The following is a 72,089-nucleotide window of genomic DNA, read 5'->3' as shown; positions in this document are numbered from 1 at the left end:
CCACAGAGACATGGAAATTTTTTTTAATATTTTTATTTATTTTTGAGACAGAGAGAGAGCATGAGCAGGGGAGGGGCAGGGAGAGAGGGACACAGAATTTGAAGCAGGCTCCAGGCTCTGAGCTGTCAGCACAGAGCCCGACGTGGGGCTCGAACTCACGGACTGTGAGATCATGACCTGAGCTGAAATCAGACGCTTAACCGACTGAGCCACCCAGGCGCCCCGACATGGAAATTTTAAAGACAGGCAAAATGAGGTATATATGGGCCTCTGGATTGTCAAGAAGGGAGTAGGGGTCTGGAATTTCAGAGCAAAGAAATGTAATTCACAGGGTGATAGGAAGAACAGAGGTTTGGTGATAAACATGAGCCCTACCATACAGAAGAATCACTCAGAAAATTTGTTAATACCCTTTATTCTGGAAAGACTTTCAACTTAGATTGTTCTGTGTGGTTAAGGGGGGGACAAACCTGTATCTTGAGACCATAGGGACTCATGTGTTTTCAGCTCAGAATAATCGACATGCCAAATTGGCACATTCTGGGTAGGGTTAAGGGGCACCTGTCCTAAACCTCTTTCTCAAACACCTGCTCGTCTCCTTTCACACTATGAATTACATTTTTTTTGTGTTGAAATCCCAGACTCCTGCTCCCTTCTACTTGGTTCAGGATGAGAGAGATACCTCATTTTGCCTGCTTGCCTTTGGGATGCCTGTGTGTGTGTGTGTGTGTGTGTGTGTGTGTGTGTGTGTGTGTCTTTCTTATAATTATGCTATTAAGTTTGATTCTCTCCCATTCATCTGTGTCATGTCAATTTGATACTTAGTCCACCCAGAATGACCTGAAAGGGACAGGGATTCTTACTCCCTTCAAAATGAGACAGGACATTCTTGTTCCATGGGAGCTTCAAGAGCCAACCCATCCATCACCTTGTTTTCCGTTTCTGAATGTCTACTAGTTAACATTTTAAAAAACAACACATATATGCTGTGAGATGAAAAAAGACCCAGGAGTGCCTTCAACTGTCTCTAGTTTGACCTTTATCTATACTTCCTGATTCAGTTCTTTTTTCCAGCTCATCTTTAGGTCAGGCAGAAGCCCCAGCAGGCAAAGCATCCCATGATGGAAAAGGAAACTATCCCCTCCAGCAAGAAGGCCTGCCCTGGACCAGCAGGACCCCACATGTCTGACAGCAACAGAGTGATTGGCTTGACCTTCACCACCACCTGTACGTACCACTACCTTTTGTTACAGCAAATACTCGGTGACCAGGAAGAGACAAATGACACACACTTGGGGAATCAGGAGAGACTGTTTATTTCACACCAGTGCTGGCCCAGCAGAGTCACCTCCAAAGGCTGAGCCCTAGCCCTGGTGTGAGTCTCTCTTTATGGATGGGATTGCAGGGGCTCGAGAAAAAACGTGGAAAGGGGGGCACTAATTGGTTGTGCTACATGGGCAGTTGGCATATGAAGGAGGCAAGCAAGATGACAGAAGCCAAAAGCATGTAAGGGGAGTATCCAGCTTGGACATCTGGCTGCCCCCTTTTATCTGCTTTTACCAGCTTTCATTCTCATTCCCCAATTTTGATCCTCAAGTTGCTATAGCAGACTTAGAGAAAATCAGTTTGTGGGGGCCAGGGAACCCTTTTCTGGAATTGGAGGAGGGGTGAAGACTATTCTGGCTTCTTCCTAGTGGACAGGGAGGTTGAAGTGAGGAATGTGACAGCTAGGGTTCTTCGCCATCCAAAGGAGAGTAATGGCAGCTGGAATGGTCCAACTGGAGCATCATCTGGACTTTTATCACTTCTAGGAGAGAGGAAACAATCCTGGTTAGCATATTAAGAATACAAGGACCAAATGGGAGGGGTATGAACTGCATTAGGAGAGAACTAGCTAGAGGGAGGAGCCAGGATGCCCAATTCTATATGTTGCTCCAAGAGTTCCATGAATCTGCTAATTCTTGCCTCTGTTTGAGGATCCACTCCCTTAGTTGTTGGGCTATACCTCTAACTATCCCTGAATGGTTAACATAGAAGCATTATTCCTCATTTAGGAAGAGACTTATTTCCCCCTTCTCAGAGTTAACAAGTCTAACTCTCTTCTATTTTGTAATACTGCTAAAGAATCCACCTGGTTTTGTAGGGTTACCAGGGAGTTTGCAAGTTGTTCTATGTCATCTGTCAGATCTTGGGATAGTTTTTGGTAAATGGAAATATGTGAGGCTCCTCCTCCAACTCTACCAGTTACTCCGGTGGTGATTTCCCACCCAATTAATAGAGGTAGTTCTTGGATAGCTTGTTTAGACTGGGTATGTGGAACCAAGGGAAGTATAAGAGGTTGGTTGTTAGGGAGAATATTTGGGGGGTGGGAATGCAAAGGCACAAATTCCCATCTAGTTAGTAGCCAGGCACAAAGAAGCATTAGTCACAAACAAAAGAGATTCCTGCAGAGGGAAGGCACCAGGTGACTCTTGTTTTTTACCTATTTGATTGTATATCTCAGTTTAGTTGCATTGGTTTTTAGTTAATTTACCTACAGGGGTTGTTCCTTGTTGGTCCTTAAAACATAAGGAGGCCTGCCCTATTAGTTTTATATCAGTAACCATGGGGTCTACTGTGACAGTTATGTTATCTCTTGACATGTTGCAGGGATAACCATATTGGTTACACTCTGGGACCGAGGTAGCCTCATAACATAAGGGGGATAGAGAGAGGCAAAGCCAACAGTCTTTGGCGTGCTTAAGGTTAGAGGAGTTGGGTAGGTGATCAGTTGAATTTAGAATCTGCTATCAGTTATAGTCATAAGGCCCATTGTGTCTCAGTTTTGGACGTTTGGGTCTCCTGGGCAGACTTCCAGAAATGTTCTTAATGGAATTTTGAACTGCCTATTGGGTTGCCTGGTTACACGCCTCTTCTTGGACTCCCCCTCCATCAGACAATCCCAAGTGGGTTTGTTGTGCCCAGCATGCATATTTATCTGAGGTTCCATGCCATGTTGTTCCCTGCCAAAGGTGTCTTGCTTTAATTCTTGTCAGTAAGTTTTTCTGCCATAGGAACAGAGTGAGGCAGATTGATAACATCTTGGATGTTGATATGTGTATGTGATGAATGTCGTGTGTGTGTGTGTGTGTGTGTGTGTGTGTGTGTGTGTCCCTGTCCTAAGAGCTATTTTAGTTGACTCAGGGCAGGGGTAAGGGAGGAGGTCGTGTGATAGACACTTACAGGAAGGTGTAAGTAAGGAGGCAAGGTTTAGTGCCAGGATTAGTCCAGCTGGGGTAGGAGACAGTTTTGAGGGCAGAGAACAACCATGCAGATAAGGACACCAGCTACAACTCAGATCATATACATCTAAGGAGAATAAGGTATTCTGACACTAGTAAGCAGAGGGAGGCTAATAGAGTTTGTGACTGAGGTGCCAGTCTACAGGAGTAACTTGGGTAAGCCCTAAGCAAAAGGTATAACAACAAGTATGGAAAAAGAAGCACACTGGGGATGACCATGGAATTTGAGAGAGAATGATTTATTGTAGTTCATTTAAGTTGCTTGGTGATTTCCTCAAGCCGCTGGTAACAGTTCTCAGGTGTTAGCTGCAAGCCACTTATCATCTGCTATCTTCTTAAGGGTGATCTGTAGAGAATTATGCTGGTTAGCAGTTCCTTTCCCTTCCAAGTGGCTTTCAGGTATCAGGTGGACTGTCCTTAGTCCAGAATGATATATCCAGGTGGTTAGTCCTGCAACCTTGAGGGCTGTGTGGTTGGCACAACTAAATAGGGTCCCTTCTAGATAGGTTTGAGTGGTTCCCTTTTCCAATCTTTCATCCAAACCTGATCCCCAGGTTTGTGAGGGTGTACAGTTATTCCTAGGGAAATAAGTATCCTATCTTTCACCCATCTATGTATCTCAAATACAGTTTTTCCTAATCCTTGTAGTTGTTTTGTATTTCTAAATTCCCAAGCTCTGTCAGGTCCCCCTTGGATTTGACTAGTGGAGGGGGTCTTCCATATAGGATATCAAATGGGGTGAACCCTATTTTTGCCCTAAGTGTAGAGCATATTCAGAGAAGAGCCAGGAGTAGTATATCCGGCCAGGGCAAGTTAGTTTCCTGACATACTTTTACCATGACTGATTTAAAGGTCTTGTTCATATGTTCCACTTTCCCTGAACTCTGGGGTCAGTAGACTGCATGTAAGTTCCATTGGTTACCTAAGGTTTTGCATACTTGTTGCACCACCTCAGCCACAAAAGCCAGGCCGTTGTCTGAGCCTTTGGTTCCCAGCATTCCATGTCTGGAAATGATTTTCCTTAGCAAGGCCTTGGTTAATTCTCTTGGCTTTTTGGTGCATGTAGGATAGGCTTCAATTCAGCCTGAAAACATGTAGATGAATACCAAAAGATACTTAGATGCTCTTCTGGGCCTTATTTTGGTCAACTCTACTTCTAAATCTTCAAAGCATGCCTGACCTCAGTGTTGGATTCCCATGGGCCCAGTGGCGCCTTGTTTGCCATTATTTTGAGCTCAGAGGAGGCAGCATTGAGGGATCGAGGCACAGAGGGATGGGAGTTGAGCAGTTACATAGTAAATGCTCAGTAAGGTTTCATGGACAGATTTTCCTAGTTATGTGAGCTCATGCTATTGTAGAACCACCTGGTGGGCTAGCTGCTCCTGTATATAGACTCTTTGGTCTAGAAGTACCCATCATCCTTCTTTTGTCTGGCCTCCTTTTTCCTGTTTTTACCATTTTGTTTCTTGGACTGTGTACCTTGGGGAACTTGGCAGCTCCAGGGCCAGGATGATTTTTGAGTGTGTTGTTTGTTTTCCCACTGCTTGTTTAGCTGTGGTGTCAGCCCTTTGGTTACCTTTTAACAATGGGTCCTTTCCCCTTTGGTGTCCCTTGCAGTGAATGACTACTACTTAACTGGGTTCCCAGACTGCCTTTAAGAGTTTTAGGATTTCTTCCTGATTTTTTCTTTCTTTTCCTCCTTCAGTCAAAAGTCCTGTCTCCTCTTACAGAACCCCATATATATGTAGAGTGGCATAGGCATAGTGTGAATCACTGTATATGTTGGCCCATTTGTCTTCACTGAGTCTAGTGCTCTTATTAGGGCCCACAGTTCTGCTCTTTGGGCTGACCATCCTTGTGGCAGGGCCTTTGCTTCTATCACCTCAAAAAGAGACTACTTCATAACCAGCCTATCTTTTCCCTTCATGAAGCTGCTGCCCTTGGTGTACAGGATGAGGTCAGGATTTTGTAAGGGCCTGACTGATAGGTCTGGTTGGCTAGAATAGACTTCATCAATGACCTCTAGATAATCATGCTCTGGGAACCCTGCCACTGCAGGCAAGAAAGTGGCAGGGTTTAGAGTTTTTACCGCTTCCAATCTTACTCATGGGTTCTCACATAGCAGTCCCTGATAATCTATCATCCGAGCATGCGGTAGCAAGTATTGCCCTCTGGCATCTTATGAGACTCATAACCCTTATAGACATGTGAATCTCCTGCTTCAGAGAGTATGAGTCCTAGGAGACTGTATGGGTTAGGCATTGCTGAATGCAGTGTGACGACTGCTTCATTAATGGTTCTTAAATCCTGTAGAGGGCAGTAATCATTTGTCCCAGGCTTTTTCATGGACAGCAGGGGAGTATTCCATGGGGACTGGCATCATTTTAGAAGTCCCCATTTGCATAGCCTGTCGAAGTGTGTCTGAATTCTCAGGCGTGACTCCCAAAATATCAGCATATATTGACAGGTGTGGCCCCAGGCTTTAGGTCAATTACTATTGGGGGGTGGTTTTTATGCAGGCTAGGGGGGTTTCCTTCTGCCCAAACTGAAGGAAATTCAGCTTCTAGCTCAGGGGGCCACTGTTGGCTCACCAGGAAGGGAAGTGTTTAATCTCTATTCCTCTTCCCATGGAATTGTCAGGGACAAAATCATGGGTTGGGCCTTTTCATTTAGGCATAATTGCATCTATCCATCTGAGGTGAAGGCTATTTATGCACCCAAATTGGCTAGCAAGTGTACCTAACAGACTGGGCAGCCGGGTAGATACAGGAAGTCATGAGCTATTTGGTGGCCCTGCAGCTGGCACGGTCATGGACCACAAAATGGCCTTCAGGTTTATGCCCCTGTGGCTCTACAGTGGTGACTTCTTGACCTGACAGAGGTGCCACCTTGTGTGTTACCGCAAAGTGTTTGGCCCCAGTGTCTACCATGAAGTCTATTGTTTGGCCCCCCACATTTGTCTTGACCATGGGCTCATGGGGGCCAAGTTGGATAGAGCCCAGTATTTTCATTTTTTTTTTCAACGTTTTTTATTTATTTTTGGGACAGAGAGAGACAGAGCATGAACGGGGGAGGGGCAGAGAGAGAGGGAGACACAGAATCGGAAACAGGCTCCAGGCTCCGAGCCATCAGCCCAGAGCCCGACGCGGGGCTCGAACTCACGGACCGCGAGATCGTGACCTGGCTGAAGTCGGACGCTTAACCGACTGCGCCACCCAGGCGCCCCGAGCCCAGTCTTTTCTAATCAGAGTCTACTCCTGCTAGTCTGATCAGGTCAGCCTCAGGTGGTTCTGGTTGGTAGCGGCTCGGTGGAATGGAGGTTTTTGGTTTCCCTTTTTGGTAGTTGGGGCATGCATTTTTCCAGTGTTGAAGTTCTTTGCAGTAAGAACATTGTTCTGGTCCCAGTGGTACCCTTGTTTTTTGTTTTTGAATCCTTCGTGGTTTCCATGGGGGCCCTTCTGGAGAGGGTGGGTGCCCCAAGGACATGGCCAGGAGCTGCCTTTTGCTTCATTTGGTGTGCCTCCTTTCTGACAGCTCAATCCCAATTTACAAAAACTTTGTTGGTGGTTTCCAATAGTTTGACGGTGTTCTTTCCAGTGAACCCTTCTAATTTTTGGAGCTTCTGTCTAATGTCACTTTGGGCCTGCCCCATGAAGGCAGCATTGACCATGTGCTGATTTTGGGGGGGGTGAATACAGTGTAAACTCTGAAGGCTTCACATAATCTTTCATGAAAATCACCTGGACTCTCTTCTGGCTTTTGTAGGACCTCAGATACTTTTGCCATGTTGGTGGGCTTTTTGGCCCTGCTTTTACCCCGTGGAGGAAAGCAAGTCAGTATCTTTCTAATCTGACCCTTCCTGCCTTTGTGTTGGGGTCCCAATGGGGCTCCACTCAGGTATGGCCTCCCATGCTGAAGCCTCAACATCCGGTTGTCCATCCATTGCCTGAGTCTGGAGCCATTTTCTGGCTTCTGTGACAATTCATCGGCACTCTTCTGTGTTGAAGAGGGTAAGAAGAAGCTGCTTACAGTCGACCCAGGAAGGGTGGTGAGTCTGGATTATGGATTCCAGGAGATCTATGATCACCTGCAATTTCTCAGAGTAGGGCAGTGTGTGGTGTTTCCAGTTAAGGAGATCAGCAGGGGAGAATGGTTGGTAGTAGAAAACCGATCACCCCTCTTGTAGGCTCCTGTCAGGGCCTATTCTCTAGGGAGTCATAGTCTCCTGCAGTGGCATCTGCATTGCTGTTGGGGGCCTTGGACCTTGAGCCATGTACCTAAGATGTCTTCCTATTGGTTCAGGTGTTCCATGTTGGGGCAGATTGGCTGCTGGCAGAAGTGAGACTGACTGGGGTGAACTATCAGGCAGGCGAGGTTTCCCTCTCTTGGATTGATGGGGCTCTGGGGGCATATGGTGGTAGAATTGGAAAGACTCTGGAATTTTCACAGAGGGTGGGAGGTGGTTTTTTTCTGCTGTGAGGTCATCTTCTTGGTCTGTGCTGCTAAGATTCTACATTGTCCCTTACTATTAACATAGAATCAGACCCAAGGAGGCTTGATTTGGGCTATTTCCAGCCACTGATTGACATATGAGAATTGATTTGGGTGGCCGGGATCTCCACTGACTACTTTATAAACAGGTCAGACTGTGGGGACATCTAGGGCGTCCTCAGGAGGCCAACCTACACAGAATGAACATAGGCCATTCTAATTCACAGAAGGTACATAATTACCCAAGGGTAAATTTGATCCCATGGTCACGTGGAAATATCTTTTAAAAATTCTTAATTTATACTCCAAAACAGTTAGTTTTGAGGAATTTCCCCCTATCCTGGTACCCTAGACAGATCTCTCCCATGTACAGTATTGCAGGACGAACATGAGGGAAGAGGTTGCTTCATGCTCCTGGCTGCTCCTCTCGCAGGACTTACATACCTCTCAGCATTGGCAGGTCAGTATAAACTCCTGATTCAGATTGGCATCTGCAGACCTGATTCTGCCTTAAGAGCTGTATGAAGTCATCACAAAATCCCAGGGCAGGACCCACTCAGGCTCCATAGCCAAAACCATGGAGCAAGGGCACTCACACATTCAGACAGATTGCAAACTTTAACCCAGAATTTCCCTGTTCTAAGCTGCAACTATGTTGCCCAGGAAGTGATCAAGTTTCCCTTCTGCCTGTAGGGTGGGCCTGAACTCGGTCCTGGGGTCCTGGGGACACTTACCCCATTTGATGTCCCATTCTGGCAGAATTTTCTGATTGCTCCTGGAATCCGTTTGAGTACAGTAGTGGCTGACTATTGTCCTGCCCAGCGAGGGTTGGGGTCCAGTGAAACCACCAGTGGCTGCCTTCCTTTCCCTCACAGGAGCCCACATGAGTGGACTCTCCACTGGTTTCTGACCATGGTGGCTCAAAAGGCCATTGCAGCTGTCAACCTCCTGTCCAATGCACCAAAAATGTTACAGCAAATATTTGGTGTGCAGGAAGAGACCAGCGACACACACTTGGGAATCAGGAAAGACTGTTTATTTTGCACTGGTGCTGGCCCAGTGTATCACCTCCAAAGGCTGAACCCGTGGCCCTAGTGTCAGTCTCTTTTTATGGGTGGGAATACGGGGGTTTGAGGAAAAAAAGGGCGGGGCACTTTTTGGTTGTACTACGCTGGCATTTGGCGGATGCAAGAGGCAAGCAAGATTACAGAAGCCAAAAGCATGCGTGGGGATTATCTGGCCTCAGACATCTAGCTGGCCCCTAATACCTGCTTTAACCAGCTTCCCCTCTTTCTTTTGTCCTACATTTTCCTTATATGAACCTGGAAGTATGTTCAGCAGTTTGGAAACCAGTACAGTGTTTGAGATATTAGTGTACTGCCTTCTCATTGTTGACCTCCCTGAAGAAAATCCCTTTCTGATTTTGCCACCACGGATCTCTCTCTGAGTAACTGACATGAAGGGAGACCCACAAGACCACCTGTCTCTGGGGTCTCAAACAGACCAGTTCTGGCCACTCACCACTGACAAACCAAAGGCAGAGGTGATGAAACAAGAAAAGAAGGTATTTCAAGGAGGCCAACACTGGGAAGATAGCTGACTGATGGCTCAAAGACCATCTTCAATGTGCTAGAAACACTTTCAGGTTTATATAAGGGAAACGGGGGTGGGGGGCAGGGGAGGATGGGCAAAAGTGAGTGGGTGCCTGCAGGTAGGCAATGAAGTTTAAGTCATTGTCTTGGAGTCCATCACAGGTGGGGTCTTTCTGACTCAGGGTACTCCTTGTGGCTGGAGGGGGTAGTTCCCGTTCTCCTGAGAGTCTTTTTCCTGAGCCACGAGACACATGATGGAAAGCACCCAATGAGAAAGTTTGATATCAAAATTGTGTTAGTGGAAGTCCTCTTTCTTGCCTTTAACTTGGTCGGCCACGAGTGGCAACTGGGTCTTTCTGGGACCCCTGGAGCCAAATGCTCCTGCACCCTTGTGTCCCACTTAGAAAGTAATTACCTAAAACAATCTAATAAACATACACCTCACTTTCCATAGTTAAATGTGTGTGCGTGTGTGTGTGTGTTGAGAACACTTATGATAGTCTCTCCTAGCAAATTTCACATTTATAATACACTAGTATTGGGGCACGTGGATGGCTCAGTCAGTTGAGTGTCCGACTTGGGCTCGGGTCATGATCTTGCAGTTCATGAGTTTGAGCCCCACGTCGGGCTCTGTGCTGACAGCTCGGAGCCTGGAGCCTGCTTCAGATTCTGTGTCTCCCTCTCTCTGGCCCTTCCCCATTCATACTCTGTCTCTCTCTGTCTCTCAAAGATGAATAAATGTTAAAAAGAAATTTTTTTAATATGTAATACACTAGTATTAAATATAGTCACCATCAGGGGTGCCTGGGGGGCTCAGTGGGTTAAGCGTGACTCCTGCACAGGTCATGATCTCCCAGTTTGCGAGTATAATCCCCACATTGGACTCTGTGCTGACACCTCAGAGCCTGGGGCCTGCTTCGGATTCCTTGTCTCATTCCCTCTCTGCCCCTCCCCCACTTGTGATCTGTCTGTCTCTCAATTGTCCAATGTCTGAACAATTCCCCATCCTCAGCCCCTGGCAATAAACATGCTAATCTTCTACATTTTTGTCTTTTTATATATATTCCACATATATGTGATTTCCTACAGTGTGTATTTTGCTGTGTGGGGCTCATTTAACTTAAAATGTCCTCTGGGATTATTCCGTTGCTGCAAAGGGAAAGATTTGCCTGTTTTCTGAGGCTTTTAGACAAACCATAAATTAGATGAGGGACCTCTACCTGGAAAAGAGCTATTACCAGACAGGAACTTTTTATAAAGCATTACCTGCATGGCATAGCAAACATTGGTTTGGCAAACATTTACTCTTTACTTTTTCCTCTGAATGCACTTCCCCCTTTTTGAAATTCTAAAGCCTATCCCCTCTCCTTAAGACCCAATGGAATGTAAGCATCGCCTGCCTGACTTTGAGCCTCATACCACTGATGTTCCTATAATTAAATATTTTTCTCTTGTGGAACTGTCTTATGTCAGCTTAATTATTGGAATTACCAAACAACTGAGAAAAGGTGAAGAAAAATATTTTCCTCTCCTACACATTCACTCTCTTGCTGAAAACTCACCTCTGTACTTCAGAGCCAAAATATAATATGAAGACAGAGTTTGGGATAAAGAGGAACAATAGCTTTCTTGCTTTGCCAGGTAAAGGAGGCTGCAGCAGGTTAGGGTCTTGAGAACTGCAAGCCAACCCAGAGGAAGGGGTTGGGGGGTTGTAGGGAAATACAGGAACCATCCGGTTTCAACAGTTACTGTGTTTGTGTTGCCATCCTTGTTCATCATGTTTTCAGTGTGGTCCTGGGTTTCTCATTTTAAAAAGGCTAAGAGGGGCGCCTGGGTGGCTCAGTCATTTAGGCATCCCACTTTGGCTCAGGTCATGATCTCACAATTTGTGAGTTCAAGCCCCACATCAGGCTCTCTGCTGTGAGTGTGGAACCTGGGTCAGATCCTCAGTCTCCCTCTGCTCTTCCCCCACTCATGTGCCCTCTCTGTCTGTCTCTCTCTCTCTCTCTCTCTCTCTCTCTCTCTCTCAAATATTTAAAAAAAATTTTTAAGGCTAAGACGAGATGAAGGGAGGATTTCCCAAGAGAAGAAAAATCCTACTTGGTTAAAAGTCAAGCCTCGCTGATGGTTTAATGCCGCCATTTTTATTTTTGTTCAACTTTATACTTTTAAGCGATTTCTGTTTGAGCCACCAGTGCAACAGTATTAAGACCACTTGATATTTACTGTGAGAAACCACTCAATATTTTTTAGAATAGCTAAAAAAGAAAATAGTGTAACACCAAATGTCAATGAAAATAATGAACAATTCGAATTGAATTCTTGTTTGTGGCCATTGGGAGTTTGAAAAGTATGTCCTATTTGGATGATTATTTGGCAGTTGATGAGGGAAACAAAGACTGAAGGAAATGGCAGATAAAATTAAATTTCCTTATAACCTGCAGCCCATGGACAACTACTTGAGACAGGCGGAGTAAAAGCTTTTCCAGGAATTCTTTACTGTCTTAATGTTAATGCTTTCCTAGAGGGAAAAACAACTTTAGCTTCACAATAACTAGGTCTAGGTATCCTGTGAGTCTTGATTAGCATAGGAAAAAAACTCATTGGAAACTACTCCTTGACTTCACCTCCCCCAGTTCCCAAGTGTAAAGTCAGGGTCTCTTCAGGGTCCCAGGGCACCTCTTCCTGATTATGGGTCCTGTCCCCATACTTGAATAAAATCACCTGGGTGCACCAAAGATGTCTTCAAGAATTCTTTCTTGGCCATCAGCTCTGGACCACCCCACTATCACCCCAAAACTTGCTCATTCACATGTATCAGGGAAAGCTCCATTTGTAAACGCGTGTCCTTCTGTGAAGCAGAAAGGAGGAGAATGTGCAAATTTACAGAAACTGATCAGTGGAGAAGGCATGGATTCAAATCAGGACAATAACCATACCCATGGTTACTGTGTTTTGCTTGCTCACTTCCGAAATGCTTCCCAAAGGGATCGTGTGTGGAGTTTGCATTAATAATCATTGCTGCTACCCTCCCCCTCAGATTCCCTCAACTGGTGTGGGTGGAAACAAGTGTTGTTTTAGTGAAGTGCTCCAGGGATTTCTGTTATGGGATTTTTACATCAATACCCAGGATTCAGGGATTTGTTTTCTCACCGATTCAAAGAATAAAGAGGTGGACACAAAATGAGCAACAGGCAAAACTTTATTAGAGTATAAGAGAGGAAGGGTAGTAGGAAAGCTCTCTTTACAGAGAGGGGGCATTGGAATGTGAATACCAGTGACAATAGGCAAGGGCCTTTGTGATATAAGGTTCTGGTCTCTCCCTCTTCCCTTCCCCCTTGTTCCTTCTCAAGTCCTACGCATACTGGATTACTCGAGGTTCTGGGTTTTCCTTCCTGATTGGCACATTTCCGTTGCAGGAGGGGTGGTCTATGGCCATATTGCTCCTTGTGGGTTTTAAGTTTTATCATCTACTACTGGTTTTTAGTTAGGTCTTTAGTCAAATTCCTGAGGGGGAGTAGGTGGTGTCTGCCACATTCTTAAGAGGAACCTTACACCTGAGGGGGTTTTCTGTAGTCAGACATTCTCAGCATTGTTCCAAAATGTGTTTTCCCCACCCAGGACCTCAGGTCCTAATGATTCCCTTTCTCCCTACTGAATCCTATCTTTTCCTATCAAAATGTGAAGGGAAGCCAGAGTTAAGCAGAAAGGCTTCCCATTAATTTATCAGAGTTGAGTGCAGCCTTTGGCTCAAGGGTCTCCGGTACAGGAGATGGGGAGGGTCAGGTCCATGTAACACACTGTTCCTATGCTCAAGCAGAATTTGTGGGCTTCTGTGGGAGGGGAGCCCCCCCCAAAGAGGAGACAGGAAACTCTGAGGCTGGTCTCCATGTGGGACACCTTAGTTTCTGAATAGCTCCTGACACAAATGCTGAGGAACTTGGGTCTTTTTTGCATTTCAAAGCCCTGCCTGCAGGTGACCAGGCTACTGGTGAAGAGGTTGCAGTGGTGGCTTTAAAGGCATTTGCTCCCACTTCAGCTGGGATTTCTCCACAAAAATCTTCTGAGAAAAATCTTGAAGAGGAGAGGAAAGGAGAAATGGCCAATTCTCAGGTAAGCCTTGAGTCCATTGCAAGAGGACCTGTCACCTTGTTCTCAGGATAATCCATGCATGTAGAAATTGCAGGGCACCTGGGTGGTTCATTCAGTTGAGCATATGACTCTTGATTTAGGCTCAGGTCTTGATCCCAGGGACCTGCTATCCAGCCCTGCATCAGGGTTCCTTCTGAGCTTGGAGCCTACTTAAGATTTTCTCTCTCTACCTGAGTCCCTGTCCTCCATTTGCATGCATTCTCTCTCTCTCTCTCTCTCTCTCTCTCTCTCTCTCTCTCAATGAAAAACTTGTAAATACCAATGGTTTTATTTGTTTAGTTCTTATGGTTCTGCTTTAGGTTTTCACCTAATTTTTTCTTTAATTTTTTTCAACGTTTACTTTGTTGAGACAGAGACAGCATGAACGGGGTAGCGTCAGAGAGAGACGGAGACACAGAATCTGGAACAGGCTCCAGGCTCTGAGCACAGAGCCCGATGCAGGGCTCGAACTCACAGACCACGAGACCATGACCTGAGCCGCAGTCGGACGCTCAACCTACTGAGCCACCCAGGCGTCCCAGGTTTTCACTTAATTTTGAACATTTCAGAAATAATATTCTAGGTTATGTCTTCAGAACACTCCTCCCCTATATCCCAGAGACCTCTCTCCCTTTTCTCCAACCTGGCTTCTAGTAGGGCAACAGCAGTTGTCACTTTGAATTAAATTCCTACAAGTATTGAAAATATTCCCTTTGTGACAGATCCAGAGAGGAAGGTGTTGAGTGAGGCCAAGTGTCCTGTTGCTGATGGGGTCTGGTCCTGGGATAGCAATCAAGGAAAACCATTCCCATGTACGTCTTATCCAAATGCTTTCTCTGCCCCGGGTAGAGGAGGATTATGAAAATGCACAAGTACACAAGATGGATATGAGTCACAGAATAACTTAGAATGTTCCTGCTCCAGGGGCGCCTGGGTGGCGTAGCCGGTTAAGCGTCCGACTTCAGCCAGGTCACGATCTCGCGGTCCGTGAGTTCGAGCCCCGCGTCGGGCTCTGGGCTGATGGCTCAGAGCCTGGAGCCTGTTTCCGATTCTGTGTCTCCCTCTCTCTCTGCCCCTCGCCCGTTCGTGCTCTGGCTCTCTCTATCCCAAAAATAAATAAACGTTGAAAAAAAAAAAAAAAAAAAGAATGTTCCTGCTCTTGAGGATGTGGAAAAGCTACTTTAAGGTATCCTAGATATTCAAGGACATGGAAAGTATATGCGATAAAGTCTGTATACATCCACTGTGTCCTTAACTTGTTTATATTGTGATTTACTGTTTGGGGTCACAAGAGCACACAGGCGATCCCGTGTCCTGAGGTGTGTCTTAGGCACTGATACCATTTGTTTCCTTACAGCTGATGTTATCTTCTATCACTTGGATTTGTGCTCTCTGCCAGATTCCTCCCCTGTAATGTTCATATTTTTCTTATCAGTTGTAATGATTTCAGCCAGATTCCCTGAGTAATTTCCAGACACCATCACATTTAAACTGGAAATATCTTTCTCCTAGTTTCACTTTTCTTGTATTTTTTTCACCTTGTAGATTTTTTTTCCTTCTTAAGTTTTTAAGTTTATTTTGAGAGTGAGAGAGAGTGAGAGCAGGGGAGTGGCCAAGAGAGAGCCACTTCCCAAGTAGGTGACACAGAGCCAGCACTGAGTGGGACACAGGGCTCGAACGCACAAATCAAGAGGTCTTGACCTCAGCCTAATTCAAAAGTCAGAAGCTTGATTGAGCCATCCAGGCACCCCTTCCTTGTAGTTTCTGAGGAGAAGAAACTATCTATCTTCTTCCATTGAAGAAATAGATAGCACATGTACTGTATGATGTAAATACAATATTCAAAATGTATATGCCTGTGTTGATGCCTTCATTTTACAAATTCTCTTGAATAAACACAGTATTTATAAAGGTCCCTACCTCCAAGGTAAAGAATATACTAGAGCATAATACTGGGTGACAAATAATCTTACCTCATCAAGCAGGAACCTCACCTAAGCCAGAACCAGTTCTCCTGATCTAACTGAACTAACAGAAGTTCAGTCGTTGGTGGATCACAAAAAACTATACCAGGTGAGGATGGGAGCAAAGCAAAAATGATTTACAAGAAACAAGGAAATCACAGGGAAGAACTTCCAAATCAGATACTCACGGAGGAAGGGGGAATGATGTCCTTTCATTTAGGGTTAGCATGGATATTCAGAAAGGGGAGGCCATCATCTTATGTCAAGTGGAGTATAAGGTTGCACATAAGTCTTAAGAGAACAGTTGTGTACATACTCTGCATATTTCATAGGAAATGAGGTTTGTGCTCCTCCTTGGGTGAGATTTTAGGATTACAATGAGGTAAAAGGGAGCTCCTGGGTGGCTGAGTCCATTGAGCGTCCTACTCTTTTTTTTTTTTTTTTTTTAATTTTTAAAAAAAATTTTTTTTTTCAACGTTTATTTATTTTTGGGACAGAGAGAGACAGAGCATGAACGGGCGAGGGGCAGAGAGAGAGGGAGACACAGAATCAGAAACAGGCTCCAGGCTCTGAGCCATCAGCCCAGAGCCCGACGCGGGGCTCGAACTCACAGACCGCGAGATCGTGACCTGGCTGAAGTCAGGAGCGTCCTACTCTTAATTTAGGCTCAGGTCAGGATGAAAGTCCTGAGATCAGGCTCCACTCTGAGCATGGACCCTGGCTGGGATTCTGTCTCTCTCTCTCTGCCCCACCCCCACTTGGGCACGCTCTATCTCACTCAAAGACATAAGATGTAAAATATAATGTATGTATGAGATGAAGGTAACTGTACTCACTCCGTAGTTTAGTCTATTATGCATTTGCTTAGGTGTGAGTCAGGGGTTAATCTCCAACTGAGCTCATCCAAGCTCATCCAAGCTCTTCCTCAGGGCAGTCATTACCTTTTGTTGGATGGTTTCTGTTTCCACTACAGGAGACTATACCCATGGGGAGTTTTTTGTGAAGTAAAAGATAAGATAGAAAAAGAGGTTAAGTACAATGTGGAACTAAGATCGGTGGGTACAAGCACAAGCATTAAAGTCAGGTCTTGGAGTCCAGCTGGTGACATTAACTGCCTCTTTCATTTGACCTAGCATTAGGAACTCTGCCTGTGGCCACTTGATAACTGTGTTTTTTATTGCAGGGATTGCTGACATTCAGGGATGTGGCCATAGAATTTTCTCGGAAAGAGTTGGGGTGCCTGAACCACAGTCAGTGGGAACTGTACAGGGATGTGATGTTAGAGAACTACGGACACCTCCTTTTCTTGGGTGAGGATAACTCCTTCCACATTGCCCAAACCACACTCAGGGATTTGTTCCTTCCCTTGAAGACTGTCTCTTGGAATCTTCCTCTTTGCATGACTGGGATTCAGATCCCTGCAGTCAGGGAAAGAAGTAGGGGTTTGTGGATGTACAGAAAAATCTCCATGGTGTTTCCTTTTCAGCTTTACCTTCCTTCCTTAGGGTAACATCATCATTTCTGTACATTAATGACAATTCTAATGGCTGAGTGGCATAAAATGGTATCTTTTTTGTGTTAAATACCAATTTCTACTCATTATTGTCATGGTAGTACTCGGAAGTGGAGGTCAAGATCTGAACATGGAAACTTCATCCTGCGTGTTCTAAAGGGGATGTTGGCCCACAGCATTTGGGAAATCATTTTCAAGCTTCTACTCTGTCCTCTCTGCTCTACTAAGCACAATAGTGGATCAGAACTTAGAATCCCCAACCACACTCACATTCTTTTTTTTCTAATAAACAGGTCTTGTTGTGTCAAAGCCAGACCTGGTCATCTTTTTGGAACACAAGAGGGATGTCTGGGCTGTGAAGAGAAAGGAGACAGTAGCTACACACCCAGGTTGGTGGAACTGAAGCGGATGACAGAGGTGAGGTCCAGTTGTGAAGGAGGAACTGGATCTCAGAATGTGGTTGAGCAGCTCTCCTTGAATGGAAATTAGGTTGAAAAGGCCAGTTTCAGGGCTCTTCCTCTCACATGGGACATCTGCTTTCCAACATACCATGCTTTCCATTCTCTAAGGATTCTCCTTCAGTTCCACTGAGGGTTCTTCACATCCACAGTGAGGTCCTCCATAATCTAACTGGTTCTCCATTTGCTTTGAGGTCTTGCGGAAATCTCTGTATTTCTGAGGAACTGTACGCTAATGCATTTCTGACTTCGTTTTGCTTCTTGTGTGAAGTGTGTCAGGATAGTGGTGGGCACCTTGAGGTGAGGTGCAGAAATCCCAGGAACGCTAGAGGGAGACATCACAAGTTTTCGGGTTCATCCTCTCCAGGATTAAGGTGGCTTTCATTTTAATCATACAAAATACAGACCCAGTAATCACATCAGGTGATAAAGCAACTCCCTAATACGAGGAAATCTCATTCTTTGTTTCACTTCAAAAGTTCATTTCTTGGGTTGCCTGGTTGGCTCAGTTGGTTAAGTGTCTGGGTTGAGCTCAAGCCATGATCTGACAGTTTGAATTTGAGCCCTGCATCAGCCTCTCTGCTGTCAGTGAAGAACCCATTTGGGATCCTTTGCCTCTCTGTCTGTCTGGCACATGTTCTCTGTTTCTCAAAAATTAATATTAAAAAAAAAAAGAAAGTTCAGGATGCCTGGGTGACTCAGTTGGTTAAGAGTCCAACTCTTGGTTTGGCTCAGGGCATGATCTCAGGGTTTCTGAGTTCAAGCCCCACATAGGGTTCTGGGCTGACAGCCCAGATGGTGCTTGGTTTCTCCCTCCCTCCCACCGCCCCTCCTTCCCTCCCCCTCTCCCTGCTCGCTCGCTCGCTCTCTCTCTCTCTCTCTCTCTCTCTCTGCCCTTTCCACACTGCTCTTTATCTCTCTGTCTAAATAAACTTCCATTTTCTTTGTATCAAGTAAAATAAGAAATTTCCACTCAATGTTTTGCATTCCTCAATGGTGAAATAATGAAAAGCACCTATTATTTTCATATAATTCTATATAAATTAATGCCATAGGGGAGCTAGGATATTTAGAAGTGAAAACTCACAGCCTATAATAAAGTCTCAATTGTTACTTTATTTCTTAATTGAATCCTTTTATGAACTTATCTTGTATAATATGAAGTCCCTGTGACTTTGTCATGTTTTCACTCTGAGTCGTTGTATAAGAGATTCCTTTATGATGTGTTATATCAAAAGTCCTGATATACCATGGGCATTTGCTTTATAAGAAGTGAGGCAGACAATTAGGAAACGTCCTATGTTTAGAAAAAGAGTTAATTATAAATGTCATTTCACGTGAGAAAAAATCACTTATTATTTTTTTACTTTCGTCAGAATGTATCTGAATTTAATACCAAAGATTTTTTTTATAAAGCGATTGTTGGCCTATTTTACATTTTTGATTGTGTTTGTTTATTTAGAAATGAAAGGTTTTGGGGCACTTGTGTGGTTCAGAGGGTTGAGCATCTGACTCTTGATTTCAACTCAGGTCATGACTTCATGGTTTGAATTTAAGCCCTAAGTCCAGTTCTGTACCCAGTGTGGAGCCCGCTTGGAATTCCCTTCTCTCTCTCTCTCTCCCACCTTCCCTCCCTCTCTCCCTTTCTCTCTCAAGCTTTTTAAACATTCACAAAAAAGAAATGAAAGGTTTTTGTTTGCTTAATTCTAAAGAATGGATTTTAGGGCACCTGCATAGCTCAGTTGGTTAAGCCTTCAACTTCAGCTTAGGAAATGATCTTGCAGTTTGTGACTTTGAGCCCCATGTCTGGCTCTGTGCTGAGATCTCACACAGCCTGAAGCCGGCTTCGGATTCTGTGTCTGCCTCTCTCTCTAAGTCTCCCTGGCTTGTGCTCTCTGGCTCTCTCTCTCTCCCTCTCTCTGTCTCTAAGATACATACACATTAAAAAAATGAACAATGGATTATACCCTGAAATCTGTGTGATAGGAAGGAACTATTAACATAACACATTGTGTAATGTCTTAAGTGCTTAATTCACAAAAGTTTTCATTAGAGGTTTCCATGGTTGATTTTAAGGAACATTCTTGACAATTGTAATGCCCGTGAAGACATGCCAGTAATTGAAAATGTTCCTTTTTCATGGGTACACAGTCACAGTTGAAAATTAGAGCTATAGCTAGGGGAGCCTGGGCTCCGGTCATGATCTCACGATTCAGGAGTCTGAGGACTGCATTGGGCTCTGAGCTGACACCATGGAGCCTGCTTGGGATTCTTTCTTGCTCCCTCTTTCTCTGTTTCTCCTCTGCTTTAGGAGAGCATTCTCTCTCAAAATAAGCTTTAAAAAATATCTACATTTATCATGGGCCTCTGTTAAATACTTCATCATTTTTATGTAGAATTTTTTGGGTTACATTTTGTCTGGTCTTGCAATTCCATAATAATGTGCTTCCTTGTATGGAACTTTCCCAGCATTATTTAGGTGGGATTTTGCTTTTACCTTTGTATTTTGTTTTAGGGTCACAATTTAAAAAAAATTTTTTTTTTATGTCTTATTTTACTCTTGAAGGCAAGAGAGAGAATATGAGTGGGGGTGGGGCAGAGAGAGAGGGAGACAGAGAATCTGAAGCAGGATCCAGGCTCTGAGCTGACAGCACAGAGCCCGATGTGGGGCTCAAACTCATGAACCCCGAGATCATGACCTGAGCTGAAGTCCAACACTTAACCGAATGAGCCACTGAATCAACCCTTAACTCAGGACTTGAATTCCCAAACTGGGAGATCATGCCTTAACTGAAATCAGGAATTATACACATAACTGAATGAGCCACCTTCGTGCCCCTAACAAACTGTTTTAAGCCGATAGTGTCAATTTTATACAAAACTCTTCTACTTATCATCTCTGCACCTGCTCCCACTCTATATTGATGACATCATAAATTCTATTTTTATATTGCATACATTATTACCTAGATTTGATTTTTATGCTTTGATTTAAGAAAAAGACTGTAGCAGAAATAAATGTGACTTGTCCACCTTGTTACAACACTACAGGTTTCTGTAATTGTGTAAATATTTATACTTCTCAGAGAGCTTTAGGTTACAATGTGTTTTCACTTACTGTTTAGAATCTCTTTAGTTCAACAAGGACTTTTAAAAAAAATTTTTAATGTTTATTTATATTTTGAGAGAGACACAGAGACAGAATCTGAAGCAGGCTCCAGGCACTAAGTCGTCAGCAAGATAGTAACACAGGGCTCGAAGTCACGAACCGTAAGAACATGACTTGAGCCAAAGTTGGACACTTGGCAAACCGACGCACCTAGGTGCCACTAGAAGGAATTTCTTTAACATTTCTTTTAGGGGCGCCTGGGTGGCTCAGTCGGTTGAGTGTCTGGCTTCGGCTCAGGTCATGATCTCACAGTCTGTGAGTTCGAGCCCCGTGTCGGGCTCTGTGCTGACAGCACGGAGGCGGGAGCCTACTTCGGATTCTGTGTCTCCCTCTCTCTCTGCCCCTCCCCTGCTCATGCTCTGCCTCTCTCTGTCTCAAAAATAAATAAAAACATTTTTTAAAAAGTTAAAAAAAAACATTTCTTGTAGGACAGATCTGCTGATAAACTTAGAGGGGCTTTGCCTTGGCAAAGTCTTCATTTCTACATGCATGGAAAATAGCTGTGCCAGGTAGGGTATTCTTGGTGGATATTTTTTGATCTTTCAGTATTTGAATACATCGTTCAATGCTTTTCTTTCTATAACATCTACTGAGAACCCCACTAAGAATCTTGTAGGAGCTCTGTTGTACAAGATAAGTTGCCTTTGTCAAGCTTTTCAAAATTCTCTTTTCACTGGTCATTTTTGGTCAGTTAATTACAACTGTGTTCATGTCCTGTCTTTTTTCCTTCAATTTTTATTTAAATTTATTTAGGTAATATGCAGTGCAATATTGATTTCAGTATAATTCATTCAGTGGCTCATCATTTGCATACAGTGCTCATCATAACAAGTGTTTTCCTTAATAGCCATCACCAAGCAAACTGTCCCTCACCCATCTCCCGCCATTGATACTTATCCTACTGTGAATTTACTGTGCTTGTGAATTTGTCTCTTCTTTCCCCATACAGGGGAACCACAAGCCTTTAGTTCTTCATGGAAACTCCCTGCCCCCGTTCACTCTGCTCTCTTTATGGGGTCCCCATAATGTACACATTGGTCCACTTGTAGGTGTCCCATGTATCCCGAGTCTTTGTTCTTTTCCACATTTTTCTTTGGTTCTCTTAGGTAATTTAAAACAAGGGGTCTCCAGGTTGCCCAGTTCTTTCTTCTGCTTGATCAAGTGTGTTGCTGACTCCTTAGTATATTTTTAAATTCAAAGATTCTCTACTTGAGCTCCCAAATTCTGGGTGATCGTTTCTTATACTTTGCCTCTTTGGGTTTACATTTTGGTCATGCATAGTTTTTCTGCTCTCATTTAGTTGCCTGTCTGCTTTCTTTTCTTCCTCCATGGGCATCTTTATGATGTTTTCTTCTTGAATTCTTGGTCATACCATTAACTTCCTAATTAACTCAAGGTCAGTTTTGGAGATTTATTTCATTCCTGTGAGTGAAACAAGTTCTTCTATTTCTTTATGGCCTTGTGGTCTTTTGTTGAGATCAGTGAATTTAAGAAAACAAACTCTGGGTTTAGGCTTACGAACTTGTTTGTACAGGAGAACACAAGTAATTGGTAATGTCTGAATTTTTGGAATTTCCCAGTTTACGGAAGTATAGTTACTTCTTTAGAGCCCATGATACCTTCCTCTGTTGTCCTCAGCTCTGTAGTCTCTCCAGTGTGTAAACAAAAGCTCACCTGTTGTCTGAGCAGCCATCACAGTACATCCAGCGGGTGCCCTCATTCTCTCTGCTTCCACGTCCTTCATGACAGAAATAAGTCCCTCAGGCACCTGCAAAAAAGCCAGATCACTGAACATAGAGGTCACTCCTGTGTTTGCCTCCTGATGAGAGGTAACTGTTTCCACACAGTGTTGCCAAGGAGTGTCAGGAAGGGTGAGTAGCTGTTGTGGGCCAGTGTCACAAACTTTGTCTCGTTGATATTTTTCTGTTTCAAAGTGTTCTGTTATGCAAAATTAAGGTGTTAACAAAATAGATTTTTATAAGTTGTCTCCTTAAAGCCACCTGGTAACCACAAAGCAAAACCTGTAGTAGATACACAAAACATAAAGAGGAAGGAGTCAAAGTACACCACTCTAGAAAATCAACAAATCACAAAAAGACCAAATGGATAAGAAAGGGGCAAGTAATTCTACAACAGCTAAAAACATGGAAAACAATGACAAGAGTAACTCCATCCATACCTGTGTCAGTACTTACTTTAAATATAAAGGGACTAAATTCTCCAACCAAAAGATACATTGGCTGAAAGGAAAGAAGTACACAAACTAAGGATATGTGCTGCCTTCAAGAGACTCACTTCAGCTGTAGGAACACACTCAGGCTGAAAGCACAGGTGTGGAAAAAAATCTTCCATGCCAATGGAAAATGTCTTCAAGAATTCTTTCTTGGCCATCAGCTCTGGACCACCCCACTATCACCCCAAAACTTGCTCATTCACATGTATCAGGGAAAGCTCCATTTGTAAACGCGTGTCCTTCTGTGAAGCAGAAAGGAGGAGAATGTGCAAATTTACAGAAACTGATCAGTGGAGAAGGCATGGATTCAAATCAGGACAATAACCATACCCATGGTTACTGTGTTTTGCTTGCTCACTTCCGAAATGCTTCCCAAAGGGATCGTGTGTGGAGTTTGCATTAATAATCATTGCTGCTACCCTCCCCCTCAGATTCCCTCAACTGGTGTGGGTGGAAACAAGTGTTGTTTTAGTGAAGTGCTCCAGGGATTTCTGTTATGGGATTTTTACATCAATACCCAGGATTCAGGGATTTGTTTTCTCACCGATTCAAAGAATAAAGAGGTGGACACAAAATGAGCAACAGGCAAAACTTTATTAGAGTATAAGAGAGGAAGGGTAGTAGGAAAGCTCTCTTTACAGAGAGGGGGCATTGGAATGTGAATACCAGTGACAATAGGCAAGGGCCTTTGTGATATAAGGTTCTGGTCTCTCCCTCTTCCCTTCCCCCTTGTTCCTTCTCAAGTCCTATACTTACTGGATTAACAACTCCAGGTGCTTTGCTCATTTCCACTGCAGGAGGGGTGGTCTATGGCCATATTGCTCCTTGTGGGTTTTAAGCTTTATCATCTACTACTGGTTTTTAGTTAGGTCTTTAGTCAAATTCCTAAGGGGGAATAGGTGGTGTCTGTCACATTCTCAAGAGGAACCTTGCACCTGAGTGGGTTTGCGGTAGTCAGACATTCCCAGCATTGTTCCAAAATGTGTTTTCCCCACCCAGGGCCTCGGGTCCTAATGGTTCCCTTTCTACCTACTGAACCCTATCTTTTCCTAACAAAATGCTAAGGGAAGCCAGAGTTAAGCAGAAAGGCTTCCCATTAAGTTATCAGTTGAGTGCAGGCTTGGCTCAAGGGTCTCCGGTACAGGAGATGGGGAGGTTCAGGTCCATGTAACACACTGTTCCTATGCTCAAGCAGAATTTGTGGGCTTCTGTGGGAGGGGAGCCCCCCCACCAAAGCAGAGACAGGAAACTCTGAGGCTGGTCTCCACGTGGGACACCTTAGTTTCTGAATAGCTCCTGACACAAATGCTGAGGAACTTGGGTCTTTTTTGCATTTCAAAGCCCTGCCTGCAGGTGACCAGGCCACTGGTGAAGAGGTTGCAGTGGTGGCTTTAAAGGCATTTGCTCCCACTTCAGCTGGGATTTCTCCACAAAAATCTTCTGAGAAAAATCTTGAAGAGAAGAGGAAAGGAGAAATGGCCAATTCTCAGGTAAGCCTTGAGTCCATTGCAAGAGGACCTGTCACCTTGTTCTCAGGATAATCCATGCATGTAGAAATTGCAGGGCACCTGGGTGGTTCATTCAGTTGAGCATATGACTCTTGATTTAGGCTCAGGTCTTGATCCCAGGGACCTGCTATCCAGCCCTGCATCAGGGTTCCTTCTTAGCTTGGAGCCTACTTAAGATTTTCTCTCTCTACCTGAGTCCCTGTCCTCCATTTGCATGCATGCTCTCTCTCTCTCTCTAAATGAAAAAAATTGTAAATACCAATGGTTTTATTTGGTTAGTTCTTATGGTTCTGCTTTAGGTTTTCACCTAATTTTTTCTTTAATTTTTTTCAATGTTTATTTTGTTGAAACAGAGACAGAGAGCATGAACAGGGTAGGGTCAGAGAAGGAGGGAGACACAGAATCCGGAACAGGCTCCAGGCTCTGAGGACAGAACCGGATGTGGGGCTCGAACTCACAGACCGCGAGACCATGACCTGAGCCGCAGTCGACGCTCAACCAACTGAGCCACCCAGGCGTCCCAGGTTTTCACTTAATTTTGAACATTTCAGAAATAATATTCTAGGTTATGTCTTCAGAACACTCCTCCCCTATATCCCAGAGACCTCTCTCCCTTTTCTCCAACCTGGCTTCTAGTAGGGCAACAGCAGTTGTCACTTTGAATTAAATTCCTACAAGTATTGAAAATATTCCCTTTGTGACAGATCCAGAGAGGAAGGTGTTGAGTGAGGCCAAGTGTCCTGTTGCTGATGGGGTCTGGTCCTGGGATAGCAATCAAGGAAAACCATTCCCATGTAGGTCTTATCCGAATGCTTTCTCTGCCCCGGGTAGAGGAGGATTATGAAAATGCACAAGTACACAAGATGGATATGAGGCACAGAATAACTTAGAATGTTCCTGCTCTTGAGGATATGGAAAAGCTACTTTAAGGTATCCTAGATATTCCAGGACATGACAAGTATATGCGGTAAAGTCTGTATACATCCACTGTGTCCTTAACTTGTTTATGTTGTGATTTACTATTTGGGGTCACAAGAGCACACAGGCGATCCCGTGTCGTGAGGTGTGCCTTGGGCACTGATCCATTTGTTTCCTTACAGCTGATGTTACCTTCTATTACTTGGGTTGTGCTCTCTGCCAGATTCCTCCCCTGTAATGTTCATATTTTTCTTATCAGTTGTAATGATTTCAGCCAGATTCCCTGAGCAATTTCCAGACACCATCACATTTAAACTGGAAATAACTTTCTCCTAGTTTCTCTTTTCTTGTATTTTTTTTACCTTGTAGCTTTTTTTCTTTTTTAAGTTTTTAAGTTTATTTTGAGAGAGAGAGAGAGCAGCGGAGTGGCCAAGAGAGAGCCAAGTCCCAAGTAGGTGACACAGGGTCAGCACTGAGTGGGACAAGGGTTTCGAACTCACAAATCAAAAGGTCTTGACCTAAGCCTAATTCAAAAGTCAGAAAATTGACTGAGCCATCCAGGCACCCCTGCCTTGTAGTTTCTGAGGAGGAGGACAAATGCAAAAGCAATGCAGATAAAATTAAAATTTCTCACAACTTACCACCCCCGGAGAAATACTCGAGACTGGCCAAGGAAGATATTCGTCAAGGAATTCACAACTGCTTTAATGTTGATGCTTTCCTAGAGGCAAACAGCAAGCTTAGCTTTACCCTAGACAGTCTTCCGGGTCCTGAAAGTCTTCTTTAACATATGAAATCCCTGTAGAAACTTATATTTCTCCCCCCCCAACTTAAAGTATATAATTAACAGCTCCTCTCAATCACCCTGCAGCTCATTCTTCCCACAGATCCTGTCCCTGTGCTTTTACACAAACAGCCTCGTTAACCAAAAAGGCTCAAGACTATTTCCTTGAACATTGACTCCTGGCCCACATCACGTTAGTCCCCACCAGACAATGAGACCCTCACTGTTGTGATGTAATGACCTCTGGGGGTCAAAGTTCTCAATGAGACCTTCATCCTGTAGCTTTTTGTTTTGCTCAATAGTCATGACACACACATACTCTATTTACTTCTGTGTATTTCGAAAAAGAAAGAAGAATCACATAGTACCAAGAATTACCATGTTTGAGTGTCTTAAAATCCTGAAATAAAACAGCACAAATGATGAATGAAATAAAGCTTTCAATGAGGGGCACGTGCATGGCTCAGTTCATTAAGTGTCAGACTTCCACTCAGTTCATGATCGCACCAATCCTCAGCTGGAGCCCAGCATCAGGTGAACAGGAGCCATGCCTCTCCCTTTCTCTCTCCCTCTCTCTCTGTCCCTTCTGGTATTCTCTCTCTCCCTGTCTCTGCCCTCTCTCCCTTCCACCCTTTCTCTCTCTGTCTCTCTGTCTCTCTTTCTCAATGGTAATAATTAATTAAAAAATAAAATGTAAAAAAGCTTTCAAATAAAAACTATATTAGCAGATCATGGAGTACTACGGTCAAGACAACTCTTGAGATACTCTGTGGTGCCAGATAGTTTATTGAAGTAGCACAGGGCAGGACCCGTGGGCAGAAAGAACTGTACTTTGGCTGCATGAAGCTTCTATGTTCAAGGGGAGGGTAAGTGCACAGAGTGTTCAATCACAAATGTTTCTTTAAATTTCTACATGTAAAACTGCTTCTGCAAGATTTCTCTGGTGCTTACCATTCAGTTCAACATGAAGCAGTGGTGACATGTACCCGTGGTCATGAGACCCTGTAAAAATGTACTAACCAGGGATACCTAGGTGGCTCAGTCACAGCCTGGAGCCTGGAGTCACAGCATGGGGTTCTCTCCCTGTCTCTGCTTCTCCACCTTTCACACCGTGCTTACCCACGATCTCTTTCACAATATAAGTAAACTTAAAGAAAAATGTAGGAACCAGCCTTTATTTGATGAATGTCCAAATAATACAACTGTATGTTAGCTTTCTGTGCTAAAGGTGAAAATTTTTCTGATTGTATCCCTCATCATACTAGAGTCAGAAATAACTGTTTTATTTGTATCTTAATGTGTGTTTGTGTTGATAGTGTGAGTAAAAGACCTAAGCATCATTATCTACAATTAGTTTTATGAGTTTCATGTCACTGAAAATGTTTTGTTTGTTTTTGAGGAAGAGAGAGGCAAGGGTAGAGAGAGAGAATCCCTAGCCAGCTCCAGACTGTCAGCACAGAGCCTGAGGTGGGGTTTGTACTGGTGAACTGTGAAATCATGACCTGAGCCAAATTCAAGAGGTGGACACTTAACCACCTGAGCCACCCAGGTGTCCTTCATTGAAAATGTTTCCTAGACACCAGTATACTTTTCTACATTTAATATCTATACAACTTCTTTGAATATTTATGGATGTGAGCATGGAATGTATAAAGGTGATCAATTTTGTGTGCATACCTTCTTTCCATCGTTCTTCAGGTTTGACACTTGCTATGATCATTTGGTTAGGGGCCCCTCCGTATATTTTGGGTGTCATTTTAGGTCAACTCCAGGTCAGATGACCTGGGTTAAAACCTGATCCCTACCACGTACTGGATGCTTGAAAAAATATTCACCTGGAAATAGAAGAATAATGTGTCTGTTGTCTTAGACTATGATTTATTTTCCAATAAGTTATGAAAAACTCTGAATGCTCTCTACTAACCAGGAAATGCTTGGAAAGGTTTATTGCCATTCTTGCTATTCTAGTAGAACCTGTAATTGCTATGAATCCCATTCAGTTCCAAGTTCCCCAAAAGTTCTTGTCTTTGAGTTCTTCTTCGTTATTGAAATATGTATCTCTTGGCCCATAGACTAATGCCTTGTTAGAAATGCAGACATCTACCCCATCCTAGAACTCCTGAGCAGTATCTGCATTTTAACAAGATCCCCAAGGTCCTGTTCTGAAATTCTAATTCATATTAGAATATGCTAAATACATTTGTCACTCCCCAGAACTTTCCATTGAAGAAATAGATAGCACATGTACTGTATGATGTAAATACAATATTCAAAATGTATATGCCTGTGTTGATGCCTTCATTTTACAAATTCTCTTGAATAAACACAGTATTTATAAAGGTCCCTACCTCCAAGGTAAAGAATATACTAGAGCATAATACTGGGTGACAAATAATCTTACCTCATCAAGCAGGAACCTCACCTAAGCCAGAACCAGTTCTCCTGATCTAACTGAACAGAAGTTCAGTCGATGGTGAATCACAAAAAACTATACCAGGTGAGGATGTGAGCAAAGCAAAAATGATTTACAAGAAACAAGGAAATCACAGGGAGGAACTTCCAAATCAGATACTCACGGAGGAAGGGGGAATGATGTCCTTTCATTTAGGGTTAGCATGGATATTCAGAAAGGGGAGGCCATCATCTTATGTCAAGTGGAGTATAAGGTTGCACATAAGCCTTAAGAGAACAGTTGTGTACATACTCTGCATATTTCATAGGAAATGAGGTTTGTGCTCCTCCTTGGGTGAGATTTTAGGATTATAATGAGGTAAAAGGGAGCTCCTGGGTGGCTGAGTCCATTGAGCGTCCTACTCTTAATTTAGGCTCAGGTCAGGATGAAAGTCCTGAGATCAGGCTCCACTCTGAGCATGGACCCTGGTTGGGATTCTGTCTCTCTCTCTCTGCCCCACCCCCACTTGGGCATGCTCTATCTCACTCAAAGACATAAGATGTAAAATATAATGTATGTATGAGATGAAGGTAACTGTACTCACTCCGTAGTTTAGTCTATTATGCATTTGCTTAGGTGTGAGTCAGGGGTTAATCTCCAACTGATCTCATCCAAGCTCTTCCTCAGGGCAGTCATTACCTTTTGTTGGATGGTTTCTGTTTCCACTACAGGAGACTATACCCATGGGGAGTTTTTTGTGAAGTAAAAGATAAGATAGAAAAAGAGGTTAAGTACAATGTGGAACTAAGATCGGTGGGTACAAGCACAAGCATTAAAGTCAGGTCTTGGAGTCCGGCTGGTGACATTAACTGCCTCTTTCATTTGACCTAGCATTAGGAACTCTGCCTGTGGCCACTTGATAACTGTGTTTTTTATTGCAGGGATTGCTGACATTCAGGGATGTGGCCATAGAATTTTCTCGGAAAGAGTTGGGGTGCCTGAACCACAGTCAGTGGGAACTGTACAGGGATGTGATGTTAGAGAACTACGGACACCTCCTTTTCTTGGGTGAGGATAACTCCTTCCACATTGCCCAAACCACACTCAGGGATTTGTTCCTTCCCTTGAAGACTGTCTCTTGGAATCTTCCTCTTTGCATGACTGGGATTCAGATCCCTGCAGTCAGGGAAAGAAGTAGGGGTTTGTGGATGTACAGAAAAATCTCCATGGTGTTTCCTTTTCAGCTTTACCTTCCTTCCTTAGGGTAACATCATCATTTCTGTACATTAATGACAATTCTAATGGCTGAGTGGCATAAAATGGTATCTTTTTTGTCTTAAATACCGATTTCTACTCATTAATGTCATGGTAGTACTTGGAAAGGGAGGTCAAGATCTGAACATGGAAACTTCATCCTGCGTGTTCTAAAGAGGATGTTGGCCCACAGCATTTGGGAAATCATTTTCTAGCTTCTACTCTGTCCTCTCTGCTCTACTAAGCACAATAGTGGATCAGAACTTAGAATCCCCAACCACACTCACATTCTTTTTTTTCTAATAAACAGGTCTTGTTGTGTCAAAGCCAGACCTGGTCATCTTTTTGGAACACAAGAGGGATGTCTGGGCTGTGAAGAGAAAGGAGACAGTAGCTACACACCCAGGTTGGTGGAACTGAAGCGGATGACAGAGGTGAGGTCCAGTTGTGAAGGAGGAACTGGATCTCAGAATGTGGTTGAGCAGCTCTCCTTGAATGGAAATTAGGTTGAAAAGGCCAGTTTCAGGGCTCTTCCTCTCACATGGGACATCTGCTTTCCAACATACCATGCTTTCCATTCTCTAAGGATTCTCCTTCAGTTCCACTGAGGGTTCTTCACATCCACAGTGAGGTCCTCCATAATCTAACTGGTTCTCCATTTGCTTTGAGGTCTTGCGGAAATCTCTGTATTTCTGAGGAACTGTACGCTAATGCATTTCTGACTTCGTTTTGCTTCTTGTGTGAAGTGTGTCAGGATAGTGGTGGGCACCTTGAGGTGAGGTGCAGAAATCCCAGGAATGCTAGAGGGAGACATCACAAGTTTTCGGGTTGATCCTCTCCCGGATTAAGGTGGCTTTCATTTAAATTTTTTTTTTCAACGTTTATTTATTTTTGGGACAGAGAGAGACAGAGCATGAACGGGGGAGGGGCAGAGAGAGAGGGAGACACAGAATCGGAAACAGGCTCCAGGCTCTGAGCCATCAGCCCAGAGCCCGACGCGGGGCTCGAACTCACGGACCGTGAGATCGTGACCTGGCTGAAGTCGGACGCTTAACCGACTGCGCCACCCAGGCGCCCCAAGGTGGCTTTCATTTTAATCATACAAAATACAGACCCAGTAATCACATCAGGTGATAAAGCAACTCCCTAATATGAGGAAATCTCATTCTTTGTTTCACTTCAAAAGTTCATTTCTTGGGTTGCGTGGTTGGCTCAGTTGGTTAAGTGTCTGGGTTGAGCTCAAGCCATGATCTGACAGTTTGAATTTGAGCCCTGCATCAGCCTCTCTGCTGTCAGTGAAGAACCCATTTGGGATCCTTTGCCTCTCTGTCTGTCTGGCACATGTTCTCTGTTTCTCAAAAATTAATATTAAAAAAAAAAGAAAGTTCAGGATGCCTGGGTGACTCAGTTGGTTAAGAGTCCAACTCTTGGTTTGACTCAGGGCATGATCTCAGGATTTCTGAGTTCAAGCCCCACATAGGGTTCTGGGCTGACAGCCCAGATGGTGCTTGGTTTCTCCCTCCCTCCCACTGTTCCTCCTTCGCTCCCCCTCTCCCTGCTCTCTCTCTCTCTGCCCTTTCCACACTGCTCTTTATCTCTCTGTCTAAATAAACTTTCATTTTCTTTGTATCAAGTAAAATAAGAAATTTCCACTCAATGTTTTGCATTCCTCAATGGTGAAATAATTTAAAGAACCTATTATTTTCATATAATTCTATATAAATTAATGCCATAGGGGAGCTAGGATATTTAGAAGTGAAAACTCACAGCCTATAATAAAGTCTCAATTGTTACTTTATTTCTTAATTGAATCCTTTTATGAACTTATCTTGTATAATATGAAGTCCCTGTGACTTTGTCATGTTTTCACTCTGAGTCGTTGTATAAGAGATTCCTTTATGATGTGTTATATCAAAAGTCCTGATATACCATGGGCATTTGCTTAATAAGAAATGAGGCAGACAATTAGGAAACGTCCTATGTTTAGAAAAAGAGTTAATTATAAATGTCATTTCACGTGAGAAAAAATCACTTATTATTTTTTTACTTTCGTCAGAATGTATCTGAATTTAATACCAAAGATTTTTTTTATAAAGCGATTGTTGGCCTATTTTACATTTTTGATTGTGTTTGTTTATTTAGAAATGAAAGGTTTTGGGGCACTTGTGTGGTTCAGAGGGTTGAGCATCTGACTCTTGATTTCAACTCAGGTCATGACTTCATGGTTTGAATTTAAGCCCTAAGTCCAGTTCTGTACCCAGTGTGGAGCCCGCTTGGAATTCCCTCTTTCCCTCTTCCCTCTTTCTCTGTTTCTCCTCTGCTTTAGGAGAGCATTCTCTCTCAAAATAAGCTTTAAAAAATGTCTACATTTATCATTGGCCTCTGTTAAATACTTCATCATTTTTATGTAGAATTTTTTGGGTTACATTTTGTCTGGTCTTGCCATTCCATAATAATGTGCTTCCTTTTGCATGGAACTTCCCACAGCATTATTTAGGTGGGACTTTGCTATTACCTTTGTATTTTGTTTTAGAGTCGCAATTTCTTTTTAATTTTTTTTTATGTCTTATTTTACTCTTGAAGGCGAGAGAGAGAGAGAGAGAGAGAGAGAGAATGTGAGGGGGGGGTGGGGCAGAGAGAGGGAGACAGAGAATCTGAAGCAGGATCCAGGCTCTGAGCTGTCAGCACAGAGCCGATGTGGGGCTCAAACTCATTATCTGTGAGATCATGACCTGAATGAAGTTGGTTACCCAACCGACTGAGCCACCCAGGTGCCTCATAGGGTGACAATTTTCAATTCCTAATGTTTTTGGACAATGTGAGTTAGTCTAACTCAGATAAGATCAGCTTTATGCCCTTTGCTAATAAAAGTATCTATGTACTTGTAGCAGTATTACCTATGCATACTTGTGACTCATCTTGTGTATTTCTTTCCTTGATTAGTGGTAAATGAATGTTGTATCCTGTTTAGGTGAGTTATCATGCTAATAGAATTTCATCATGTATTCATTGGTGAATGTAATGTCTGTATGTATTTTCATTCCAGTTACCTTAGAGATTACCTAAAGCATCTTAAAGGTATAACAAACCTTTATACACGCTGTAGTGCAGAGCTCAACACAGGGCTTGCTTTTTTTTTTTTAACGTTTATTTATTCCTCAGAGAGAGACCAAGCCCACACAGGTGATGGGCAGAGAGGGAGGGAGACACAGAATCTGGATCTCCAGGCTCCTTGCTGTTACTAGCATAGAGCCCAATGCGGGGCTCCAACTCATGAACCCCGAGATCATGACCTGAGCTGAAGTCCAACACTTAACCGAATGAGCCACTGAAGCAACCCTCAACTCAGGACATGAATTCCCAAACTGGGAGACCATGCCTTAACTGAAATCAGGAATTGTACACATAACCGAATGAGCCACCTTCATGCCCCTAACACACTGTTTTAAGCTGATAGTGTCAATTTTATACAAATTCTTCTACTTATCATCTCTGCACCTGCACCCAATTTATGTTGATGACATCATAAATTCTATTTTTATATTGCATATATTATTACGTAGATTTGATTTTTATGCTTTGATTTAAGAAAAAGACTGTAGCAGAAATAAATGTGACTTGCCCTACCTTGTTACAACACTACAGGTTTCTATAATTCTGTAAATATTTATACTTCTCAGAGCTTTAGGTTATCATGTGTTTTCAGTTACTGTTTAGAATCTGTTTAGTTCAATAAGGACTTTTAAAAAAAATTTTTTTTAATGTTTATTTATATTTTGAGAGAGACACAGAGACAGAATCTGAAGCAGGCTCCGGGCACTAAGTCGTCAGCAAGATAGTAACACAGGGCTTGAAGACACGAACCGTAAGAACATGACTTGAGCCAAAGTTGGACACTTGGCAAACCGACCCAGCCAGGTGCCCCTAGAAGGACTTTCTTTAACATTTCTTATAGGGGCTCCTGGGTGGCTCAGTCGGTTGAGCGTCCAGCTTCGGCTCAGGTCATGATCTCACAGTCTGTGAGTTCGAGACCCGCGTCAGGCTCTGTGCTGACAGCACGGAGCCGGGAGCCTACTTCAGATTCTGTGTCTCCCTCTCCCTCTGCCCCTCCCCTGCTCATGCTCTGCCTCTCTCTGTCTCAAAAATAAATAACATTTAAAAAAAGTTACAAAAACATTTCTTGTAGGACAGATCTGCTGATAAACTTAGAGGGGTTTTGCCTTGGCAAAGTCTTCATTTCTACATGCATGGAAAACAGCTGTGCCAGGTAGGGCATTCTTGGTGGACATTTTTTGATCTTTCAGTATTTGAATACATCATTCAATGCTTTTCTTACTATAACACCTACCGAGAACCCCACTAACAATCTTGCAGGAGCTCTGTTGTACAAGATAAGTTGCCTTTGTCAAGCTTTTCAAAATTCTCTTTTCACTGGCCATTTTTGGTCGGTTAATTACAACTGTGTTCATGTCCTGTCTTTTTTCCTTCAATTTTTATTTACATTTTAATTAAGTAATATGCAGTGCAATATGGATTTCAGTATAATTCATTAGGCGGCTCATTTGCATACAGTGCTCATCATAACAAGTGTTTTTCCTTAATAGCCATCACCAAGCAAACTGTCCCTCACCCATCTCCTGCCATTGATACTTATCCTACTGTGAATTTACTGTGCTTGTGAATTTGTCTCTTCTTTCCCCATACAGGGGAACTACAAGCCTTTAGTTCTTCATGGAAACTCCCTGCCCCCGTTCACTCTGCTCTCTTTATGGGGTCCCCATAATGTACACATTGGTCCACTTGTAGGTGTCCCATGTATCCCGAGTCTTTGTTCTTTTCCACATTTTTCTTTGGTTCTCTTAGGTAATTTAAAACAAGGGGTCTTCAGGTTGCCCAGTTCTTTCTTCTGTTTGATCAAGTCTGTTGCTGACTCTAGTATATTTTTAAATTCAAAGATTCTCCACTTGAGCTCCCAAATTCTGGGTGATCGTTTCTTATACTTTGCCTCTTTGGGTTTACATTTTGGTCATGCATAGTTTTTCTGCTCTCATTTAGTTACCTGTTTTCTCTTCTTCCTCCATGGGCATCTTTATGATGTTTTCTTCTTGAATTCTTGGTCATACCATTAATACTTCCTAATTAACTCAAGGTCAGTTTTGGAGATTTATTTCATTCCTGTGAGTGAAACAAGTTCTTCTATTTCTTTATGGCCTTGTGGTCTTTTGTTGAGATCAGTGAATTTAAGAAAACAAACTCTGGGTTTAGGCTTACGAACTTGTTTGTACAGGAGAACACAAGTAATTGGTAATGTCTGAATTTTTGGAATTTCCCAGTTTACGGAAGTATAGTTACTTCTTTAGAGCCCATGATACCTTCCTCTGTTGTCCTCAGCTCTGTAGTCTCTCCAGTGTGTAAACAAAAGCTCACCTGTTGTCTGAGCAGCCATCACAGTACATCCAGCGGGTGCCCTCATTCTCTCTGCTTCCACGTCCTTCATGACAGAAATAAGTCCCTCAGGCACCTGCAAAAAAGCCAGATCACTGAACATAGAGGTCACTCCTGTGTTTTCGCCTCCTGATGAGAGGTAACTGTTTCCACACAGTGTTGCCAAGGAGTGTCAGGAAGGGTGAGTAGCTGTTGTGGGCCAGTGTCACAAACTTTGTCTCTTTGATGTTTTTCTTTGTCTTTTGTACTTGCCTGCCTGGGTGGGGTTCTCCTAATTGCCTTCTGGAGCACTCACAAGGTAATTTAGTCCATTTCTGTCTCCATGGAGGAGCAACTTCCCGGTCCTCCTTATTTCTCCACTGCTGATGTCCTGTGATGGGTGTTAATTTTGCATATTAGCATTTTATCATGTATGTATGTGAGTGTAGTAAGTGAGAGAACTAGTTGTGTATCTTTTACTTGTGTCTTTCCATAATACCATAGGCCTATTGGCAAAGTCAGGTAAGGAATATTCATTTTAAAGAGTGATGTAGGAACAATGAGATACCACCTCACACCTGTCAGAATGGCTAACATGAACAACTCAGGGAACAGTAGATTTTGGCAAGCATGTGGAGAAAGAGGATCTCTTGTGCACTGCTGGTGGGCATGCAAACTGGTGCAGCTACTCTGGAAAACAGTATGGTGGTTCCTGAAAAAATAAAAAAAAAAGAACTACCCTGCTATCCAGCAATTGCACTACTAGGTATTTACCCAAGGGATACAAGTATGCTGTTTCAGAGGGGCACATGCACCCCAATGTTTATAACAGCAGTATCACCAGTAGCCAAAGTATGGAAACACCCCAAATGTCCGTCGATGGATGGATAAAGAAGATGTGGAGTGTATGTGTATGTGTATATATACACACACACACACACACACATATATATATGTATACATACATACATACACACACACACACACACACACACACACACACAAAGGAGTATTACTCGGCAATCAAAGTAATGACGTCTTGCCATTTGTAAGTCTGTGGATGAACTGGAGAGTATTATGCTAAGCCAAATTAGAGAAAGACAAATATCATATGACTTCACTATATGAGGACTTTAAGACCCAGAACAGATGAACACAAAAAAGAAGTAAAAACAGGGAGGGGGACAAGACATAAGAGACTCTTAAATATGGAGAACAGAGGGTTATGGGAGGGGTTGTGGTGGAGGGGTGGGCTAAATGGGTAAGGGGCATCAAGGAATCTACACCTGAAATTATTGTTGCACTATATGTTAACTAACTTGAATGTAAATTTAAAAAATAATAGAAAAATTATAATGAACAAAAAAAAAATACCTCAAGCACCCTAGAGTATACTCTATACTGGTTATTTCTTTGCTCTGGCATTTTCTGTGCCCGTGATTGTCCTCATACTTGCTCACTCATGTCCCAGTGTACCTGCCCCACCAACATGCATCGAACCATGTTCCATGCAGCAAAGGAGGCAATGTAAATCTGAGAGGACTTAGAGAACTGGATCTGAAGTCTTTCTGTTTCCATTCAGGGAAGGCCCTCCTCCCCAAGTCACTACTCCCTCCAAGTCTTGGACCAGAATTGTGATATATGGGTTAGGCTAATTAGAAATCATAGCACTGGTGGACACATAAGATATTTGCAAACTGCTCCCGTTCTCTGAACTGTTTCACAGCATTTGACAAAAAGGCCATCACACTTTGCCCTGAAATTAGCCCTTAAATTTAGGATATCCTTAAATGTAATGCACGGGGATTTATTCTACATGCACATGGACTGCTGAGGAAGAACCGCATAAACCTGCAGTTACTGGTGGTCTTAGGGTAAAAGCCAGCAAGTACAGATTTATAGTGAGAAGGCTATATTTGGTCTCTTTACAACATATAACATGTATTAATGTTTTGTACAGATTGTGTTATTAGAGTCAGTTTTACTAATGAAGAAAGTAAACCTCTTGTGTATGGTGAGTGTGAGACCACACGAGCATGATCACAAACACAGATTTCTAAGAGTCACTTATCTGTGGCCAAGTCAAGGATGATCTCTGACTTAGTTCCTGCAGAGGCTGTGAAATTTAGCTTTCATCAGAATCATCTGGAGTACTTGTAAATTTTGGAATAGTACTAGAAGGGTACTGGAAGAAGAGAAAAGGAGGTAGAAAACCTATTTTAAGGAATAATAACAAAAAAATCCCCTATTCTGGCTAAGGAAACATATCCAGAAGGCACAGGGGCACCTGGGTGGCTCAGTCAGTTAAGTGTCGGACTTCAGCTCAGGTCATAATCTCACAGTCCGTGAGTTTGAGCCCCACGTCAGGCTCTGTGCTGACAGCTCAGAACCTGCTTCAGATTCATCTTCAGGGTCTGCTTCAGATTCTGTGTCTCCCTCTCTCTCTCCCCCTCCCCTGTTCATGTTCTGTTTCTCTCTGTCTCAAAAGTAAAAACTTAAAGTTTTTTTAAATAAAAAAAAAAAAAAGATCCGGAAGGCACAGAGAACTCCCGTTAAAATCAACAAAAGCAGACCCAAGGTATATTAGAATTATATTTTCAAAATACGGTGATAAAAACTCTTCAAAGCAGGAAGACATCTTTCACTTATCAGGGAGAACCATAAGGTTACCTGGTGATTCTTCAACAGAAACTTGGCAAGCCAGAAGGGAGTGGCATCATCTATTCCACGTGCTGACTGGGAAAAATAGGCAGCCAGGAATTCTCTATCCAGCCAGGCTATCATTCAGAAGGGAAGGAGAGACAGAGTTTCCCAGACAAGCAAAATCTCAAGGAATTCCTCACCACTGAACTAGCCCTGCAGGAAATGTCAAAGGGGAATCTTGAAGTGCAAAGAAGACACCAAAAGTGACACAGAAAAAGGATCAAGAAAGTTTCTAGAAACAATGACAAAAGGAGTAATAAAATGGCAATAAATATGCATCAATAAATACTTTCAATGAAAACGTACTGTACATTCCAATCAAAACACATAGGGTCTCTGGATGGACTAAAGCAACCAAACAAAAACAACAAAAAATAAACCCGGGCCCATCTTATGTGCTGCCTACAAGAGACTCCATGCAGACCTGAAGACACAGATACAAAGTGAGGGTGATAGAGAAACCTTCCTCATGCAGATGAAGGTCCAAAGAAAGCCAGAGTAGCAATACTCAGGGCGGACAAACCAGATATTTTGTTCTTGTGTGGCAATTACCCCGCATTGGTACCAGGGTAATGCTGGCCTCCTAGGGTTATTTTGAATGGGTTCCTTCTATTCTATTTTTAAGATTTTGATGAAGAGTGCCCTAAATTTGGTTTTCTTTTTAATGTTTGTTAGAATTGACCAATGAAGGCAAGAGGCTGTGGGCTTTCCTATGCTGGGAGGTTTTTTATTCCAAATTCAACTTGTATATTTGTGATGGTCTAAGAAGATTCCTTATTTCTTGAGCTCAAAATTCATTTCTCAATCTTGGTAACTTGTGCGTTCTTTAAAATTACATTTTTTTCTACTTTGTCTAACTTGTTAGTATATCATTGTTGATAGTGATCTGTTATCACACTATATATTTCTGTGGTTATCTGTTGTGAGGTTTCTGTTCCATTTCTCCATTTGGTGCTTGTTTCCTCTCCTTTTTTCTCAGTTAATGGAGTTGGAGAATTTCCATTTTTGTTTGTTTTGAGAAACCTGGGCATTATTTTCCATGTTATTGTTTATTCTGGTCTCTCATTTCTAATTTTTAAGTTTTTAGTTTTCTTTATTTGTTTATTTATTCTGAGCGAGAGAGAGCACACATGCAAGCTGGGGCAAGGGGCAGAGTGGGAGAGACAGAATCTTAGGCTCCTCACTGGGAGTGAAGCCCTACCCGGGACTTGATCCCACAACTCTGGGATCATGACCTGAGCTGAAATCAGGAGTTAGACGCTTAACAGACTGACTTACCCAGGTGCCCCAACTATTTTATGAATTTCTCATTTTTCCTGGTATTTCCTTCTCCCCCTGCAGAGCTGAATGTGGGGCTTGAACTGGCTAACCACGAGTTTGTGAACTGAGCCAAATTCAATTGCTCAAACGACTGAGGGGCTCAGGCACCCCTGTTGTTGCTTTTAATATTTATTTGTTTTTGGAAAGAGAGAATCCCAGGCAGGCCCTGTATGGACAGCACAGAGCCCGAGAAGGGACTGGATGTCACAAACCATGAGATCATGAAAGGAGCCAAAATCAAGAGTCTGATGCTAACCTACTGAGTCACCCAGGCGCTCCTTAAAGGCAAAGACCGTTTTGTGTGTTTCATTCACATTGCAGACTTTGGGTTCCCAATTCTCTAGTTTACATTTGCACACACATTCATTGCCAAGTGATTGTGGGAAGGGTGCACTAGCTGAGGGAAATTTGGGAGAGCCACAACTGCTGGCCTATGAAGCAGACTCAAGCCAGAAATACTGAACTCAGACGATGTGCCTTAAAAGATCAGCAAAATAGTGCCAATCATTCTGGGTGACCTTGGGGAGAAACAGGCATGCTTGCTATTGGGGGTGAAATTATCTAAGTAGCTGTGGAAGGCAATTTGGCAATATCTAGCAAAATTATGTATACTTTTTCATCTCTTCGCTAACAGTTTTCCCTCAAATTTACCTACACAGTACTTGCAAACTTGCACAACAGTGACCTTCAAGTATTCACCACCCCTATGTAAAAGCCAAAGATTGGGAACAACCCAAAATACTTTGGTAGAAAACCAATGAAATGGAATAATGCCCAACTATAAGGAAGGAGGAAAATAATCTGCATTTATAATTGCATTAAAAAAAAACACACACAATTTGGAGAGTACCTAAGGAAAGAAAGCTTTGTATTTTGGTAGAGTATTAATAGGTGGATACATGGATAATTATACGGATAATAATTTTATAATCCTTTAAATGATAGGAGGGAGACATTTCTATCATTTTAAGATTCTCATCCTTAGGATCTATTAAAAACTTGAAAGTCAGTGTAAATATTAGTGTCACCTAAGAAAATAGCTTATTCCAATAAAGCAACAACCAGTATTCTCCCCTTGGACCGTAGTTCTCATTATATCACAATTGTTGGCAGGTGTTGAATAATATCCTGCCCGATGCCATTACATTCAAAATGTGCCCAAAGCCATAGAAAACCACCGTGAGGTGACCAGGATCTACTGGCTAGCTCTTACCTGGAAACTGAGATGCTGCTTGCCCACAGTCTACCTCATCTCAAATGAGCCCCTCCCCAGACGATGGAGGCTTGAGCCCCAGTATTGCCTCTGGTCCTGGCAACCAATGATTCTGCCAGGACAGGCCTGCAAGGACCAAATGTTCAAGGCAGACCAGCCGTTGTAAATAATCGAGCCCTCTTACCCTGTGGAGCTGTGCCAACTTCCCCTCCTGACACTCCAAATACGAGGAAATCTATCTATGTCTAGTTCTTCAAAATCAGAGGCACGGTTGTTGTAACAATCATTTCTTGGGCATGTGGAAAAGAGGAGAATGATCTTTCCTCCAAAATCTTGGGCAGGAGCTGCTTTCTGACCACAAGAGTACTGGTACAGTTCTCAAGGCTGTAAGGGAGGGCGTCAAAATGCCATTGTGGTACATGCCTGGGCTCTTGCTCTACTCTCCAAATGGACTTGAACAGTGTGCCAAAATGCACCTTTCTTTCCCCCAGGTACCCAAAATCTCTATGCTGTGTTAAACACCCCAGATTGATATGTAGGTAGGTACGTAGGTAGCTAGGTCGCTAGGGAGACAGACAGACAGATGTCTTCATGATGGAGTCCTGGTACGTTTTATATTTTTGGAAAGTCATAACCATTCTTTGTTATCTACTTCTTGCCAGATAATTATCTATTGTGGGCTAGATTTATTTTTATTTCTATGGGATCAGTTAAACTGTGTCTGCCTTCACTTCTTCACTTCCGATTTTAGTTAGTCTTCTCTATCATTCTGACTTCATTAGAGACAGGTCTGTTGACTTTGGGGGTTTTCTGAACACCAACTTTTCAGAAGTTGGTGATTGTTCCTATTTTTGTTTTATTCTACAGTTTTCATTTCTGTCTTAGGTTTCAATTGCCTTTCTTCTGCTAATTTTGAGCACATACGGTACTTTCTTCACTTTCTGAGAGACAAGAACGTGATTTGTGCTACAGCAAGAGATGCTACAGAATTCTCGACTAAGCTATGTGGTCAATGCCTTGTGTGCAAGTTTACGTGTCCATGGAAGAAGGAAGTCCTGGTGATTTCTCCTTAGCTGTCTTCCTGATATTCTGATTGATTTTAAGGTTCTATATTAGAAGTTGTCAGGACATTCCTCTGAGAGTAGTACCCCAGAATGATTTTACTTTTCTCTTTTTTGATCTCAGTCAGCTATATTTTCACATGGCACCGAGACATTCCTGCCACAGTCATGCATTGACGCTTCGTTCCAAAAAGGGTCATGAGTAGATATAAACACAGTTCCCTTGAGAATGTACACTTAACGACAGACTGGAACAACAAGGTTGAGGAGAATGAAGGGCAAAGGTATCTGGGGACTCCTTTTCCAGAGAACGGTGATGAATGTAATAAATACGGGGAAGTCTTTTATCAAAGCGCCAACCTTATCCACACAGGAGTATCTATCCCTAAGAGAGAGAGTCTTTATAAATATATTGAATGTGGGAAAATTCTTAACCAGTCTTCCAATGTTGGTGGTCATCAGAGGATTCATGAGGGAAGAAACCATTGCAGATGTAATCAACCTGGGAGCATGTTTAGTCATTCATCAAGATTCAGTACAGGTCAGACAACTGGTACAGGAGAGGAAAGTTATATAGGTAACGTATGTGGCAAAGCCTTTGACGACCAGCAACTGCATACTGGACAGAAACCTTACGAATGTGAAGAGTGTGGCAAGAGCTTTAAATTGTGCCCAACCCTTACTCAACATAAGTTAACTCATATTGGAGAGAAACCTTACCAATGTAAAGAATGTGGCAATGTCTTTAACCAGTTCTCAACCCTTACAGGGTATCAAAGAATTCATACTGGAGAGAAAACGTACCAAGATAAAGAAGATGGCAAGTCCTTTACCCGGCCCTCATCTCTTACAAGACATCAAAGAATTCATACTGGAGAGACACCTTCCAAAGGTAAACGATGTCGTAAGACCTTTAGGCATCATTCACAACTTTCTGAACATCACAGGATTCATACTGAGGAGAAACCTTATCAATGCAAAGAGTGTGGCAAGGCCTTTAACTGGCGCACAGCCCTTAGGAGACATCACAGAATCCATACTGGAGAGAAATCTTACCAATGTAACGAATGTGGCAAGGTCTTTGGGTACCTCTCAACCTTTACACAACATCGCAAAATTCATACTGGAGTGAACCCTTACAAATGTAACAAATGTGGCAAGGCCTTTTCCCACCAGGCACATCTTAATGTACATCACAGAATCCATATTGGAGAGAAACCTTACCAATGTAAACAATGTGGCAAGGCCTTTCTGTACTTGTCAAACTGTATAAAACATCGCAGAATTCATACCAGAGTGAAACCTTATAAATGTAAGGAATGTGGTAAAGCTTTTAACTGGCACTCAGCCCTCAAGACACATCACAGAATTCATAGTGGAGGGAAACCTTACCAATGTAAACAATGTGGCAAGGCCTTTACCCGGCCCTCAGCCCTTACAAAGCATTACAGAATTCATACTGGAGAGAAACCTTACCAATGTAAAGAATGTGATGAGGGCTTTTACTGGCACCCAGCCCTTAAGTTACATCAGAGAATCCATAGTGGAGAGAAACCTTACCAATGCAAAGAATGCGGCAAGGCCTTTTCCCAGGCCTCAGTCCTTAGAGAACATCACAGAATTCATACTGGACAGAAACCTTACCAATGTAAAGAATGTGGTAAAGCCTTTAACCAGCTCTCAGCCCTTAAGACGCATCGCAGAATTCATACTGGAGTGAAACCTTACAAATGTAAAGAATGTGGCAAGGCCTTTTCCCGCCAGGCATATCTTAATGTACATCACAACATCCATGTTAGAGAGAAACCTTACCAATGTAAAGAGTGTGGCAAGGCCTTTAAAGGGCACTCAGAACATACTCGCCATCAGAAAATTCACAGTGGAGAGAAACCTTACCAATGTAAAGAATGTGGCAAGGCCTTTAACAAGCAATCATCCCTGAGACAACATGAAGGAATTCATACTGGACAGAAACCTTACCAATGTAAAGAATGTGGCAAAGCTTTTAACTGGCAATCGGCCCTTAAGAGACATCACAGAATTCATAGTGGAGAGAAACCTTACCAGTGTAAAGAATGTGGCAAGGCCTTTTCCCGCCAGGAACATCTTGATATGCATCACAGAGTCCATACCGGACAGAAACCTTACCAATGTAAAGAATGTGGCAAGGCCTTTTCCCGCCAGGCACATCTTAGTGTACATCACAGAATTCATACTGGAGAGAAACATTACCAATGTAAAGAGTGTGGCAAGGCCTTTAAAGGGCACTCAGAACTTACTCGACATCACAAAATTCATAGTGGAGAGAAACCTTACCAATGTAAAGAATGTGGCAAAGCCTTTAACTGTCAATTGGCCCTTAAGAGACATCACAGAATTCATACTGGAGAGAAAGCTTACCAATGTAAAGAATGTGGCAAGGCCTTTAACAAGCAATCATCCCTTAGACAACATGAAGGAATTCATACTGGACAGAAACCTTACCAATGTAAAGAATGTGGCAAGGCTTTTGGGTTCGTCTCAAACTTTATACAACATCGCAGAATTCATACTGGAGTGAAACCTTACCAATGTAAAGAATGTGGCAAAGCTTTTAACTGGCAATCGGCCCTTAAGAGACATCACAGAATTCATAGTGGAGAGAAACCTTACCAGTGTAAAGAATGTGGCAAGCCCTTTTCCCGCCAGGCACATCTTAGTGTACATCACAGAATTCATACTGGAGAGAAACATTACCAATGTAAAGAGTGTGGCAAGGCCTTTAAAGGGCACTCAGAACTTACTCGACATCACAAAATTCATAGTGGAGAGAAAGCTTACCAATGTAAAGAATGTGGCAAGGCCTTTAACAAGCAATCATCCCTTAGACAACATGAAGGAATTCATACTGGACAGAAACCTTACCAATGTAAAGAATGTGGCAAAGCTTTTAACTGGCAATCGGCCCTTAAGAGACATCACAGAATTCATACTGGAGAGAAACATTACCAATGTAAAGAGTGTGGCAAGGCCTTTAAAAGGCACTCAGAATTTACTCGACATCACAAAATTCACAGTGGAGAGAAACCTTACCAATGTAAAGAGTGTGGCAAGGCCTTTAAAAGGCACTCAGAAGTTACTCGACATCACAAAATTCATAGTGGAGAGAAACCTTACCAATGTAAAGAATGTGGCAAGGCCTTTAACAAGCAATCATCCCTTAGACAACATGAGGGAATTCATACTGGACAGAAACCTTACCAATGTAAAGAATGTGGCAAAGCTTTTAAGTGGCAATCAGCCCTTAAGAGACATCACAGAATTCATAGTGGAGAGAAACCTTACCAGTGTAAAGAATGTGGCAAGGCCTTTTCCCGCCAGGAACATCTTGATATACATCACAGAGTCCATACTGGACAGAAACCTTACCAATGTAAAGAATGTGGCAAGGCCTTTTCCCACCAGTCACATCTTAATGTACATCACAGAAATCACAGTGGAGAGAAACCTTACCAATGTAAAGAGTGTGGCAAAGCTTTCAACTGGCAATCGGCCCTTAAGAGACATCACAGAATTCATAGTGGAGAGAAACCTTACCAGTGTAAAGAATGTGACAAGGCCTTTTCCCGCCAGGAACATCTTGATATGCATCACAGAGTCCATACCGGACAGAAACCTTACCAATGTAAAGAATGTGGCAAGGCCTTTTCCCGCCAGGCACATCTTAGTGTACATCACAGAATTCATACTGGAGAGAAACATTACCAATGTAAAGAGTGTGGCAAGGCCTCTAAATGGCACTCAGAACTTACTCGACATCACAAAATTCACTGGAGAGAAACCTTACCAATGTAAAGAGTGTGGCAAGGCCTTTAAAGGGCACTCAGAACCTACTCGACATCACAAAATTCATCGTGGAGAGAAACCTTACCAATGTAAATGTGGCAAAGCCTTTAACTGTCAATCGGCCCTTAAGAGACATCACAGAATTCACAGTGGAGAGAAACCTTACCAATGCAAAGAATGTGGCAAGGCCTTTACTCATCACTCAAGACTTACCAACCATCACAAAATTCATACTGGAGATTGACCTTACCAATATAATGAATGTGGCAAGGCCTTTTCCCCCCAGGCACATCTTAATGTACATCACAGAATTCATCTTGGAGAGAAACTTTACCAACGTAAAGAGCGTGGGAAAACTTTTGATTACTGTTCAACTTTGACTTATTAACACAGAATTCATACTAGAGCAAATCTTCTAAATGTTCAGACTATGACAGAATTTCTAAGGACTGCTCCACTGTTATTCCACATCAGATAATTCATAGTGAAGAGTAATGATACCCATTGGGAATGTGGCAAGATACTAAAGCAAAGCTTAAACCCGGATTCTTCATCAGAGAATATATACTGGAGATGATCTTACCAATACAAAGAATTTGGCAAGCCTTTTAATCAGTACTCAAGCCCCATCCAACATCAGAGAACTCATACTGCAGAGAAAACTTACAAAGAATGTGGTAAAAACGTTTCAGACTGCTCAAGCCTTACTCATTACCATAGTTCCTGTTGCACAGAGACGTTACCAATGTAATGAATGTGGCAAACCTCTAGCTGGACCTCACAACTGCCTCAGTATCATAGTTATGATACAAGAACAAAAGTATAACATGTAAAGGGAGTGGCCATGCCTTTAACTGGAATTCAGTCATGACTCAGTATCTCCAAATGCCTACTTGGGGATAATGTATGAATAAGGAAAGACCTTTTTAAGTATACACTTTGGAAAACAAAACCATACAGAGAGGAAAGTAACCTGAAAGATATAGTTAGTCATCTAATTATCTGAACATCAACTGTCAATAAATGTCACAATTCACAGTAGAAAGGAGTACATCGGTCACTGTATTCAGACATTATTCTCCATAAAAATACTTAACCATATGGGATAAAACAGAGTTGAACACTTAGATATCAAATGTGCAGGTATGCCTGAAAATAGACACGGGGCTGTTTTTTGCATAGGAATAAGTAATTTCAACGTGTTTTTGTTTTACCTTGGCCCTCTTTAAGATGTTGACTACAAGTATTAATGTATTTGTGCTCCCAAATCACTTCAGAAAATTCACTGATTCCCAGTGGGTGTTGAAAGTATGTGGCTGATTCTTCCTGCATCAAAGATATCAGATGCCCTTCCCTCTTAGGTGGGACTCCTGCATACCTGAATTTCCATGGAAGATGGAGGACAATATCATGTACAATCTATGAACAAACCTAACTGGAGATGTCACTTATGTTTCTAACACTGATGTAAGATATTACGAAATGGGTGTTCTGAACGTCATTCTTGAACATTTATTAAAACTGAAAACGTTTCTGAATGTTACAAATAAAATGTTTTGTTTATTGGTTTTGTGCAGTCCAGGCACATACTGAGACAAGTTCTTAACAGATGTAGTTAGAAGTAGAGAATACCAGTTGATGTGGTTGAAAGGAAGAAACCTTCACACATAACAGAAAGGGAGTAACTCTTCCCTAACATGGCATAGGATTGTACACTGACATCTTTTAAGAATTACCTCAGGTCTCAAAGAGTTTTAGTATGCAACATTAAGGTGTTAACAAAATAGATTTTTACAAGATGTCTCCTTAAAGCCTCCTGGTAACCACAAAGCAAAACGTGTAGTAGATACACAAAACCCAAATCGAAAGGAATCAAAGTACACCACTCTAGAAAATCAACAAATCACAAAGAAAAAGACCAAATGGATAAGAAAGGGGTAAGTAATTGTACAACAGCTAAAAACATGGAAAACAATGACAAGAATAACTCCATCCATACCTATGTCAATACTTACTTCAAATATAAAGGGACTAAATTCTCCAACCAAAAGATACATTGGCTGAAAGGAAAGAAGTACACAAACTAAGGATATGTGCTGCCTTCAAGAGACTCACTTCAGCTGTAGGAACACACTCAGGCTGAAAGCACAGGTGTGGAAAAAGATCTTCCATGCCAATGGAAAATGTCTTCAAGAATTCTTTCTTGGCCATCAGCTCTGGACCACCCCACTATCACCCCAAAACTTGCTCATTCACATGTATCAGGGAAAGCTCCATTTGTAAACGTGTGTTCTTCTGTGAAGCAGAAAGGAGGAGAATGTGCAAATTTACAGAAAGTCTGATCAGTGGAGAAGGCATGGATTGAAATCTGGACAATAACCATACCCATGGTTACTGTGTTTTGCTTGCTCACTTCCGAAATGCTTCCCAAAGGGATCGTGTGTGGAGTTTGCATTAATAATCATTGCTGCTACCCTCCCCCTCAGATTCCCTCAACTGGTGTGAGTGGAAACAAGTGTTGTTTTAGTGAAGTGCTCCAGGGATTTCTGTTATGGGATTTTTACATCAATACCCAGGATTCAGGGATTTGTTTTCTCACCGATTCAAAGAATAAAGAGGTGGACACAAAATGAGCAACAGGCAAAACTTTATTAGAGTATAAGAGAGGAAGAGTAGTAGGAAAGCTCTCTTTACAGAGAGGGGGCATTGGAATGTGAATACCAGTGACAATAGGCAAGGGCCTTTGTGGCATAAAGTTCTGGTCTCTTCCCCTTCCCTTCTGCCTTGTTCCTTCTCAGGTCCTATGCATACTGGATTAACAACTCCAGGTGCTGGGTTTTCCCTTCCTGATTGGCTCATTTCCGTTGCAGGAGGGGTGGTCTATGGCCATATTGCTCCTTGTGGGTTTTAAGCTTTATCATCTACTACTGGTTTTTAGTTAGGTCTTTAGTCAAATTCCTAAGGGGGAATAGGTGGTGTCTGTCACATTCTCAAGAGGAACCTTGCACCTGAGTGGGTTTGCGGTAGTCAGACATTCCCAGCATTGTTCCAAAATGTGTTTTCCCCACCCAGGGGCCTCAGGTCCTAATGGTTCCCTTTCTACCTACTGAACCCTATCTTTTCCTAACAAAATGCTAAGGGAAGCCAGAGTTAAGCAGAAAGGCTTCCCATTAATTTATCAGAGTTGAGTGCGGGCTTTGGCTCAAGGGTCTCCTGTACAGGAGTTGGGGAGGTTCAGGTCCATGTAACACACTGTTCCTATGCTCAAGTAGAATTTGTGGGCTTCTGTGGGAGGGGAGGCCCCCCCCCCAAAGCAGGGACAGGAAACTCAGAGGCTGGTCTTCAGGTGGGATACCATAGTTTCTGAATAGCTCCTGACACAAATGATGAGGAACTTGGGTCTTTTTTGCATTTCAAAGCCCTGCCTGCAGGTGACCAGGCTACTGGTGAAGAGGGTGAAGAGGTTGCAGTGGTGGCTTTAAAGGCATTTGCTCCCACTTCAGCTGGGATTTCTCCACAAAAATCTTCTGAGAAAAGTCTGGAAGAGGAGAGGAAAGGAGAAATGGCCAATTCTCAGGTAAGCCTTGAGTCCATTGCAAGAGGACCTGTCACCTTGTTCTCAGGATAATCCATGCATGTAGAAATTGCAGGGCACCTGGGTGGTTCATTCAGTTGAGCATATGACTCTTGATTTAGGCTCAGGTCTTGATCCCAGGGACCTGCTATCCAGCCCTGCATCAGGGTTCCTTCTGAGCTTGGAGCCTACATAAGATTTTCTCTCTCTATCTGAGTCCCTGTCCTCCATTTGCATGCATTCTCTCTCTCTCTCTCTCTCTCTCTCTCTGTCTCTCTCTCTCTAAATGAAACAATTTTAAATACCAATGGTTTTATTTGTTTAGTTCTTATGGTTCTGTTTTAGGTTTTCACCTAATTTTTTTTAAATTTTTTTCAACGTTTACTTTGTTGAGACAGAGACAGAGAGCATGAACGGGGTAGGGTCAGAGAAGGAGGGAGACACAGAATCCAGAACAGGCCCCAGGCTGTGAGCACAGAGCCTGATGTGGGGCTAGAACTCACAGACCGTGAGACCATGACCTGAGCCACAGTCGACGCTCAACCAACTGAGCCACCCAGGCGTCCCAGGTTTTCACCTAATTTTGAACATTTCAGAAATGATATTCCAGGTTATGTCTTCAGAACACTCCTCCCCTATATCCCAGAGACCTCTCTCCCTTTTCTCCAACCTGGCTTCTAGTAGGGCAACAGCAGTTGTCACTTTGAATTAAATTCCTACAAGTATTGAAAATATTCCCTTTGTGACAGATCCAGAGAGGAAGGTGTTGAGTGAGGCCAAGTGTCCTGTTGCTGATGGGGTCTGGTCCTGGGATAGCAATCAAGGAAAACCATTCCCATGTAGGTCTTATCCGAATGCTTTCTCTGCCCCAGGTAGAGGAGGATTATGAAAATGCATAAATACACAAGATGGATATGAGGCACAGAATAATTTAGAATGTTCATGTTCTTGAGGATGTGAAAAAGCTACTTTAAGATATCCTAGATATTCCAGGACATGACAAGTATATGCGGTAAAGTCTCTATACATCCACTGTGTCCTTAACTTGTTTATATTGTGATTTACTGTTTGGGGTCACAAGAGCACACAGGCGATCCCGTGTCTTGAGGTGTGCCTTAGGCACTGATATCCATTTGTTTCCTTACAGCTGATGTTACCTTCTATCACTTGGGTTTGTGCTCTCTGCCAGATTCCTCCCCTGTAATGTTCATGTTTTTCTTATCAGTTGTAATGATTTCAGCCAGATTCCCTGAGCAATTTCCAGACACCATCACATTTAAACTGGAAATAACTTTCTCCTAGTTTCTCTTTTCTTGTATTTTTTTTTACCTTGTAGCTTTTTTTCTTTTTTAAGTTTTTAAGTTTATTTTGAGAGAGAGAGAGAGAGAGTGAGTGAGTAAAAGCAGGGTAGTGGCCAAGATAGAGCCACGTCCAAAGTAGGCGACACAGGGTCAGCACTGAGTGGGACATGGGGCTCGAACTCACAAATCAAGAGGTCTTGACCTCAGCCTAATTCAAAAGTTAGAAGCTTGATTGAGCCATCCAGGCACCCCTGCCTTGTAGTTTCTGAGGAGGAGGACAAATGCAAAAGGAATGTGGATAAAATTAAAATTTCTCACAACTTACAACCCCCGGAGAAATATTTGAGACTGGCCAAGGAAGATATTCGTCAAGGAATTCACAACTGCTTTAATGTTGATGCTTTCCTAGAGGCAAACAGCAAGCTTAGCTTTACCCTAGACAGAATTCCAGGTCCTGGAGGTCTTCTTTAACATATGAAAGCCCTGTAGAAACTTATATTTCTTCCCCCCCCCAACTTAAAGTATATAATCAACAGCTCCTCTCAATCACCCTGCAGCTCATTCTTCCCACAGATCCTATCCCTGTGCTTTTACACAAACAGCCTCGTTAACCAAAAAGGCTCAAGACTATTTCCTTGAACATTGTCTCCTGGCCCACATCACATGAGTCACCACCGGACAATGATACCCTCAGTGTTGTGTAGTAGATGTAATGACCTCTACATCGAGTTCTCAATGAGTCAGACCTTCATCCTGTAGCTTTTTGTTTTGCTCAATAGTCATGACACACACATACTCTATTTACTTCTGTGTATTTCGAAAAAGAAAGAAGAATCACATAGTACCAAGAATTACCATGTTTGAGTGTCTTAAAATCCTGAAATAAAACAGCACAAATGATGAATGAAATAAAGCTTTCAATGAGGGGCACGTGCATGGCTCAGTTCATTAAGTGTCAGACTTCCACTCAGTTCATGATCGCACCAATCCTCAGCTGGAGCCCAGCATCAGGTGAACAGGAGCCATGCCTCTCCCTTTCTCTCTCCCTCTCTCTCTGTCCCTTCTGGTATTCTCTCTCTCCCTGTCTCTGCCCTCTCTCCCTTCCACCCTTTCTCTCTCTGTCTCTCTGTCTCTCTTTCTCAATGGTAATAATTAATTAAAAAATAAAATGTAAAAAAGCTTTCAAATAAAAACTATATTAGCAGATCATGGAGTACTACGGTCAAGACAACTCTTGAGATACTCTGTGGTGCCAGATAGTTTATTGAAGTAGCACAGGGCAGGACCCGTGGGCAGAAAGAACTGTACTTTGGCTGCATGAAGCTTCTATGTTCAAGGGGAGGGTAGGTGCACAGAGTGTTCAATCACAAATGTTTCTTTAAATTTCTACATGTAAAACTGCTTCTGCAAGATTTCTCTGGTGCTTACCATTCAGTTCAATATGAAGCAGTGGTGACATGTACCCATGGTCATGAGACCCTGTAAAAATGTACTAACCAGGGATACCTAGGTGGCTCAGTCACAGCCTGGAGCCACAGCTTGGGGTTCTCTCCCTGTCTCTGCTTCTCCACCTTTCACACCGTGCTTACCCACGCTCTCTTTCACAATATAAGTAAACTTAAAAATGTAGGAACCAGCCTTTATTTGATGAATGTCCAAATAATACAACTGTATGTTAGCTTTCTGTGCTAAAGGTGAAAATTTTTCTGATTGTATCCCTCATCATACTAGAGTCAGAAATAACTGTTTTATTTGTATCTTAATGTGTGTTTGTGTTGATAGTGTGAGTAAAAGACCTAAGCATCATTATCTACAATTAGTTTTATGAGTTTCATGTCACTGAAAATGTTTTGTTTGTTTTTGAGGAAGAGAGAGGCAAGGGTAGAGAGAGAGAATCCCTAGCCAGCTCCAGACTGTCAGCACAGAGCCTGAGGTGGGGTTTGTACTGGTGAACTGTGAAATCATGACCTGAGCCAAATTCAAGAGGTGGACACTTAACCACCTGAGCCACCCAGGTGTCCTTCATTGAAAATGTTTCCTAGACACCAGTATACTTTTCTACATTTAATATCTATACAACTTCTTTGAATATTTATGGATGTGAGCATGGAATGTATAAAGGTGATCAATTTTGTGTGCATACCTTCTTTCCATCGTTCTTCAGGTTGACACTTGCTATGATCATTTGGTTAGGGGCCCCTCCGTATATTTTGGGTGTCATTTTAGGTCAACTCCAGGTCAGATGACCTGGGTTAAAACCTGATCCCTACCACGTACTGGATGCTTGAAAAAATATTCACCTGGAAATAGAAGAATAATGTGTCTGTTGTCTTAGACTATGATTTATTTTCCAATAAGTTATGAAAAACTCTGAATGCTCTCTACTAACCAGGAAATGCTTGGAAAGGTTTATTGCCATTCTTGCTATTCTAGTAGAACCTGTAATTGCTATGAATCCCATTCAGTTCCAAGTTCCCCAAAAGTTCTTGTCTTTGAGTTCTTCTTCGTTATTGAAATATGTATCTCTTGGCCCATAGACTAATGCCTTGTTAGAAATGCAGACATCTACCCCATCCTAGAACTCCTGAGCAGTATCTGCATTTTAACAAGATCCCCAAGGTCCTGTTCTGAAATTCTAATTCATATTAGAATATGCTAAATACATTTGTCACTCCCCAGAACTTTCCATTGAAGAAATAGATAGCACATGTACTGTATGATGTAAATACAATATTCAAAATGTATATGCCTGTGTTGATGCCTTCATTTTACAAATTCTCTTGAATAAACACAGTATTTATAAAGGTTCCTACCTCCAAGGTAAAGAATATACTAGAGCATAATACTGGGTGACAAATAATCTTACCTCATCAAGCAGGAACCTCACCTAAGCCAGAACCAGTTCTCCTGATCTAACTGAACAGAAGTTCAGTCGTTGGTGAATCACAAAAAACTATACCAGGTGAGGATGTGAGCAAAGCAAAAATGATTTACAAGAAACAAGGAAATCACAGGGAGGAACTTCCAAATCAGATACTCACGGAGGAAGGGGGAATGGTGTCCTTTCATTTAGGGTTAGCATGGATATTCAGAAAGGGGAGGCCATCATCTTATGTCAAGTGGAGTATAAGGTTGCACATAAGCCTTAAGAGAACAGTTGTGTACATACTCTGCATATTTCATAGGAAATGAGGTTTGTGCTCCTCCTTGGGTGAGATTTTAGGATTACAATGAGGTAAAAGGGAGCTCCTGGGTGGCTGAGTCCATTGAGCGTCCTACTCTTAATTTAGGCTCAGGTCAGGATGAAAGTCCTGAGATCAGGCTCCACTCTGAGCATGGACCCTGGTTGGGATTCTGTCTCTCTCTCTCTGCCCCACCCCCACTTGGGCATGCTCTATCTCACTCAAAGACATAAGATGTAAAATATAATGTATGTATGAGATGAAGGTAACTGTACTCACTCCGTAGTTTAGTCTATTATGCATTTGCTTAGGTGTGAGTCAGGGGTTAATCTCCAACTGATCTCATCCAAGCTCTTCCTCAGGGCAGTCATTACCTTTTGTTGGATGGTTTCTGTTTCCACTACAGGAGACTATACCCATGGGAAGTTTTTTGTGAAGTAAAAGATAAGATAGAAAAAGAGGTTAAGTACAATGTGGAACTAAGATCGGTGGGTACAAGCACAAGCATTAAAGTCAGGTCTTGGAGTCCGGCTGGTGACATTAACTGCCTCTTTCATTTGACCTAGCATTAGGAACTCTGCCTGTGGCCACTTGATAACTGTGTTTTTTATTGCAGGGATTGCTGACATTCAGGGATGTGGCCATAGAATTTTCTCGGAAAGAGTTGGGGTGCCTGAACCACAGTCAGTGGGAACTGTACAGGGATGTGATGTTAGAGAACTACGGACACCTCCTTTACTTGGGTGAGGATAACTCCTTCCACATTGCCCAAACCACACTCAGGGATTTGTTCCTTCCCTTGAAGACTGTCTCTTGGAATCTTCCTCTTTGCATGACTGGGATTCAGATCCCTGCAGTCAGGGAAAGAAGTAGGGGTTTGTGGATGTACAGAAAAATCTCCATGGTGTTTCCTTTTCAGCTTTACCTTCCCTTCCTTAGGGTAACATCATCATTTCTGTACATTAATGACAATTCTAAAGGCTGAGTGGCATAAAATGGTATCTCTTTTGTCTTAAATACCGATTTCTACTCATTATTGTCATGGTAGTACTCGGAAGTGGAGGTCAAGATCTGAACATGGAAACTTCATCCTGCGTGTTCTAAAGAGGATGTTGGCCCACAGCATTTGGGAAATCATTTTCAACGTTTATTTATTTTTGGGACAGAGAGAGACAGAGCATGAACGGGGGGGTGGGTGGCAGAGAGAGAGGGAGACACAGAATCGGAAACAGGCTCCAGGCTCTGAGCCATCAGCCCAGAGCCCGACGCGGGGCTCGAACTCCCGGACCGCGAGATCGTGACCTGGCTGAAGTCGGACGCTTAACCGACTGCGCCACCCAGGCGCCCCGGGAAATCATTTTCAAGCTTCTACTCTGTCCTCTCTGCTCTACTAAGCACAATAGTGGATCAGAACTTAGAATCCCCAACCACACTCACATTCTTTTTTTTCTAATAAACAGGTCTTGTTGTGTCAAAGCCAGACCTGGTCATCTTTTTGGAACACAAGAGGGATGTCTGGGCTGTGAAGAGAAAGGAGACAGTAGCTACACACCCAGGTAGGTGGAACTGAAGCGGATGACAGAGGTGAGGTCCAGTTGTGAAGGAGGAACTGGATCTCAGAATGTGGTTGAGCAGCTCTCCTTGAATGGAAATTAGGTTGAAAAGGCCAGTTTCAGGGCTCTTCCTCTCACATGGGACATCTGCTTTCCAACATACCATGCTTTCCATTGTCTAAGGATTCTCCTTCAGTTCCACTGAGGGTTCTTCACATCCACAGTTAGATCCTCCATAATCTAACTGGTTCTCCATTTGCTTTGAGGTCTTGCGGAAATCTCTGTATTTCTGAGGAACTGTACGCTAATGCATTTCTGACTTCGTTTTGCTTCTTGTGTGAAGTGTGTCAGGATAGTGGTGGGCACCTTGAGGTGAGGTGCAGAAATCCCAGGAACGCTAGAGGGAGACATCACAAGTTTTCGGGTTGATCCTCTCCAGGATTAAGGTGGCTTTCATTTTAATCATACAAAATACAGACCCAGTAATCACATCAGGTGATAAAGCAACTCCCTAATATGAGGAAATCTCATTCTTTGTTTCACTTCAAAAGTTCATTTCTTGGGTTGCGTGGTTGGCTCAGTTGGTTAAGTGTCTGGGTTGAGCTCAAGCCATGATCTGACAGTTTGAATTTGAGCCCTGCATCAGCCTCTCTGCTGTCAGTGAAGAACCCATTTGGGATCCTTTGCCTCTCTGTCTGTCTGGCACATGTTCTCTGTTTCTCAAAAATTAATATTAAAAAAAAAAGAAAGTTCAGGATGCCTGGGTGACTCAGTTGGTTAAGAGTCCAACTCTTGGTTTGACTCAGGGCATGATCTCAGGGTTTCTGAGTTCAAGCCCCACATAGGGTTCTGGGCTGACAGCCCAGATGGTGCTTGGTTTCTCCCTCCCTCCCACAGCCCCTCCTTCCCTCCCCCTCTCCCTGCTCTCTCTCTCTGCCCTTTCCACATTGCTCTTTATCTCTCTGTCTAAATAAACTTTCATTTTCTTTGTATTAAGTAAAATAAGAAATTTCCACTCAATGTTTTGCATTCCTCAATGGTGAAATAATGAAAAGCACCTATTATTTTCATATAATTCTATATAAATTAATGCCATAGGGGAGCTAGGATATTTAGAAGTGAAAACTCACAGCCTATAATAAAGTCTCAATTGTTACTTTATTTCTTAATTGAATCCTTTTATGAACATATCTTGTATAATATGAAGTCCCTGTGACTTTGTCATATGTTTTCACTCTGAGTCGTTATATAGGAGATTCCTTTATGATGTGTTATATCAAAAGTCCTGATATACCATGGGCATTTGCTTTATAAGAAGTGAGGCAGACAATTAGGAAACGTCCTATGTTTAGAAAAAGAGTTAATTATAAATGTAATTTCACGTGAGAAAAAATCAATTATTTATTTACTCAGAATGTATCTGAATTTAATACCAAAGATTTTTTTTATAAAGCGATTGTTGGCCTATTTTACATTTTTGATTGTATTTGTTTATTTAGAAATGAAAGGTTTTGGGGCACTTGGGTGGTTCAGAGGGTTGAGCATCTGACTCTTAATTTCAACTCAGGTCATGACTTCATGGTTTGAATTTAAGCCCTAAGTCCAGTTCTGTACCCAGTGTGGAGCCCGCTTGGAATTCCCTTCTCTCTCCCCCTCTCTCCCTTTCTCTCTCAAACTTTTTAAACATTCACAAAAAAGAAATGAAAGGTTATTGTTTCCTTGATTCTAAAGGATGGATTATAGGGGACCTGCATAGCTCAGTTAGTTAAACCTTCAACTTCAGCTTAGGAAATGATCTTGCAGTTTGTGACTTTGAGCCCCATGTCTGGCTCTGTGCTGAGAGCTCACACAGCCTGGAGCCTTCTTCGGATTCTGTGTCTGCCTTTCTCTCTGAGTCTCGCTGGCTTGTGTGCGCTCTCTCTCTCTCTAAGATACATAAACATTAAAAAAATGAACAATGGATTGTACTCTGAAATCTGTGTGATAGGAGGGATCTATTAACATAACACATTGTTGAATGTCTTAAGTGCTTAATTCACAAAAGTTTTCATTAGAGGTTTCCATGGTTGATTTTAAGGAACATTCTTGACAATTGTAATGCCCGTGAAGACATGCCAGTAATTGAAAATGTTCCTTTTTCATGGGTACACAGTCACAGTTGAAAATTAGAGCTATAGCTAGGGGAGCCTGGGCTCCGGTCATGATCTCATGATTCAGAAGTCTGAGGACTGCTTTGGGCTCTGAGCTGACACTGTGGAGCCTGCTTGGGATTCTTTCTTTCTCCCTCTTTCTCTGTTTCTCCTCTGCTTTAGGAGAGCATTCTCTTCCCTCTTTCTCTGTTTCTCCTCTGCTTTAGGAGAGCATTCTCTCTCAAAATAAGCTTTAAAAAATATCTACATTTATCATGGGCTTCTGTTAAATACTTCATCATTTTTATGTAGAAATTTTTGGGTTACATTTTGTCTGGTCTTGCCATTCCATAATAATGTGCTTCCTTTTGTATGGAACTTCCCACAGCATTAGTTAGGTGGGATTTTGCTTTTACCTTTGTATTTTGTTTTAGGGTCACAATTTTTTTTTAATTTTTTTTTTTATGTCTTATTTTACTCTTGAAGGCGAGAGAGAGAGAGAGAGAGAGAGAGAATGTGAATGGGGGTGGGGCAGAGAGAGAGGGAGACACAGAATCTGAAGCAGGCTCCAGGCTCTGAGCTGTCAGCACAGAGCCGATGTGGGGCTCAAACTCATTATCTGTGAGATCATGACCTGAATGAAGTTGGTTACCCAACCGACTGAGCCACCCAGGTGCCCCATAGGGTGACAATTTTCATTTCCTAATGTTTTTGGACAATGTGAGTAAGTCTAACTCAGATAAGATCAGCTTTATGCCCTTTGCTAATAAAAGTATCTATGTACTTGTAGCAATATTACCTATGCATACTTGTGACTCATCTTGTGTATTTCTTTCCTTGATTAGTGGTAAATGAATGTTGTATCCTGTTTAGGTGAGTTATCATGCTAATAGAATTTCATCATGTATTCATTGGTGAATGTAATGTCTGTATGTATTTTCATTCCAGTTACCTTAGAGATTACCTAAAGCATCTTAAAGGTATAACAAACCTTTATACACTCTGTAGTGCAGAGCTCAACACAGGGCTTGCTTTTTTTTTTTTTTTTTTTAATGTTTATTTATTCCTCAGAGAGAGACCAAGCCCACACAGGTGATGGGCAGAGAGGGAGGGAGACACAGAATCTGGATCTCCAGGCTCCTTGCTGTTACTAGCATAGAGCCCAATGCGGGGCTCCAACTCATGAACCCCGAGATCATGACCTGAGCTGAAGTCCAACACTTAACCGAATGAGCCACTGAAGCAACCCTCAACTCAGGACATGAATTCCCAAACTGGGAGACCATGCCTTAACTGAAATCAGGAATTGTACACATAACCGAATGAGCCACCTTCATGCCCCTAACACACTGTTTTAAGCCGATAGTGTCAATTTTATACAAATCTTCTACTTGTCATCTCTGCACCTGCAACCACTTTATGTTGATGACATCATAAATTCTATTTTTATATTGCATATATTATTACCTAGATTTGATTTTTATGCTTTAAGAAAAAGACTGTAGCAGAAATAAATGTGACTTGCCCTACCTTGTTACAACACTACAGGTTTCTATAATTGTGTAAATATTTATACTTCTCAGAGCTTTAGGTTATCATGTGTTTTCAGTTACTGTTTAGAATCTGTTTAGTTCAATAAGGACTTTTTTAAAAAAATGTTTAATGTTTATTTATATTTTGAGAGAGACACAGAGACAGAATCTGAAGCAGGCTCCAGGCACTCAGTCGTCAGCAAGATAGTAACACAGGGCTCGAAGTCACGAACCGTGAGAACATGACTTGAGCCAAAGTTGGATACTTGACAAACCGATGCACCCCCAGGTGGCCCTAGAAGGACTTTCTTTAAGATTTCTTGTGGGAGCGCCTGGGTGTCTCAGTCGGTTGAGCGTCCAGCTTCGGCTCAGGTCATGATGTCACAGTCTGTGAGTTCGAGCCCCGTGTCGGGCTCTGTGCTGACAGCACGGAGCCGGGAGCCTACTTCAGATTCTGTGTCTCCCTCTCTCTCTGCCCCTCCCCTGCTCATGCTCTGCCCCTCTCTGTCTCAAAAATAAATAAAAACATTTTTTTAAAAAGTTAAAAAAAAAACATTTCTTGTAGGACAGATCTGCTGATAACCTTAGAGGGGTTTTGCCTTGGCAAAGTCTTCATTTCTACATGCATGGAAAATAGCTGTGCCAGGTAGGGTATTCTTGGTGGATATTTTTTGATCTTTCAGTATTTGAATACATCGTTCAATGCTTTTCTTTCTATAACATCTACCGAGAACCCCACTAACAATCTTGCAGGAGCTCTGTTGTACAAGATAAGTTGCCTTTGTCAAGCTTTTCAAAATTCTCTTTTCACTGGTCATTTTTGGTCGGTTAATTACAACTGTGTTCATGTCTTGTCTTTTTTCCTTCAATTTTTATTTAAATTTTAATTAGGTAATATGCAGTGCAATATGGATTTCAGTATAATTCATTCAGTGGCTCATCATTTGCATACAGTGCTCATCATAACAAGTGCTTTCTTTAATAGCCATCACCAAGCAAACTGTCCCTCACCCATCTCCTGCCATTGATACTTATCCTACTGTGAATTTACTGTGCTTGTGAATTTGTCTCTCCTTTCCACATACAGGGGAACTACAAGCCTTTAGTTCTTCATGGAAACTCCCTGCCCCCGTTCACTCTGCTCTCTTTATGGGGTCCCCATAATGTACACATTGGTCCACTTGTAGGTGTCCCATGTATCCCGAGTCTTTGTTCTTTTCCACATTTTTCTTTGGTCCTCTTAGGTAATTTAAAACAAGGGGTCTCCAGGTTGCCCAGTTCTTTCTTCTGCTTGATCAAGTGTGTTGCTGACTCCTTAGTATATTTTTAAATTCAAAGATTCTCCACTTGAGCTCCCAAATTCTGGGTGATCATTTCTTCTACTTTCCCTCTTTGGGTTTACATTTTGGTCATGCATAGTTTTTCTGCTCTCATTTAGTTGCCTGTCTGCTTTCTTTTCTTCCTCCATGGGCATCTTTATGATGTTTTCTTCTTGAATTCTTGGTCATACCATTAATACTTCCTAATTAACTCAAGGTCAGTTTTGGAGATTTATTTCATTCCTGTGAGTGAAACAAGTTCTTCTATTTCTTTATGGCCTTGTGGTCTTTTGTTGAGATCAGTGAATTTAAGAAAACAAACTCTGGGTTTAGGCTTACGAACTTGTTTGTACAGGAGAACACAAGTAATTGGTAATGTCTGAATTTTTGGAATTTCCCAGTTTACGGAAGTATAGTTACTTCTTTAGAGCCCATGATACCTTCCTCTGTTGTCCTCAGCTCTGTAGTCTCTCCAGTGTGTAAACAAAAGCTCACCTGTTGTCTGAGCAGCCATCACAGTACATCCAGCGGGTGCCCTCATTCTCTCTGCTTCCACGTCCTTCATGACAGAAATAAGTCCCTCAGGCACCTGCAAAAAAGCCAGATCACTGAACATAGAGGTCACTCCTGTGTTTTCGCCTCCTGATGAGAGGTAACTGTTTCCACACAGTGTTGCCAAGGAGTGTCAGGAAGGGTGAGTAGCTGTTGTGGGCCAGTGTCACAAACTTTGTCTCTTTGATGTTTTTCTTTGTCTTTTGTACTTGCCTGCCTGGGTGGGGTTCTCCTAATTGCCTTCTGGAGCACTCACAAGGTAATTTAGTCCATTTCTGTCTCCATGGAGGAGCAACTTCCCGGTCCTCCTTATTTCTCCACTGCTGATGTCCTGTGATGGGTGTTAATTTTGCATATTAGCATTTTATCATGTATGTATGTGAGTGTAGTAAGTGAGAGAACTAGTTGTGTATCTTTTACTTGTGTCTTTCCATAATACCATAGGCCTATTGGCAAAGTCAGGTAAGGAATATTCATTTTAAAGAGTGATGTAGGAACAATGAGATACCACCTCACACCTGTCAGAATGGCTAACATGAACAACTCAGGGAACAGTAGATTTTGGCAAGCATGTGGAGAAAGAGGATCTCTTGTGCACTGCTGGTGGGCATGCAAACTGGTGCAGCTACTCTGGAAAACAGTATGGTGGTTCCTGAAAAAATAAAAAAAAAAGAACTACCCTGCTATCCAGCAATTGCACTACTAGGTATTTACCCAAGGGATACAAGTATGCTGTTTCAGAGGGGCACATGCACCCCAATGTTTATAACAGCAGTATCACCAGTAGCCAAAGTATGGAAACACCCCAAATGTCCGTCGATGGATGGATAAAGAAGATGTGGAGTGTATGTGTATGTGTATATATACACACACACACACACACACATATATATATGTATACATACATACATACACACACACACACACACACACACACACACAAAGGAGTATTACTCGGCAATCAAAGTAATGACGTCTTGCCATTTGTAAGTCTGTGGATGAACTGGAGAGTATTATGCTAAGCCAAATTAGAGAAAGACAAATATCATATGACTTCACTATATGAGGACTTTAAGACCCAGAACAGATGAACACAAAAAAGAAGTAAAAACAGGGAGGGGGACAAGACATAAGAGACTCTTAAATATGGAGAACAGAGGGTTATGGGAGGGGTTGTGGTGGAGGGGTGGGCTAAATGGGTAAGGGGCATCAAGGAATCTACACCTGAAATTATTGTTGCACTATATGTTAACTAACTTGAATGTAAATTTAAAAAATAATAGAAAAATTATAATGAACAAAAAAAAAATACCTCAAGCACCCTAGAGTATACTCTATACTGGTTATTTCTTTGCTCTGGCATTTTCTGTGCCCGTGATTGTCCTCATACTTGCTCACTCATGTCCCAGTGTACCTGCCCCACCAACATGCATCGAACCATGTTCCATGCAGCAAAGGAGGCAATGTAAATCTGAGAGGACTTAGAGAACTGGATCTGAAGTCTTTCTGTTTCCATTCAGGGAAGGCCCTCCTCCCCAAGTCACTACTCCCTCCAAGTCTTGGACCAGAATTGTGATATATGGGTTAGGCTAATTAGAAATCATAGCACTGGTGGACACATAAGATATTTGCAAACTGCTCCCGTTCTCTGAACTGTTTCACAGCATTTGACAAAAAGGCCATCACACTTTGCCCTGAAATTAGCCCTTAAATTTAGGATATCCTTAAATGTAATGCACGGGGATTTATTCTACATGCACATGGACTGCTGAGGAAGAACCGCATAAACCTGCAGTTACTGGTGGTCTTAGGGTAAAAGCCAGCAAGTACAGATTTATAGTGAGAAGGCTATATTTGGTCTCTTTACAACATATAACATGTATTAATGTTTTGTACAGATTGTGTTATTAGAGTCAGTTTTACTAATGAAGAAAGTAAACCTCTTGTGTATGGTGAGTGTGAGACCACACGAGCATGATCACAAACACAGATTTCTAAGAGTCACTTATCTGTGGCCAAGTCAAGGATGATCTCTGACTTAGTTCCTGCAGAGGCTGTGAAATTTAGCTTTCATCAGAATCATCTGGAGTACTTGTAAATTTTGGAATAGTACTAGAAGGGTACTGGAAGAAGAGAAAAGGAGGTAGAAAACCTATTTTAAGGAATAATAACCAAAAAATCCCCTATTCTGGCTAAGGAAACATATCCAGAAGGCACAGGGGCACCTGGGTGGCTCAGTCAGTTAAGTGTCGGACTTCAGCTCAGGTCATAATCTCACAGTCCGTGAGTTTGAGCCCCACGTCAGGCTCTGTGCTGACAGCTCAGAACCTGCTTCAGATTCATCTTCAGGGTCTGCTTCAGATTCTGTGTCTCCCTCTCTCTCTCCCCCTCCCCTGTTCATGTTCTGTCTCTCTCTGTCTCAAAAGTAAAAACTTAAAGTTTTTTTAAATAAAAAAAAAAAAAAGATCCGGAAGGCACAGAGAACTCCCGTTAAAATCAACAAAAGCAGACCCAAGGTATATTAGAATTATATTTTCAAAATACGGTGATAAAAACTCTTCAAAGCAGGAAGACATCTTTCACTTATCAGGGAGAACCATAAGGTTACCTGGTGATTCTTCAACAGAAACTTGGCAAGCCAGAAGGGAGTGGCATCATCTATTCCACGTGCTGACTGGGAAAAATAGGCAGCCAGGAATTCTCTATCCAGCCAGGCTATCATTCAGAAGGGAAGGAGAGACAGAGTTTCCCAGACAAGCAAAATCTCAAGGAATTCCTCACCACTGAACTAGCCCTGCAGGAAATGTCAAAGGGGAATCTTGAAGTGCAAAGAAGACACCAAAAGTGACACAGAAAAAGGATCAAGAAAGTTTCTAGAAACAATGACAAAAGGAGTAATAAAATGGCAATAAATATGCATCAATAAATACTTTCAATGAAAACGTACTGTACATTCCAATCAAAACACATAGGGTCTCTGGATGGACTAAAGCAACCAAACAAAAACAACAAAAAATAAACCCGGGCCCATCTTATGTGCTGCCTACAAGAGACTCCATGCAGACCTGAAGACACAGATACAAAGTGAGGGTGATAGAGAAACCTTCCTCATGCAGATGAAGGTCCAAAGAAAGCCAGAGTAGCAATACTCAGGGCGGACAAACCAGATATTTTGTTCTTGTGTGGCAATTACCCCGCATTGGTACCAGGGTAATGCTGGCCTCCTAGGGTTATTTTGAATGGGTTCCTTCTATTCTATTTTTAAGATTTTGATGAAGAGTGCCCTAAATTTGGTTTTCTTTTTAATGTTTGTTAGAATTGACCAATGAAGGCAAGAGGCTGTGGGCTTTCCTATGCTGGGAGGTTTTTTATTCCAAATTCAACTTGTATATTTGTGATGGTCTAAGAAGATTCCTTATTTCTTGAGCTCAAAATTCATTTCTCAATCTTGGTAACTTGTGCGTTCTTTAAAATTACATTTTTTTCTACTTTGTCTAACTTGTTAGTATATCATTGTTGATAGTGATCTGTTATCACACTATATATTTCTGTGGTTATCTGTTGTGAGGTTTCTGTTCCATTTCTCCATTTGGTGCTTGTTTCCTCTCCTTTTTTCTCAGTTAATGGAGTTGGAGAATTTCCATTTTTGTTTGTTTTGAGAAACCTGGGCATTATTTTCCATGTTATTGTTTATTCTGGTCTCTCATTTCTAATTTTTAAGTTTTTAGTTTTCTTTATTTGTTTATTTATTCTGAGCGAGAGAGAGCACACATGCAAGCTGGGGCAAGGGGCAGAGTGGGAGAGACAGAATCTTAGGCTCCTCACTGGGAGTGAAGCCCTACCCGGGACTTGATCCCACAACTCTGGGATCATGACCTGAGCTGAAATCAGGAGTTAGACGCTTAACAGACTGACTTACCCAGGTGCCCCAACTATTTTATGAATTTCTCATTTTTCCTGGTATTTCCTTCTCCCCCTGCAGAGCTGAATGTGGGGCTTGAACTGGCTAACCACGAGTTTGTGAACTGAGCCAAATTCAATTGCTCAAACGACTGAGGGGCTCAGGCACCCCTGTTGTTGCTTTTAATATTTATTTGTTTTTGGAAAGAGAGAATCCCAGGCAGGCCCTGTATGGACAGCACAGAGCCCGAGAAGGGACTGGATGTCACAAACCATGAGATCATGAAAGGAGCCAAAATCAAGAGTCTGATGCTAACCTACTGAGTCACCCAGGCGCTCCTTAAAGGCAAAGACCGTTTTGTGTGTTTCATTCACATTGCAGACTTTGGGTTCCCAATTCTCTAGTTTACATTTGCACACACATTCATTGCCAAGTGATTGTGGGAAGGGTGCACTAGCTGAGGGAAATTTGGGAGAGCCACAACTGCTGGCCTATGAAGCAGACTCAAGCCAGAAATACTGAACTCAGACGATGTGCCTTAAAAGATCAGCAAAATAGTGCCAATCATTCTGGGTGACCTTGGGGAGAAACAGGCATGCTTGCTATTGGGGGTGAAATTATCTAAGTAGCTGTGGAAGGCAATTTGGCAATATCTAGCAAAATTATGTATACTTTTTCATCTCTTCGCTAACAGTTTTCCCTCAAATTTACCTACACAGTACTTGCAAACTTGCACAACAGTGACCTTCAAGTATTCACCACCCCTATGTAAAAGCCAAAGATTGGGAACAACCCAAAATACTTTGGTAGAAAACCAATGAAATGGAATAATGCCCAACTATAAGGAAGGAGGAAAATAATCTGCATTTATAATTGCATTAAAAAAAAAACACACACAATTTGGAGAGTACCTAAGGAAAGAAAGCTTTGTATTTTGGTAGAGTATTAATAGGTGGATACATGGATAATTATACGGATAATAATTTTATAATCCTTTAAATGATAGGAGGGAGACATTTCTATCATTTTAAGATTCTCATCCTTAGGATCTATTAAAAACTTGAAAGTCAGTATAAATATTAGTGTCACCTAAGAAAATAGCTTATTCCAATAAAGCAACAACCAGTATTCTCCCCTTGGACCGTAGTTCTCATTATATCACAATTGTTGGCAGGTGTTGAATAATATCCTGCCCGATGCCATTACATTCAAAATGTGCCCAAAGCCATAGAAAACCACCGTGAGGTGACCAGGATCTACTGGCTAGCTCTTACCTGGAAACTGAGATGCTGCTTGCCCACAGTCTACCTCATCTCAAATGAGCCCCTCCCCAGACGATGGAGGCTTGAGCCCCAGTATTGCCTCTGGTCCTGGCAACCAATGATTCTGCCAGGACAGGCCTGCAAGGACCAAATGTTCAAGGCAGACCAGCCGTTGTAAATAATCGAGCCCTCTTACCCTGTGGAGCTGTGCCAACTTCCCCTCCTGACACTCCAAATACGAGGAAATCTATCTATGTCTAGTTCTTCAAAATCAGAGGCACGGTTGTTGTAACAATCATTTCTTGGGCATGTGGAAAAGAGGAGAATGATCTTTCCTCCAAAATCTTGGGCAGGAGCTGCTTTCTGACCACAAGAGTACTGGTACAGTTCTCAAGGCTGTAAGGGAGGGCGTCAAAATGCCATTGTGGTACATGCCTGGGCTCTTGCTCTACTCTCCAAATGGACTTGAACAGTGTGCCAAAATGCACCTTTCTTTCCCCCAGGTACCCAAAATCTCTATGCTGTGTTAAACACCCCAGATTGATATGTAGGTAGGTACGTAGGTAGCTAGGTCGCTAGGGAGACAGACAGACAGATGTCTTCATGATGGAGTCCTGGTACGTTTTATATTTTTGGAAAGTCATAACCATTCTTTGTTATCTACTTCTTGCCAGATAATTATCTATTGTGGGCTAGATTTATTTTTATTTCTATGGGATCAGTTAAACTGTGTCTGCCTTCACTTCTTCACTTCCGATTTTAGTTAGTCTTCTCTATCATTCTGACTTCATTAGAGACAGGTCTGTTGACTTTGGGGGTTTTCTGAACACCAACTTTTCAGAAGTTGGTGATTGTTCCTATTTTTGTTTTATTCTACAGTTTTCATTTCTTAGGTTTCAATTGCCTTTCTTCTGCTAATTTTGAGCATATACGGTACTTTCTTCACTTTCTGAGAGACAAGAACGTGATTTGTGCTACAGCAAGAGATGCTACAGAATTCTCGACTAAGCTATGTGGTCAATGCCTTGTGTGCAAGTTTACGTGTCCATGGAAGAAGGAAGTCCTGGTGATTTCTCCTTAGCTGTCTTCCTGATATTCTGATTGATTTTAAGGTTCTATATTAGAAGTTGTCAGGACATTCCTCTGAGAGTAGTACCCCGGAATGATTTTACTTTTCTCTTTTTTGATCTCAGTCAGCTATATTTTCACATGGCACCGAGACATTCCTGCCACAGTCATGCATTGACGCTTCGTTCCAAAAAGGGTCATGAGTAGATATAAACACAGTTCCCTTGAGAATGTACACTTAACGACAGACTGGAACAACAAGGTTGAGGAGAATGAAGGGCAAAGGTATCTGGGGACTCCTTTTCCAGAGAACGATGATGAATGTAATAAATACGGGGAAGTCTTTTATCAAAGCGCCAACCTTATCCACACAGGAGTCTCTATCCCTAAGAGAGAGAGTCTTTATAAATATATTGAATGTGGGAAAATTCTTAACCAGTCTTCCAATGTTGGTGGTCATCAGAGGATTCATGAGGGAAGAAACCATTGCAGATGTAATCAACCTGGGAGCATGTTTAGTCATTCATCAAGATTCAGTACAGGTCAGACAACTGGTACAGGAGAGGAAAGTTATATAGGTAACGTATGTGGCAAAGCCTTTGACCACCAGCAACTGCATACTGGACAGAAACCTTACGAATGTGAAGAGTGTGGCAAGAGCTTTAAATTGTGCCCAACCCTTACTCAACATAAGTTAACTCATATTGGAGAGAAACCTTACCAATGTAAAGAATGTGGCAATGTCTTTAACCAGTTCTCAACCCTTACAGGGTATCAAAGAATTCATACTGGAGAGAAAACGTACCAAGATAAAGAAGATGGCAAGTCCTTTACCCGGCCCTCATCTCTTACAAGACATCAAAGAATTCATACTGCAGAGACACCTTCCAAAGGTAAACGATGTCGTAAGACCTTTAGGCATCATTCACAACTTTCTGAACATCACAGGATTCATACTGAGGAGAAACCTTATCAATGCAAAGAGTGTGGCAAGGCCTTTAACTGGCGCACAGCCCTTAGGAGACATCACAGAATCCATACTGGAGAGAAATCTTACCAATGTAACGAATGTGGCAAGGTCTTTGGGTACCTCTCAACCTTTACACAACATCGCAAAATTCATACTGGAGTGAACCCTTACAAATGTAACAAATGTGGCAAGGCCTTTTCCCACCAGGCACATCTTAATGTACATCACAGAATCCATATTGGAGAGAAACCTTACCAATGTAAACAATGTGGCAAGGCCTTTCGGTACTTGTCAAACTGTATAAAACATCGCAGAATTCATACCAGAGTGAAACCTTATAAATGTAAAGAATGTGGTAAAGCTTTTAACTGGCACTCAGCCCTCAAGACACATCACAGAATTCATAGTGGAGGGAAACCTTACCAATGTAAACAATGTGGCAAGGCCTTTACCCGGCCCTCAGCCCTTACAAAGCATTACAGAATTCATACTGGAGAGAAACCTTACCAATGTAAAGAATGTGATGAAGGCTTTTACTGGCACCCAGCCCTTAAGTTACATCAGAGAATCCACAGTGGAGAGAAACCTTACCAATGCAAAGAATGCGGCAAGGCCTTTTCCCGGGCCTCAGTCCTTAGAGAACATCACAGAATTCATACTGGACAGAAACCTTACCAATGTAAAGAATGTGGTAAAGCCTTTAACCGGCTCTCAGCCCTTAAGACGCATCGCAGAATTCATACTGGAGTGAAACCTTACCAGTGTAAAGAATGTGGCAAGGCCTTTTTCCGCCAGGAACATCTTGATGTACATCACAGAGTCCATACTGGACAGAAACCTTACCAATGTAAAGAATGTGGCAAGGCTTTTGGGTTCATCTCAAACTTTATACAACATCGCAGAATTCATACTGGAGTGAAACCTTACAAATGTAAAGAATGTGGCAAGGCCTTTTCCCGCCAGGCATATCTTAATGTACATCACAACATCCATGTTAGAGAGAAACCTTACCAATGTAAAGAGTGTGGCAAGGCCTTTAAAGGGCACTCAGAACATACTCGCCATCAGAAAATTCACAGTGGAGAGAAACCTTACCAATGTAAAGAATGTGGCAAGGCCTTTAACAAGCAATCATCCCTGAGACAACATGAAGGAATTCATACTGGACAGAAACCTTACCAATGTAAAGAATGTGGCAAAGCTTTTAACTGGCAATCGGCCCTTAAGAGACATCACAGAATTCATAGTGGAGAGAAACCTTACCAGTGTAAAGAATGTGGCAAGGCCTTTTCCCGCCAGGAACATCTTGATATGCATCACAGAGTCCATACCGGACAGAAACCTTACCAATGTAAAGAATGTGGCAAGGCCTTTTCCCGCCAGGCACATCTTAGTGTACATCACAGAATTCATACTGGAGAGAAACATTACCAATGTAAAGAGTGTGGCAAGGCCTTTAAAGGGCACTCAGAACTTACTCGACATCACAAAATTCACAGTGGAGAGAAACCTTACCAATGTAAAGAATGTGGCAAAGCCTTTAACTGTCAATCGGCCCTTAAGAGACATCACAGAATTCACAGTGGAGAGAAACCTTACAAATGCAAAGAATGTGGCAAGGCCTTTACGCACCACTCAAGCCTTACCAACCATCACAAAATTCATACTGGAGATTGACCTTACCAATGTAATGAATGTGGCCAGGCCTTTTCCCCCCAGGCACATCTTAATGTACATCACAGAATTCATCTTGGAGAGAAACTTTACCAACGTAAAGAGCGTGGGAAAACTTTTGATTACTGTTCAACTTTGACTTATTAACACAGAATTCATACTAGAGCAAATCTTCTAAATGTTCAGACTATGACAGAATTTCTAAGGACTGCTCCACTGTTATTCCACATCAGATAATTCATAGTGAGAGTAATGATACCCATTGGGAATGTGGCAAGATACTAAAGCAAAGCTTAAACCCTGATTCTTCATCAGAGAATATATACTGGAGATGATCTTACCAATACAAAGAATTTGGCAAGCCTTTTAATCAGTAGTCAAGCCCCATCCAACATCAGAGAACTCATACTGCAGAGAAAACTTACAAAGAATGTGGTAAAAACGTTTCAGACTGCTCAAGCCTTACTCATTACCATAGTTCCTGTTGCACAGAGACGTTACCAATGTAATGAATGTGGCAAACCTCTAGCTGGACCTCACAACTGCCTCAGTATCATAGTTATGATGCAAGAACAAAAGTATAACATGTAAAGGGAGCGGTCATGCCTTTAACTGGAATTCAGTCATGACTCAGTATCTCCAAATGCCTACTTGGGGATAATGTATGAATAAGGAAAGACCTTTTTAAGTATACACTTTGGAAAACAAAACCATACAGGGAGGAAAGTAACCTGAAAGATATAGTTAGTCATCTAATTATCTGAACATCAACTGTCAATAAATGTCACAATTCACAGTAGAAAGGAGTATATAGGTCACTCTATTCAGACATTATTCTCCATAAAAATACTTAACCATATGGGATAAAACAAAGTTGAACACTTAGATATCGAATGTGCAGGTATGCCTGAAAATAGACACGGGGCTGTTTTTTGCATAGGAATAAGTAATTTCAACGTGTTTTTGTTTTACCTTGGCCCTCTTTAAGATGTTGACTACAAGTATTAATGTATTTGTGCTCCCAAATCACTTCAGAAAATTCACTGATTCCCAGTGGGTGTTGAAAGTATGTGGCTGATTCTTCCTGCATCAAAGATATCAGATGCCCTTCCCTCTTAGGTGGGACTCCTGCATACCTGATTTTCCATGGAAGATGGAGGACAATATCATGTACAATCTATGAACAAACCTAACTGGAGATGTCACTTATGTTTCTAACACTGATGTAAGATATTATGAAATGGGTGTTCTGAACGTCATTCTTGAACATTTATTAAAACTGAAAACGTTTCTGAATGTTACAAATAAAATCTTTTGTTTATTGGTTTTGTGCAGTCCAGGCACATACTGAGACAAGTTCTTAACAGATGTAGTTAGAAGTAGAGAATACCAGGGACGCCTGGGTGGCTCAGTCGGTTAAGCGTCCGACTTTGGCTCAGGTCATGATCTCACGGTCCGTGAGTTCGAGCCCCGCGTCGGACAGTCTGCTGTCAGCTCAGAGCCTGGAGCCTGTTTCCAATTCTGTGTCTCCCTCTCTCTCTGACCCTCCCCTGTTCATGCTCTGTCTCTCTCTGTCTCAAAAATAAATAAACATTAAAAAAAAAAAAAGAAGTAGAGAATACCAGTTGATCTGGTTGAAAGGAAGAAACCTTCACACATATCAGAAAGGGAGTAACTAACTCTTTCCTAACATGGCATAGGATTGTACACGACATCTTTTAAGAATTACCTCAGGTCTCAAAGTGTTCTGGTATGCAAAATTAAGGTGTTAACAAAATAGATTTTTATAAGGTGTCTCCTTAAAGCCTCCTGGTAACCACAAAGCAAAATCTGTAGTAGATACACAAAACATAAAGAGAAAGGAATCAAAGTATACCACTCTAGAAAATCTACAAATCACAAAGAAAAAGACCAAATGGATAAGAAAGGGGCAAGTAATTCTATAACAGCTAAAAACATGGAAAACAATGACAAGAGTAACTCCATCCATGCCTGTGTCAATACTTACTTTAAATATAAAGAGACTAAATTCTCCAACCAAAAGATACATTGGCTGAAAGGAAAGAAGTACACAAACTAAGGATATGTGCCTTCAAGAGACTCACTTCAGCTGTAGGAACACACTCAGGCTGAAAGCACAGGTGTGGAAAAAGATCTTCCATGCCAATGGAAAGCAAAAGAATGTGGAGTAGCCATGCTTACATCAGACAAAACAGACCTTAAGCCCAAGACTAAGAAGTCGCAGTGAATGTCCTTACAAAATAGAGGGGTCACCTCATACAGCGTTTTTAGTTATGTGGTGTTTGGCAGAATGGCAATAAGGTGTTCACCCATTTTTGTTTTGGAAGGACACCAAGAGTGTGTTCGTGTAACTCATGTAGTGTTTAACACTTTGAAAACCAACACTTTTTTTCCATTAATGTTGGTGGTATTTGTGCAGGTATCTGAAGTATAGCTTGTGTAATGTTTATGAAAATCTGTACCTGAGGAGTCTCCTAAATGACTAGTTGATATTCAAAAACCTATTCCTGTGATTTGAGGGTTGGGGGGAAATAAAAGAACAGTGAATGACACTTTGAGAAACACCTATTGCTTCCAGGTTTTGATGAGTGTGGGAAAATGTTGCAATGAAAATCTGGGTACTTGACTGTAACAAGTGACCAATGGTTTTTCAAAACCAACTTGTAGAGGCTAATAAATCTTTTCCACAGTATTCCATTTGCTAACCTCTTGCTGTAATACACTGCATTTTTTTCCTCTCAATCAATTAATTTGCATTGTTATCTGATGTTTTAAGCCCCCAAATAAGTTATTGGTCCTTTCAGGCAGGTTACCAAA

General features: G+C 42.2%; 3 protein-coding genes across 3 annotated transcripts; all 3 read left to right on the top strand.

Annotated features, from left to right (window-relative positions):
• Positions 1-41,919: 41,919 nt before the first annotated feature.
• Positions 41,920-45,478, top strand: LOC116737780 (zinc finger protein 208-like). The gene is made up of 2 exons (XM_032591299.1): positions 41,920-45,148; positions 45,231-45,478. The coding sequence occupies exons 1-2, from the start codon at positions 41,920-41,922 to the stop codon at positions 45,476-45,478; spliced, it is 3,477 nt and encodes a 1,158-aa protein (XP_032447190.1).
• A 1,678-nt stretch (positions 45,479-47,156) lies between these two features.
• LOC116737779 (putative protein ZNF720) lies at positions 47,157-54,861 on the top strand. Its single transcript, XM_032591298.1, has 4 exons — positions 47,157-47,171; positions 48,674-48,811; positions 53,908-54,034; positions 54,752-54,861. Exons 1-4 carry the CDS (start codon positions 47,157-47,159, stop codon positions 54,859-54,861), a joined length of 390 nt encoding a protein of 129 aa, XP_032447189.1.
• Positions 54,862-66,806: 11,945 nt separating this feature from the next.
• Positions 66,807-69,254, top strand: LOC115503147 (zinc finger protein 345-like). Its single transcript, XM_032591297.1, has one exon. It carries the CDS (start codon positions 66,807-66,809, stop codon positions 69,252-69,254), a length of 2,448 nt encoding a protein of 815 aa, XP_032447188.1.
• The last annotated feature ends 2,835 nt before the right edge of the window (positions 69,255-72,089 follow it).

The sequence above is a fragment of the Lynx canadensis genome, chromosome E2, assembly GCF_007474595.2.
Source record: "Lynx canadensis isolate LIC74 chromosome E2, mLynCan4.pri.v2, whole genome shotgun sequence".
NCBI lineage: Eukaryota > Metazoa > Chordata > Mammalia > Carnivora > Felidae > Lynx > Lynx canadensis.
Note: the sequence above shows the minus strand (reverse complement) of the source record. Positions and strands in the feature narration are given on the sequence as shown.

Coding starts and splice junctions, on each gene's coding strand:
- LOC116737780 (XM_032591299.1), top strand. CDS start 41,920: ATGTTTAGTCATTCATCAAGATTCAGTACAGGTCAGACAACTGGTACA. Junction 45,149..45,230: donor AATTCATACTGGAGAGAAAC/ATTACCAATGTA, acceptor CTGGAGAGAAAC/CTTACCAATGTAAAGAGTGT.
- LOC116737779 (XM_032591298.1), top strand. Junction 48,812..53,907: donor GAGAAATGGCCAATTCTCAG/GTAAGCCTTGAG, acceptor TTTTTATTGCAG/GGATTGCTGACATTCAGGGA. Junction 54,035..54,751: donor CGGACACCTCCTTTACTTGG/GTGAGGATAACT, acceptor TCTAATAAACAG/GTCTTGTTGTGTCAAAGCCA.
- LOC115503147 (XM_032591297.1), top strand. CDS start 66,807: ATGAGTAGATATAAACACAGTTCCCTTGAGAATGTACACTTAACGACA.